Source organism: Giraffa tippelskirchi, chromosome 1 (assembly GCF_054371585.1).
Source record: "Giraffa tippelskirchi isolate mGirTip1 chromosome 1, T2T-mGirTip1v1.2.pri, whole genome shotgun sequence".
NCBI classification, from domain to species: Eukaryota; Metazoa; Chordata; class Mammalia; order Artiodactyla; family Giraffidae; genus Giraffa; species Giraffa tippelskirchi.
Window position 1 is genome coordinate 226,879,844 of NC_137275.1, and position 71,087 is coordinate 226,950,930.

Here is a 71,087-nt window from a genome sequence, read left to right on the forward strand (position 1 = left end):
TCTGAGCACTACTTTGCTAGCATGTGAGATGAGTGCAATTGTGATAGAATTCCAGTTGAGCTATTTCAAGTCCTAAAAGATGATGCTGTGAAAGTGCTGTACTCAATATGTCAGCAAATTTGGAAAACTCAGCAGTGGCCACAGGACTGGAAGAGGTCAGTTTTCATTCCAATCCCAAAGAAAGGCAATGCCAAAGAATGCTCTAACTACTGCAGAGTTGGACACGACAGAGCGACTGAACTGAACTGAACTGAATTTGAACATTCTTTGACATTTCCTAGTCCTGTTGTCACTGCTGACCTGAATGTCTAGTGGTTTTCCCTACTTTCTTAAATTTAAGTCTGAATTTGGCAATAAGGAGTTTATGATCTGAGCCACAGTCTTATGACTCAGTTTATGATCTGAGCTCCCATTCTTGTGTTTCCTGACTGTATAGAGCTTCTCCATCTTTGGCTGCAAAGGATATAATCAATCGGATATTGACCGTAGAGTCTTCTCTTGTGTTGTTGGAAGAGGGTGTTTGCTATGACCAGTGTGTTCTCTTGGCAAAACTCTGTCGGTAGAGCAAAGGATAACAGGAAGAGCATCAGGGACTCAGATTCAGCAACAAGACATTAGTTAGGGCCAGCAACAGGGCCTTAATTAGGGACAGTGTTAGGACCTCAGAGATAACTTCATGGCCTGAGTAAGAGATAGTTCAGGCTGTTAGTTAGCTGCACTTCAGTGACTTTCTTAGGGACATAGTCAGGGCCTTAGTAATAAGATCAGGGTGTTATTTTGTGACAGCTTAGGCTATAAGGGGCAGTATCATGGCCTCAATTAGGGGCAGTGACAGGCTTAGGGCCATCATAAAGTATAGTTCAGGCCTTAGCTAGGGACAGTGTCTGAGACTTAGCTAAAGACAGTTTCAAGGCTTCAGTTAGAGATAACTTGAGGGCCTTAAAGAAGTTCAGGCTGTTACTTAGCAGCATCTCAGGACCTTAATAGGGCTAGCGTCAGGTTCATAGTTGTGACCAGTGTCAGGGTGTTAGTTAGGGACAGCATCAGAGACCTACTTCAGTACATATTCAGGGCCTTAGTTATGGAGAGGATCATGGCAAAAGTAGGCATATTGAGGGCTATTAGGGACACCATCAGGGCATTAGGATGAGTCTCAGGGTGTTATTTAGAGGCAAAATGAGGATGTTAGTTAGGGAAAGAGTCAGAAAATTGGTTACAGACAGTACCAGCCCCTCAGGTAGAGACTTCTTCAAGGCCTTAGTGCCTTGAAGTGAGGGAGAGCATCAGGGGTGCAACTTCAGTGCCTGAGAGAGGGAGTGCATCAGGCCGTCACTTAAGTACAGCATTAAGGGCTTAATGAGGGAGAGCGTCAGGGCCTCAGAGAAAATTTGAAGACCTTAGTAAAAGACACTTTAGACCATTTGTCCCAGGGATATTGTCAGGGTGTTCGTTACAACCAGCATCAGGGCCTTAGTTAGGGAGAGAGTTAAGAGGACAGTTTGGGAAAGCTCAGGCCATCATGGACAGCTGAGGGCCATAGTTAGTGTAGGGTCAGGGCCTGGTAGTGAAATCGAGTGGACCCTGAGGGGCTCCTGGGCCCAGAAGCCTTTCCCATGTTCCCTGTTTCTTTGTCGGGAATAGACTCCCAGCTCCATGACCTACCCTGAGCTCCAAAGGGCAGATTGGAAGAGGTGCTAATCAGGGAAGGGAGGGAATGCAGAGAGAAGGAAAGAGCACTCAAAAAAGAGTATTTTGTCTTGAGTCAGGGTCCTGTTTCTGTCAAAAGTTCAGTTCAGTTCAGTCACGCAGTCTTGTCCAACTCTTTGCAACCCCATGAATCGCAGCACGCCAGGCCTCCCTGTCCATCACCAACTCCCGGAGTTTACCGAAACCCATACCCATTGAGTCGGTGATGCCATCCAACCCTCTCATCCTCTGTCATCCCCTTCTCCTCCTGCCCCCAATCCTTCCCAGCATTAGGGTCTTTTCCAATGAGTCAACTCTTTGCACGAGGTTGCCAAAGTATTGGAGTTTCAGCTTCAACAACAGTCCTTGCAATGAACACCCAGGACTGATCTCCTTGAAGATGGACTGGTTGGATCTCCTTGCAGTCCAAGGGACTCTCAAGAGTCTTCTCCAACACCACAGTTCAAAAGCATCAATTCTTCAGCACTCAGCTTTCTTCACCGTCCAACTCTCACATCCATACACGACCACTGGAAAAACCATAGCCTTGACTAGACGGACCTTTGTTGGCAAAGTAATGTCTCTGCTTTGAAATATGCTATCTAGGTTGGTCATAACCTTCCTTCCAAGGAGTAAGCGTCTTTTAATTTCATGGCTGCAAACACCATCAGCAGTGACTTTGGAGCCCAAAAAAATAAAGTCTGACACTGTTTCCACTGTTTCCCCATCTATTTCCCATGAAATGATGGGACCAGATGTCATGATCTTAGTTTTCTGAACGTTGAGCTTTAAACCAACTTTTTCACTCTCCTTTTTTCACTTTCATCAAGAGGCTCTTTAGTTCTTCTTCACTTTCCGCCATAAGGGTGGTGTCATCTGCATATCTGAGGTTGTTGATATTTCTCCCAGCAATCTTGATTCCAGCTTGTGTTTCTTCCAGCCCAGTGTTTCTCATGATGTACTCTGCATATAAGTTAAATAAGCAGGGTGACAATATACAGCCTTGATGTACTCCTTTTCCTATTTGGAACCAGTCTGTTGTTCCATGTCCAGTTCTAGCTGTTGCTTCCTGGCCTGCATACAGGTTTCTCAAGAGACAGGTCAGATGGTCTGGTATTCCCATCTCTTTCAGAATTTCCCACAGTTTATTGTGATCCACACCGTCAAAGGCTTTGGCATAGTCAATAAAGCAGAAATAGACGTTTTTTCTGGAACTCTCTTGCTTTTTCGATGATCCAGCAGATGTTGGCAATTTGATCTCTGGTTCCTCTGCCTTTTCTAAAACCAGCTTGAACATCTGTCAAAAGGGATACACATAAAAATATCTCTAAACTTTTTACCCAACTAAACATCCTCTCCAGCAAAATGGAAAATTGTAGCATTCTTTATTCCAGAGAAGCTTACTAAGAGACCACCTGAGGTCAGATGAAGGGAGTTCAGGCCCTGTGCACACCCTAATCCTTACAACTCTGCCCTTTAACCATTGCTATAAAGTGAAAGTCACTCAGTCTGACTGTTTGTGATCCCATGGACTATACAGTCCATGGAATTCTCCAGACCAGAATACAGGAGTAGGTAGCCATTCCCTTCTTCAGGGCATCTTCCCAACCCAGAGATCAAACCCAGGTCTCCCGCATTGCAGGTGGATTCTGTAGCAGCCGAGCCATCAGGGAAGCCCAATACTAAAGGGGGTAGCCTATCCCTTTTCCAGGGAGTCTTCCCAACCCAAGAATTGAACCAGGGTCTCCTGCATTACATGCAGATTACTTACCAGCTGAGCTACCAGGGAAGCCCATATCTATAAAACTCCTAATTAAATCCTCCTGCCTTGGAGCAGTTTTTGAGGGCATGAGTTTTCTGTGGCCCTCTTTGCTAGCAAAGCAGTATAGCTTGCTTTTCTACTTCACATGAAACTCTATCTCTGAGATTTGGTTTAGCACTGGTGTACAGAGGTGGCGTTTTGGGATCAGACTTGGTGCTCATTGTTGGGCTGACTTGGGGATGGCCCCTGTGGGTCCTCTGATTTTATCAGATGCTCCAAGATTTTCTCCATGCCAGCCTCTTTCAAGAGAGTGGAAGGTTGGAGAATTCCATTAGAGGGCAGATCACCTGGCATTCTTGCCTGGAAAGGCTGAGACCGAGTCATACCCCAATCTGGCAATTGGAACTCCAGGGCAGGAGCAGAGAAGAGGGACTGCCCTAGCCGCTGCCAAGACCAACTCTGTCTTGAGGACGATCCTCTGTTCATCCTGTCTGGACTGTTCCAAATGTCCTACCCCAAGGAATTAATCTGGGAAACCAGGAAAGTAGCACTTGCGGTGTTTCTAGAACTTAGACTGTGTGATAACTCACTAGCATGCACTCTGTGGTTCTGTAGACTTAGGATAATCTTGGTTCCCATTTTGGTGGTTGTTCATTCCAGGAAATCTCATCTGGAAGGTGCTTCTGAATTCCTTTGCTTTGAAGTGATCTGTGTTTGTGTTTGAAATAACTTCACTCTGTTTATGTAGGTATTGTATGGCATATTTTAACTGTTCTTTTAGAGTCAGACCCAAGTGAGGACCAGAGATAGAGTTGAAAGTGTAGTCAGCTCCATAGTAACAGCATAGCGAGGACCAGAGTCAGGTCGTAGTGAGGTCCAGAGACGTGAAATAGTGAGGACCTATGTCAGGATGTAGTGAGGACCAGCAGTTGGCCAATGAGAGGACCATTGGCAGGCGACGAGAGGGGACCAGCGGCGGGCCGTCGAGAGGATCTGGCGACCCGACTCTGGCCGATGAGAGGACCTGGGGGGGACCCACGGAGAGAACCTGGGCGGCGGGGGGGTGGTCCGCGGAGAGGACCCTGAGGGGAGCAGTCAAGCGGACCTGGGGTGGGGAGTCGTAAGTGGACCAGTGGTGGCGGACAGGGTCTGTGGAGAGGACCTGAAAAGGGCAGTCAAAGGGCATAGAGAAAGGAAAGAAGTCAGGGCCGGTCACAGGCAGCGTCAGGTCCTAGAGAGGAAGGACGTCAGGGATCAGAGAGAGGCGGCGGCCGGTCCTAGAGAGGAAGGACGTCAGGGATCAGTGAGAGGCGGCGTTCAGTCCTAGAGAGGAAAGACGTAAGGGATCAGCGAGAGGCGGCGTCCGGTCCTAGAGAGGAAGGACGTCAGGGATCAGCGAGAGGCGGCGTCCATCCTAGAGAGGAAGGACGTCAGGGATCAGCGAGAGGCGGCGTCCCGTCCTAGAGAGGAAGGACGTCAGGGATCAGCGAGAGGCGGCGTCCGGTCCTAGAGAGGAAGGACGTCAGGGATCAGCGAGAGGTGGTGTCCGTCCTAGAGAGGAAGGACGTCAGGGATCAGCGAGAGGCGGTGTCCGGTCCTAGAGAGAAGGACCGCAGGGATCAGTGAGAGGCAGCGTCAGGTCCTAGAGAGAAAAGACGTCACGGAGCCGGGAGAAGTGGCGTCACGTCCTAGAGAGGAGAGACGTCAGGGATCAGCGAGAGGCGGCGGCCGGTCCTAGAGAAGAAGGACGTCAGGGATCAGCGAGAGGCGGCGGCCGGTCCTAGAGAGGAAGGACGTCAGGGATCAGTGAGAGGCGGCGTTCGGTCCTAGAGAGGAAGGACGTCAGGGATCAGCGAGAAGCGGCGTCCGGTCCTAGAGAGGAAAGACGTCACGGACCCGTGAGAAGTGGCGTCACGTCCTAGAGGGGAGCGACGTCAGGGATCAGCGAGAGGCGGCGTCCGTCCTAGAGAGGAAGGACGTCAGGGATCAGCGAGAGGCGGCGTCCGTCCTAGAGAGGAAGGACGTCAGGGATCAGCGAGAGGCGGCGTCCGTCCTAGAGAGGAAGGACGCCAGGGATCAGCGAGAGGCGGCGTCCCGTCCTAGAGAGGAAGGACGTCAGGGGTCGGTGAGAGGTGGCGTCCGGACCTAGAGAGGAAAGACGTCAGATATCAGTGAGAGGCGGCGTCCGGTCCTAGAGAGGACGACCGCAGGGATCGGTGAGAGGTGGCGTCTGGTCCTAGAGATGAAGGACGTCAGGGATCAGGGAGAGGCGGTGTCCAGTCCTAGAGAGGAAGGACGTCAGGGATCAGTGAGAGGCGGTGTCCGGTCCTAGAGTGGAAAGATATCACGCAGCCGTGAGAGGTGGTGTCAAAGTCCTAGAGAAGATTAGGGTTAGAGGGTTAGGGTTTAGGGTTAGAGGTTGGGTTACGGTTTGGGGTTAGGGTTAGGGTTCAGTACCCACCTTGAGGCCAGGGTGCAGTCTCACGGTGTCGTCTCCCCGCAGCGGGGCAGGAGGCTAGTGTGCCAGTCCCAGCCACCTGCCCTGAAGACCAAGGAGCAGTCCAAGCACGAGCTGATGGACAAGGACAAGGAGGAGCAGCTGTTTTTCTTCGCATAGCGCGCGGGGCTCCTGCTGGCTGAACAGAAGCAGAGACGGAGGCGTGCGGAGCAGAGGCGGAGCCTGCACACCAGCACTGGCCCCCTGCCCTTCGCCCCTCGCCCCTCGCCCCTCGCCCCTCGCCCCTCGCCTTTCGTCCCCCGTGTTTTGCCTTGAGACTCACCTTAAATAAAAGCTGTGTTGCTCAGGTACCTCCAGGCCTGTCTCGGGAGGCAGGCACGGTAACAAAATGTCTGTCTCCCCTCATTTGTCACTTAAACCAGCAAATGATAAGGGATAGAGGAAGAGATGGTTGGGTGGCATCACCGACTGAATGGACATGAGTTTTAGCAAACTCCGAGAGATAGTGAAAGACAGGGAAGCCTGGTGTGCTGCAGTCCATGGGGTCGCAGAGAGTCAGACGTGACTTAGTGACTGAACAATAATGATAAGGGATGATGAGCCCATTTGGATTTCCTGTCAGTCAGCTGCTGAGACAGACGTCCTGCGGTGACTGGGGTAAGATCAATTGCAGTTCTGCACAAGGTGAGATGGGAGATCAACTGCATGTTAACCTGAGGCGACAGGTAAAAACTCCAGTGTAAACCGAGGTGATGTGTGTGATTCAGCCTAGATCCACCCTGGGATCTTCTTCAGCTCCACCCAACACTGATGGGTTGTAGGATGACTCCTAGCTGCCAAGGAACTCAAGTGTGGGAACAAGCACTGTTACACTTGAGGTGAGATGTAGGCTCAGACTCAGGCTCTCTGAGGCTAATGGTGAAGTTCATCCATTTTTTCTACCCAAGGGATGTAGAGGATCATCTCTAGATGGAACTGAGTGGAGGTGTGGGGTCAGCTCAACACACAGGGTGAGGTGTGGGGTCAGCCCAAATCCACCACAGGGTGAGGCGTGGGGTCCACCCAACTCCACTGTGGGCTGAGGTTTGGGGTCAGGCCCAACTAGACAGGGGGGTGAGGTGTGGTGTCAGCCCAAATCCAGCACAGGGTGAGGCGTGGGGTCCACCCAACTCCACTGTGGGCTGAGGTTTGGGGTCAGGCCCAACTAGACAGGGGGGTGAGGTGTGGTGTCCGCCCCAGCTCCACTGTGGGGTTTGAAGTCGGTTCATCCCGAACTCCACTTGGGGTGAGGTGTGGGGTCAGCCCCCAAATCCAGGGAGGTGAGGTGTGGGTCACTGCCAGCTCCACCATGGGTTTAGGTGTGGGGTCAGCCCCCAACTACACATGGGGTGATGTGTTGGGTCAGCCCCAGCTGCACCATGAGGTTTGGAGTGGGTTCACCCCCAACTCCACTTGGGGTGAGAAGTGGGTTCAGCCCCAGTTCCACAGTGGGGTGAAGTGTGGGCCAAGCCTCAGCTCCACAGTGGGGTGAGATGTGGGATCAGCCCCAGGTCCACCTTGAGGTGAGATGTGGGGTCAGATCCAACTTCACCTGGGGTGAGTTGTGGGTCAGCACTAGCTCCATAGTTGGGTGAGGTATGTCGTCAGCCCTAACACATATGGGATGAGGGGTGGGTTCAGGCCCATTTCCACTGTGGTGTGAGCTGTGGGATCAGCCCCAACTCCACTTGGGGTGAAGTGTGAGTCAGCCCCAGCTCGATCGTGGGGTGTGTTGTGGGGTAAGCCCCATCTCCACCGTGAGGTGTGGTGTGAGCCCTAGCTCCAACTTGGGGTGATTGTGTGGTCAGCCCCTGGTCCACCAAGGCATGAGGTGTGTAGTCAGCCTCACTCCACCATAGGGTGTGATGTGCCGTAAACACCATCTCCACCATGTGGTGAGGTGTAGGGTCAGCCCTAGCTCCCCTGCCTGGTGAAGTGTGTGGTCAGCCACAGGTCCACCGTGGGGTGAGGTCTGGGGTCATTCCTCAACTCCGTGGGATGAGGTGTCATCATCCCCAAATCCACTGTGGGGTGAAGTGTCGTGTCACCCCCAAATCAACTGTTGGGTGAGTTGTTGTGTCAGCTCTGAGTTCACCATGGGTGAGCTGTGGGTGCAGCCCGCATTCAGCCGTGGAGTGATGTGATGAGTCAGCCCTGGGTCCACCGTGGGGTGAGATGTGGTGTCCGCTACAACTCCACCATGGGGTGAAGTGTATAGTCAGCCACAACTCTACCTTAGGGTGTTGTTTGGGGCAAGCCCCAGCTCAACCATGGGGTGAGGTGTGTGGTCAGCCCCTGGTCCACCGTGGGGTGAGGTCTGTGGTTTACCCACTACTCCTCTGTGGGGTGAGTTGTAGGGTCAGTCCCCAACTCCTCAGTGGGATGAGGTGTCGTGTCAGTCCCCAATTGACTGTGGGGTGAGTTGTTGGATCAGCTCCGGGTCCACCGTGTGTGAGTTGTGTGTTCATCCCCACCGTGGGATGAGGTGTGGAGTCAGCCCCAGCTCCACTATGGCGTGAGGTGTCGGGTCAGTCCCCTACTCCTCCATGGGGTTAGGTTTCAGGTCAGTCCCAATGCCACTGTGGGGTGAAGTGTGGGGTTGGCCCCCAACTCCTCCATGGGGTGAGGTATGGTGTCACCTCAACTCCACCATGGGATGAGGTATGTGGTCAGCCACAACTCTACTGAAGCATGTGGTGTGGGGCAAGCTCCAGCTCCACCATGGTGTGAGGTCTGTGGTAGGGCCTTGTTCCACTGTGGGGTGAGGTGTGTGGTCAACCCCACTGTGGTGGGTGTTGTGGGCTCAGACCCAACTCCACTGTGGGGTGAGGTATGGGGTCAGCATGAACTCCACCGTGGGGTGAGGTGTGGTGTTGGCCCAAACTCCACCATGGGATGAGTTGCTGGGTCAGATAGAGGTCCTCTGGGGGCTGAGGTGTGGGGTCAGCCCTGGATCCACTGTGGGTGGGGTGTTGGTTCAGCCCCAACTCCACCTTTGAGTGAGTTGTGGGGTCAGCCACAACTAACCATAGTGTGAGATGTGGGGCTAGCCTCAGGTCCTCTGTGGGGTGAGGTATGAGTTTGGACCCAGCTCCGCCATGGGGTGAGGTTTGTGGTCAGCTCCATCTCCACTGTGGGATGAGGTGTCATGTCAGCCCTAGCTCCTCCATGGGTGAAGAGTAGGGTCAGCCCTATCTCCACCATGGGCTGATGTGTAGGGCCATTCCACAACTCCTCCATGGGGTGAGTTTGGGGTCAGTCTTAACTCCACCATGGGGTGAGGTGTGGGATCAGCCCCAACTCAACTGTGGGGTGAGGTTTGCATTTAGGCCTGTCTGAATCGTGGGATGAGGTGTGTGGTCAGCCCCTACTCCACCGTGGGGTGAGGTCTGGGGTCAGCCTCAGGTCCTCTGTGGCATGAGGTGTGTGGTCAGCCTGAACTCCACCATTGGGTGAGGTGTGAGGTCTGCCCCAGCTCCTCTGTGGCGTGAGCTGTGGGGTCAGTCCCCAACTTCACCATGGGGTAAGCTGCGATGTCAGTCCGAATTCCAGCATGGAGTGAGGTGTGGGGTCCACGCCTAACTCCAATGAGGGGTGAGGTGTGTGGCCATCCACTGCTCCACTGTAGGGTGAAGTGTGTGGACACCCCCAGGTCCTCCATGGGTGAGGTTTGAGTTCCATCCCCAACTCCTCCGTTGGGTGATGTGTGTGGTCAGTTGGCAACTCCACCTTGGAGTGAGGTGTGCGGTCAGTTCCCACCTCCTCTGTAGAATGAGTTGTGGGGTCAGTTCCTAACTCCTCGATGGGGTGAAATGTTCTGTCAGCACCAACTCCATCGTGGGGTGTGATGTGTGGTCAATCCCAGTTCCACCTTGAGGTGGGGTATGGAGTCAGCGCCAGCTCCACTGTGGGGTGAGTTGTAAGGTCAAACCACAGGTTCACAGTTTGGTGAGGTGTGGGTTCAGTCCCCATCACCACCATGGGTTGAGGTGTGGATTCAGCACTAACCTCACTGAGGGGTGAGGTGTGGGTTCACCACCAAGTCCACCATGGGGTGAGGTGTGGGGTCAACCCACAAGAGTACAGTGGGATGAGGTGTGGGGTCAGCACCAGGTCCAACGTTGGGTGAGGATGGTGTCTGCCCACAATTCCTCCGTAGGGTGAGTTGTGGTGTCAGCCCCAACTCCACCGTGGGGTGAGGTGTTGGGTCAGCCCCAGCTAAACCGAGGTAATGTGTGTGGTCAGCCCTGGATCCACTGTGGAGAGAGGTGTTGGGTCATCCCCGGCTCCACCGTGGGGTGAGGTGTGTCCACAGCCCCAGCTCCAACATGGGGTGAGTTGTGGAGTCAGCCCCCCAATCCTCCATTGAGTGAGGTGTGGGGCCACTCCCAGCTCCACCGTGGGGTTAGGTGTGTCCTCAGACCCAGCTCCACCGTTGGGTGCAATGTGGGGTCAGCCCAACTCCACCATGGGGTAAGGTGTGTTCTCAGCCCCAGCTCCACTGTGGGATGAGGTGTGGGCTCAGACCTAGCTCCTCCGTGGGTGAAGTGTGGGGTCAGCCTCAACTCCATCATGGAGTGAGGTGTGGGATCAGCCCCAGCACCACTGTGGGATGAGGTGTGGGATCTGCCAAGCTCCACCAAGGTGTGAGTTGTTGGTCAGCCCCAGTTCCACCATGTGGTGTGGTGTGGGGTCTGCCCCCAGCTCCTCTGAGTGGTGAAGTGTGGTGTCAGCCCTAATTCCACCATGGGATGAGGTGTTGGGTCAGCCCCAGGTCCACCATGGGGTGAGGTGTGTGGTCATCCACGACTCCACTGTAGGGTGTGGTGTGGGGTAAGACCCATCTCTGCCGTGGGGTGAGGTGTGGGGTCAGCCCTATCTCCACTGTGGAGTGAGTTGTGTGGTCAGCCCCAGCTCCACCGTGGGCTGAGGTCTGGGGTCTACTCACAAGTCCTCCGTGGGTTGAGGTGTGGGGCCAGTCCCCAACTCTTCCATGGGATGAGGTGTGGTGTCAGCCCCAAATCCACCGTGGGGTGAAGTTTGGGTCAGCCCCACTGGGGGTGAGGTGTGGGGGCAGCTCCCAATGCCACCATGTGGTGAGGTGTGGGGTCAGACCAACTCCTCTCTGGGGTGAGGTGTGTGCTCAGCCCCCAGCTCTACGTGGGGAGAGGAGTGGGATTAGCCAAAACTCCATGTGGGTTGAGCTGTGGGGTCAGCCCCATCTCCACCTGGGTTGAAATGTGGTATCAGACCCAGGTCCACCGTGGGCTGAGATGTGGGCTCAACCCCCAACTCTACGTGGGTTGTTGTGTGGGGTTAGCTGCAGCTCCACGTGGGATGAGGTGTGGGGTCAGATCCAACTCCACTTGGGGTGAGTTGTGGCTTCAGCAAAAGCTCCACAGTTGGTTGAGGTGTGTCGTCAGCCCTAACACATGTGGGATGAGGTGTGGGGTCAGGCCCATTTCCACCGTGGTGTGAGCTGTGGGATCAGCCTCAACTCCACGTGGGGTGAGGTGTAAATCAGGCCGAAATCCACTTGGGGTCAGGTGAGGGGTCCACCGAACTCCACGTGAGGTGAGGTGTAGTGTCAGCTCCAAATCCACCATGGGGTGAAGTGTTGGGTCAGCCCCACTGGGGGTGAGGTGTGGGGTCAGCACCAACTCCACCATGGGGTGAGGTGTGGGATCAGTCCCCAACTCCTCCGTGGGGTGAGGTTTTGGGTTAGTCCCAACTTCATCATGGGGTGAGGTGTGGGGTCAGCCCCCAACTGCTCCATGGAGTGAGATGTGGGGTCATTTCCCAACCCCTCCATTGGTGAGGTGTGTATTCAGCTCCAACTCCACCATTGGGTGAGGTGTGGGTTCCTGCCTCATCTCCATGGGGTGAGGTATGGGGTCAGCCCCAGCTCCACCATGGTGTGAGGTGTGGGGTAAGTCCAACTGTGGGCCGAGGTTGTAGGTAAGCCCACCGTGGGGTTAGGTGTGGTGTCAGCCCCAAATCCCCTGTGGGGTGAGGTGCTGGGTCAGCCCAGCTGCACCATGATATGAGGTGTTGGGTCAGCCCCAGGTGCACTGTGGGGTGGTGTGTTGAATCAGCCCCAGATCCACTTGGCTTGAGGTGTGGGGTTGGGCCCAGCTCCACCGACAGGTGAGGTGTGAAGTGAGCCTCAGCTCATCCGTGGTGAGACGTGTGGTGTCAGCCCCAGCTCCTCCGTGTGGTGAGGCGTGGGGTTAGAACCAGCCACCCCATGGGGTCAGGTGTCGGATCAGTACCAGCTCAACTGTTGGGTGAGGTGTGGTGTCAGCCCCAGCTCCACCGTGGGGTCAGGTGTGGGGTCAGCCCAAGCTCCATTGTGGGGTTAGTAGAGGGGTCAGGCCCAGCTCCGCCATTGGGTGATGTGGGGTCAGCCCCAGCTTCCCCATGGGGTGAGGTGTGGGGTCATCCCCACCGTGGGTTGAGGTGTGGGGTCATCCCCACCGTGGGGTGAGGTATGATGTCAGCCCCAGCTCCACCGTGGGGTGAGGAGTCGTAAAGGGAAGAGAAGGGAGCGACAGAGGACGAGATTGTGTGGATGGCATCACCAACTCAATGGACATGAGTTTGAGCAAACTCTGGGAGATCGTGAGGGACAGGGAGGCCTGGCGTGCTGTGGCCCATGGGGTCACAGAGTGTGGGTCACGACTTGGGGACTGAACAACAAAGAGGTACTCATAAGCAAAACTCTTGAGGTTGCTATTGCAGGGAATGGCCAAAGGCGGCAGGGTTCTTTCATGCCCAGTTGTGATTACCTAGGAAATGAAAGCTTTCGAGTTTTAACTCAGGACTGTAATTTAATATGGAATGTACCTGAAGAAACACCCAACAGCTTGTGTGTTCTTCCTGAACATTTTTATTTATTTATTTTAATAATTTTATTTATTTATTGGCCATGCCCTGCAGCTTGTGGGACCTTTAGTTCCCTGCCCAAGGATCAAACCTTCGCCGTCTGAATTGGAAGCACAGAATCTTAACCACTGAACTGCAGGGAAGTCCCCCTGAGCATTCTTTTTTTAAAATGAACCTTTATTTTATATTGTAGTAACACTGATATACTATGTGTTGTTGGTGGCAGGTGAACTGAATGTATTTTCTATTTTGTTATTGTTGTTCAGTCGCCAGGTCATGTCTGACTCTTTTTGTAGGAGCATTCCCTTTTCGCCAGGCCCTGTTACACTAGTAAAACATCTATTTGTGTATACATAAGCGTACATAATTACAAATGTCTAGGTACATAGATATATAAATGTCCAGATTGATAGTGATATAAATATCTAGGTACATAGATATATAAATGTCTATATGCATAGATGTATAGATATATAAATATCTAGATGCATAGAAACATAAATATCTATATACATAGACATATAAATGTCTATGTACATAAAAACATAAATATCTATGTACATACAGATATAAATATCTATTATAGATACATATAGACATAGATATTTATATACATAGACATATAAATATCTGTATACATGGAAGAGGTTACACAGTGGAAAACGCAGGAGACAACCTTATGGACAAAATAAGAGATACAGATAATGGCATTTATAAGAGCATCCTAGGAGAGAGAAACATAAACAATTTCAAACAAAGAGAACAAAGCTAACCACGATTCATGTAACTAGTTTTAATCAGGTGGCAATAAAACAAGTCCACAGGGGAGTCAGTAGATGATGGCAAAGTCTGGAAAGGGTCAGATAGTGAAAACAAGTTCAATGTTTCATCTTTGTTTACAAAGTATACCTTATCAATTTATGGATTCATAATGTTGATACCTCCTTAAGTATGTATCATCCTATATATATCCTCACATGCCCACATTCAAACTGTTTCAACTCAAATCATTCCAAGCATAACTCCAACTTGTTGCAACTCTGGTTAGTCAGTTGTTGCAATTTCACGAAAAAGGCACATTGTGATTCTTTCGTATAGACCAGTAAAGGCTAGGATTTCTGTCTAATGTTTTTTTAGAGGCCTTAGAAATCATTGAAAATTTCAACTCTTCTCCCTGCTTCACCTTGTTCTGAATCAATTGATATGGGAAAAGCTATGGAAAGAGTGTTTAATATAATCTGAACTCACCAGGTATCTATTATTTGGTATATATGAAGATCTGAGAAGTAGACTTTGATGGATATAAAAAGAAATATTGTGGATGTAGAACATAATTAGAAATTGTGAGAGTCATTTGACCAGAGAACAATCATAATGGATCAACTTTATTTCCCACACCCATGAGGACAAGTTTATCTTGGTAATAAGATCAGCAACTGAGGAGTTAAAGTGTTATCACTGTGAAAAATGATTATGAAAAGAAATCTATGAAATGTTCTCATAGATAGAACACAACTTTCCAAGAGGCTTTACATTTCAGGTAAATGTTTTATTATTTGAAACCTTGAGTGGATTACAGACTTTGTGTAAGTTTTACAGACCGTTCAAAGTAACATTCTATTCCATCCTGGAATGAATACATCACTTTTTGATTCATGCCCTTGTGACACACTTAATCAGACTTGGAGACAATCTATGTTGGAGAGAGCTCTGAACCAATTTGTGCATACCAGCTGCAGATCTGACAAGAAACAGTTACTCTCACGTGGTTGTTGCTGTTCAGTTGCTAAGTTGTGTCTGACTCTTTGTGACCCCATGGACTGCAGCACGCCAGGAATCCCTGTCCTTCACCATCTCCTGGAGATTGCTCAAACTGCTGTCCATTGAATTGGTGATGCCATCCAACCATCTCTTCCTCTGTCGTCCCCTTCCCCGTTTGCCTTCAATCTTTCCCAGCATCATGGTCTTTTCCAGTGGGTTGGCTCTTCACATCAGGTGGCCAAAGGATTGGAGCTTTGGTTTCAGCATCAGTCCTTCCTATGAATATTCAGGACTGATTTCCTTTAGGATGGACTGGTTTGATCTCCTTGCAGTCCAAGGGACTCTCAAGAGTCTTCTCTAGCACCACAGTTTGAAAGCATCAGTTCTTTGGTGCTCTGCCTTCTTTGTGGTCCTACTCTCACATCCATACATGACTACTGCAAAAACCAGTGGCTTTTACTCTCTCATATGGGATATCAAATTTGCTTTTACATATTGCCTACTATATTTAGACTCTTGGTTCATACTTCATGTAACCATGAGGTGTTGTATTTAAATCCAATTTGAAACAAAGCTTTAAGAATGTTTTGCCTACCAGTAGCGTTCTATTTTCACCAGTACCTCTTACCTTGGTGTGACATCTGAAAACTCAGAAATTCTTACATGTTGATATGAATGTCAATTTCATTTTAGCAGAGTTTGAACAGAGAAGTGAAAAAATCAGGATGCCTATTTTATCAGATTTCTCCAGGCAGAAAATTGAAGCTTGTTGCTGTTCAGTCACTCAGTCGTGTCCAACTCTTTGCGACCCCATAGATATCAGCACGCTGGGGTTTCCTGTCCTTCACCATCTCCCAGAGATTGCTCAAACTCATGTCCATTAGGTCGGTGATGCCATCCAACCATCTCATCCTCTGTCATCCCCTCTTCTTCCGCCCTCAGTGTTTGAAATTGAAATTGTCAGAAGGCAGAGTTCATGCAGCTTATGGGCTGCTTGACTCAATCTTTTTGCAGGAATTTTCTTATTTATTTTTTCAAGTGTGACCTTTCCTTCATATAATAGCAAATAACAGAATTAGAAGAAACTAATTTGAAATGATGGATTGTTTCTACCCTGACAATGTGAACACAAAGGAACCAGTGGGAACCGCAAAGATCTGGGGACCAGGCTTTTAAGAATATTTTAGGTTGGCAAATAATAACAATATGCTGTCAACTTCAACAATTTTTATTCTGATAAAGAATATCCTTTTCTAGAAGGCTTCCAGTGTGGCTGCTTCCTGCTGGAAGCCTTGGATGATGGAATCAGGGCACTTTCTGTCTGTCTGTACAGGACCCTGGGCTCAATTCTAAGAAATCCCTGGATCTCCCCTGGATCCTGACCGCCATGTTCTCAAAGATACTGGTAACGGTTTGATTTTGCCTGTTGAAGTGTTTAATGACAAAGATTCTTTCAGTTTCCTGGTGTGGGTGACATGTGGAGCCCAGTGATGATTTTTTCTTTAAGAAACTTACTTGCTAGTTCCCACATGAGGGTGAGGCCCCTGTCCAATGATGAGAGACCCTGCATGTGTGTGACCTGTGCCTCCAGGGAGAGCAACCTTATGCTAGTTTAAACATGACCACATTCTGCCTACATGGTAGATTTAGACCTCCCTAAGTCTTGTCTAGGGGCTTCTCTGGTGGCTGAGATGGTAAAGAATCTGCATGCAGTGCAGGATATCTGGGTTTGATCTCTGGATCAGGAAGATCCCCTGGAGAAGGGAATGGCAACCGACTCCAGTATTCTTGCCTGGAGAATCCCATGGACAGAGGAGGCTGGAGGGCTACAGTCCATGTGGTCACAAACAGTCAGACATGTCTGAATGATGAACACCTTGACTTTTCAAGTCCTGTCTGCACTGATTATGTTTAGACAAGACTGCGTGCTTTCTACAATGATTCCATGTCTTGCCTATTGAAATAGTGTGAGAATATTGACACCGACCATGTTCTGTGTGCACTAGGACGTGGAGACCTGGGTGCAGACTGGGTCTGTCCTCTGTCCTGGAAAGCTCCGTGCCTGTGTCTGAATGTCAGTGCTCAGAGGCCTGGGGTCTGGAGCTGAGGTGGGCTCCTCTGGGTAACGTGCCCTCCTCTGAGTGGGGTTCTGTGGCCCTCCCAGGGATCAGGGCTGCAGTAGGGCTCTTAGTCTTTCCTCCTGCCAGGTTCCCCTGCCCTGGGGCTCACAGAGACACCTCAGGTGGGCTACCTGGTAATTAGTCCCATTTTCCAGCACATTCAGTTTGAGTAGGAAGGCAGGATCACCTGGTAAATTGATTCCAGGGTACTGGGATGAGGCAGAAAGCCAACGGGCAGCAGGTGAGGTTGCTCCTGTGATCACCTTCCGGTCGGCCGTCCCTGCTCAGCAGAGACCAGTCCTGCCCCTCATCTCCTAGCCCCGTGCCTGGTGTGTTTTCTCAACACCTCAGTGGGAAAACGAGGGACCGAGCCTGCTGGAACCAAGGTAGTGTGTTCAACATTATCGTGATAGCTGTAAAAACAGTATCAGACAGAACCCAAGGGCGGGAGAGGAGGACTTCCCTGGGACAAGTGTGGGGAGAGGAGACCCTATGCTTCTTTCTACCATCCTAGGAGGTTCCAGGAACCCACTCATTTCCGCCTTAGGGGCCCAGGCAGCAGAGACCTGGTGTCCTAACCAAGAGTTATGCGACCCCAGATGCAGGGTCCGGGGATTGTGTGAGTCTCACCCCATCCACGTGGGTCCGGATCCCCTACTCGGAGACCCTGTGTCTGCTCTTGCCCCTCGGAGATTCCCAACATCTGAATTGAGGGTGTTGCCCTGATTAACCTGTTGTCCTTTTTCGTCTCTTCATCTTGGGACATTCACATGAGGTCAGGCACCTTTGAATGGGTTGCTGCTCTGTGTTCTGCTGAGTGAAAACCTTTGGTGGTGTCATATTAATGTCATAGCATATCACATATCTAATCTATAGGGTCGCCACTGTCTGGGGTTCCCTAGATGGATTTCAGGTAATTTAATTTTTATTTTCTATTGGAGTCAAGTTGATTTTCATTGTTTTGTTAGTTTTAGCGGTACAGAAACTTAATTTGATTTTACATAGAAGCGTATCTATTGTTTTTCCATTTTTTTCCTCGTATAGTTTATTACAGTCTGTTCAATAGAGTTCCCTGTTCTATTCACTAGGTCCTATTTGATTATTAATTTGTTAGATATTAGTGTGTATAGTTAATCCTAAACTCTTAATTATCCCTTCTTTCTAACTTTCTTTTGATAATCATAGTTTGATTTTCTCAGGCTGTGAAGTCTGTTTTGTACATTAATTCATTGGTATGAATTTATAGATTGCACGTGTAAGTGATATCTCATGATATTTATCTTTCTCTCTGAGTTCCCTCACTTACTGTGATGATTTCTTAGTCCATCCATGCTGCTGACAGCATCCTTATTTCATTCTATTTTATGGTTGAGTAGTATTCCAGTGTATAGATGTACCCTCTAGTCTTCATTATTCTGTCAGTGGACCTTTTGGTGGATTCCATGTCTTGCTTATTGAAATAATGCTGTCCTGAAAATCAAGGGGCATGTGTCATTTTGGAGGGTGATTTTCTGTGGACCTGCGCTTCCCTTGTGGCTCAGCTGGTAAAGAATCCGCCTGCAGTGAGGGAGATTTGGGTTTGATCCCTGGGTTGGGAAGATCCCCTGGAGAAGGGAAAGGCTACTCACTCCAGTGTTCTGGCCTAGCGAATTCCATGGACTGTATAGTCCATGGGGTTGCAAAGGGTCAGACACGACTGAGCTAATTTCCCTTCACTTTCTCTGGACCTAAGCCAATGAGTGGGATTGCAGGGTCATATGATACCTCTATGTCTTGTGTTATGTGGAGGCTCCATGCTGTTTTCCATAGTGGCTTCACCATTTACATACTCAAAAAGATTGTAGGAGGATTTCATTTTCTGTATATTCTTAGCAAATCTTTTATTTTATTTATTTATTTTATCTTTATTCTTTATAGATCATTTTGATGATGGCCATTGTGACCAGCATGAGGTGATACCTTATGGTAGTTTTGATTGGCATTGATTTAATAATTAATTATTGGTGTGGAGTATCTTTCCATGTGCTTTTGTTATTTTGTACTTTGTGAGTACAATTTACCTCTTGAAAATGGCTTCTTGAATCTAGGCGCTGTTTAGAATTCTTTTCTGATGAAATACCCGGGACATTTCTTGAGGGCAGATGTCATTTAAAGCCCTGTCAAACTTGTGACTATTTAGAGCCCTTCAGCACCTGTTTTCTGGCTTCCCTGCTCACTCAGTGGTAAAAGAATCCACCTGCAATGCAGGAGACTTTCAGGAGAACTGGGCTCAATCCCTGGGTTGGGAAGATCCCCTGGAGAAGGAAATGGCAAACCACTCTAGTATCCTTGCCTAGAGACTCCCATGGACAAAGGAGCCTGGCCGGCTACAGTCCGTGGGGTTGCGAAGAGTCAGACACGACTGAGAAACTAGAGAACAACAACTGCACCAGTTTTGACATGTAAATTTTGATCCGTACCAGCTAATTACTCCCCCACCTCCTGCCACCTTTCCATTTGGCCACCTTTCCATAAGTTTCTGAGTCTGTGGATCTGTTTGCCTTTTGTAATGACATTCATTTGTATCCATTTTCAGATTCCACAGAAGTGATACTCTCTATCATCTGTCTTTCCCTTTCTCAGTTATTTCACTTAGTTTGATCTCCTCTAGTTTCTTCCCTGTAACTGGAAATGGCGTTATTTCATTCTTCTTTATGTCTGAGCAATATTGCATTGTGTATATGTGCCTCATATACACATATAAACTTAAGTTGCTCCCCTGTCTTGGCTTTTTCTCTGTGTCCGTCTGTCTGTCCTTGATCACTGAAGTCACTCTCCTGTCTTGACTGTGTATGTACCTCATTTTCTGGATCCGTCTGTCTGTCCTTGTTCACAGAATTTGCTCCCTTGTCTTGGCTGTGTATGTACCTCATTCTCTGTGTCCGTCTGTCTGTCCTTGCTCACTGAATTCGCCCCCCTGTCTTGTCTGTTGTACCCAGTGTATATGTACCTCATTTTCTGTGTCCATCTGTCTGTCCTTGCTCACTTAAGTTGCCCCTGTCTTGGCTGTGGGTGTGCCTCATTCTCTGTGTCCATCTGTCTGTCCTTGCTCACTGAAGTTGCTCCCGTCTTGACTGTGTATGTACCTCATTCTCTGTATCCGTCTGTCTGTCCTTGCTCATTGAAGTTGCTCCCCTGTCTTGTCTGTTGTACCCAGTGTGTATGTACCTCATTGTTTGTGTCCGTCTGTCTGTCCTTGCTCACTGAGGTCGCTCCCCTGTCTTGTCTGTTGTACCCAGTGTATATGTACCTCATATCTGTGTCTGTCTGTCTGTCCTTGCTCACTGAAGTTGGTCCCCTGTCTTGACTGTTGTACCCGGTGTATATGTACCTCATTCTTTGTGTCCATCTGTCTGTCCTTGCTCACTGAAGTCGCTCCCCTGTCTTGACTGTTGTACCCGGTGTGTATGTACCTCATTCTCTGTGTCCGTCTGTCTGTCCTTGCTCACTGAAGTCACTCCCCTGTCTTGACTGTTGTACCTGGTGTATATGTACCTCATCTCTGTGTCCATCTGTCTGTCCTTGCTCACTGAAGTCGCTCCCCTGTCCTGACTGTTGTACCCAGTGTGTATGTACCTTATTCTCTGTCCGTCTGTCTGTCCTTGCTCACTGAAGTCGCTCCCCTGTCTTGACTGTTGACCCAGCACTGGCGTGATCTGTGGAGTGCAGTGTCTTTTAAAATGTTGCTTTTTTCCCTTGATCTCCTTCTAGGTGTTGGATTTCTGGGTCACCAGGTACTTCTATGTTTAGTTTTTAAAAGAACCACCATAATGTTCTCCCTGACTGGTGTACCAATTTACATTCCCACCCACAGTGTTGGAGGGTTTCTTTCTCTCCACACCCTCTACAAAATTTATTGTTGTAGGTTTTTGATGTGGCCATTCTGACCAATGTGAGGTGATGCCTCACTGTACATTTGATTTGCCTTTCTCCAAGACCTAGTGATGCTGAGCATCTTTTCATGTGCTTTATGACCGTCTCTATGACTTCTTTAGAGAAACATGCATTTAGACCTTTGGCTGATATTTTTGTTGAGTTTTTTTTTTTCTTTAGCTGAGGTGTACTAATAATTTGTATGTGTTGGAGAGAAAGTTCTTGTGGAATCAACCCTGAATATTCATTGGAAGTGGAAGGACTGAAGCTGAAGCTCCAAACTTTTGGCCACCGGAGGTGAAGAGTCGACTCATTGGAGAAAGACCCTGATGCTAGAGAAGATTGAGGATGGGAGGAGAAGGGGCAGCAGAGGATGAGGTGGTCGGACGGCCTTACCCACTCGACAGACATGAGTTTGAGCAAACTCCTAGAGACAGTGAGGGACAGGGAAGCCTAGCGTGCTGCAGCCCATGGGGTCACAAAGAGTCAGACGTGACTTAGCAACTGAACAACTACAAAAACCTGGATCTCCCTGAATATTAACTGCCTAGCAATTCAGCTGGCATTTAATATTCAGCAGCACAGTATTAAAAGACAAAAAGATATGACACTGAAAAATGAACTCCCCTAGTTGGTAGGTGCCCAATATGCTACTGGAGAAGAGTGAAGAAATAAATCCAGAAAGAATGAAGAGGCTAAGTCAAAACGGAAACAGTTGTGGGTGTGTCTGGGGGTGGAAGTAAAGTCCGATGCTGTAAAGAGCAATATTGCATAGGAACCTGGTATGTTAGGTCTATGAATCCAGGTAAATTTCATGTGGTCAAGAAGGAGATGGCAAGAGTGAACATTAACATTTGAAGAATAAGTGAACTAAGATGGATGGGAATGAGTGAATTTAATTCAGATGACCATTGTATCCACTACTGTGGGCAAGAATCCCTTAGAAGAAATGGAGTAGCCCTGATAGTCAACAAAAGAATGTGAAATGCAGTACTTGGCTACAGTCTCAAAAACAACAGAATGATCTCTGTTCATTTCCAAGGCAATTCATTCAATATCAAAGTAGTCCAAGTCTATGCCCCAACCTCTAATACTGAAGAAGCTGAAATACTGAGCCTATGAAGACCTACAAGACCTCCCAGAACTAAGGCCAAAAAAAGATGTCCTTTTCATCATAGGGACTGGAATGCAAGTTTTCTATGAAATCTCTACTTTTTCCCCCCAACTTTATGCCTTAGAAGGTAGAGCAGAGTGGTGAGCATCAGGTCCATGTGAGTTATTTATATCAGATACACTTTTCTGTGAATATAAACAGGAAGATAGGGGATAAATTTTATGAATTATCTCTTAGAGACAAAGATTTCTGTGCATATGTTGAAGGAAGGAATGAAGGAAGGCAGGCAGAGGATATTCCTTGTGGATTACTTGTTACATATATTGATTTCTTGTCAATTTAGGTATGGACCTCCTAATGCATCCCATCCCTTCACTTTAATTTTTTTCTGGAACCATTTGTTTAATTTGAATTCTCAGAGTCTCTTTCAGAATTGGAAATTTGTTGACTTGCACATCTATTTTTTAGTTTACCTGGACAATACCTCATACACCATGTTCTACCTCTGCCTTAGTGTATGATCCTTCAAACGCCATCCCTGTGACTACCAGTGTCATAATTCCCTAACTTCAGCAGCAGTTTTATATGAGTGAGAAATAGTCTACCGTATACATGCAGCACATCTTGTTATTCAGTTGCTCAGTCGTGTCCGAATCTTTGTGACTCCATGGACTGCAGCATGCCAGGTTTCCTTGTCCATCACCAATGCCCAGAGCTTGCTCAAACTCATGTCCATTGAGTTGGCAATGCCATCCAACCATCTCACCCTCTGTCGTCCCCTTCTCCTCCTGCCTTCAATCTCTCCCAGCATCAGGGTCTTTCCCAATGAGTCAGTTCTTCGAATCATGTTACCAAAGTATTGGAGTTTCAGCTTCAGTATCAGTCCTTCTAAAGAATATTCAGGACTGATTTCCTTTAGCATTGATTGGTTTGGTCTCCTTGCATTCCAAGGGACTCTCAAGAGTCTTCTCCAACAGCACAGTTCAAAAGCATCAATTCTTTGGCATTCAGCTTTCTTTATGGTCCAACTCTCACATCCATACATGACTACTGGAAAAACTATAGCTTTGACTAGATGGACCTTTGTCGGCAAAATATTGTCTCTGCTTTTTAATATGCTGTCTAGGTTGCTCATAACTTTTCTTTCAAGGATCAAGCATCTTATAATTTCATGGCTGCAGTCACCATCTGCAGTGATTTTTGGAGCCCCCCCAAATAAAGTCTGTTAGTTTTCCATTGTTTGCCCATCTATTTGCCATGAAGTGATGGGACCAGATGCCATGATCTTTGTTTATTGAATGTTGAGTTTTAAGACAGCTTTTTCACTCTCCTCTTTCACTTTCATCAGGAGGCTTTTTAGTTCCTCCTCACTGTCTGCCAAAAGGGTGGTGTCATCTGTGTATCTGAGGTTATTGATATTTCTCCTGACAATCTTGATTCCAGCTTGTGCTTCATCCAGCCCAGCATTTCACACGATGTACTCTGCATATAGTTAAATAAGCAGGTTGATAATGTACAGCCTTGATGTACTCCTTTCCCCATTTGGAGCCAGTCCATTGTTCCATGTCTGGTTCTAACTGTTGCTTCTTGACCTGCATACAGATTTCTCAGGAGACTGTTCAGATGGTCTGGGATTCTCATCTCTTGAAGAATTTTCCACATTTTGGTGTGATCTCTACAGTCAAAGGCTTTGGCGTAATCAATAAAGGAGATGTTTTTCTGAAATTCTCTTGATTTTTCTATGATCCAATGGATATTGGCAATTTCAGCTCTGGTTCCTCTGCCTTTCTAAATCCAGCTTGAACATCTGGAAGTTCATGGTTCATGTAGTGTTGAAGCCTGGCTTGGAGAATTTTGAGCATTACTTTGATAGCATGTGAGATGAGTGCAATTGTACGGTAGTTTGAGCATTCTTTGGCATTGCCCTTATTTGGGATTGGAATGAAAATTGACCTTTTCCAGTCTTGTGGCCACTGCAGAGTTTTCCAAATTTGCTGGCATATAGAGTGCAGCACTTTCAAAGCATCATCTTTTAGGATTTGAAATAGCTCAACTGGAATTCTATCACCTCCACTAGCTTTTTGTAGCAATGCTTCCTAAGGCCCAGTTGATTTCACATTCCAGAATGTCTGGCTCTAGGTGAGTGACCACACCATCGTGGTTATCTGGGTCATGAAGATCTTTTTTGTATAGTTCTTCTGTGTATTCTTGCCACCTCTTCTTAATATCTTCTGCTTCTCTGAGGTCCATACCATTTCTGTCCTTTATTGAGCCCATCTTTGCATGACATATTCCCTTGGTATCTCTAATTTTCTTGAAGAGATCTCTAGTCTTCCCCATTCTATTGTTTTCTTCTATTTCTTTGCATTGATCCCTGAGGAAGGCTTTTTTATCTCTGCTTGCTCTTCTTTGGAACTCTGCATTCAAATGGGTATATCTTTCCTTTTTTCCTTTTCCTTTCACTTTTCTTCTTTTCACAGCTATTTGTAAGGCCTCCTCAGACAACCATTTCGCCTTTTTGCATTTCTTTTCCTTGGGGAAGGTCTTGATCCCTGTCTCCTGTACAATGTCACAAACCTCCATCCATAGTTTTTCAGACACTCTGTCTATCAGATCTAATCCCTTGAATCTATTTCTCACTTCCACTGTGGAATCGTAAGGGATTTGATTTAGGTTATACCTGAATGGTCTAATGGTTTTCCTTACTTTCTTCCATTTAAGTCTGAATTTGGCAATAAGGAGTTCATGATCGGAGCCACAGTCAGCTCCCGGTCTTGTTTTTTGCTGACTGTATAGAGCTTCTCCATCTTTGGCTCAAAGAATATAATCAATCTGATTTCGGTATTGACCATCTGGTGATGTCCGTGTGTAGAGTCTTCTCTTGTGTTGTTGGAAGAGGGTGTTTGCTATGACCAGTGCATTCTCTTGGCAAAACTCTGTTAGCCTTTGCCCTGTTTCATTTTGTACTCCCAGGTCAATTTTGCCTGTTCCTCCGGGTATCTCTTGACTTCCTACTTTTGCATTCCAGTCCCCTATGATGAAAAGGACATCTTTTTTTGGGTGTGAATTCTAGAACATCTTGTAGGTCTTCATAGAATAATTCAATTTCAGCTTCTTCAGCATTACTGGTTGGGGCCTAGACTTGGAACTGTGATATTGAATGGTTTGTCTTGGAAATGAACAGAAATCATTCTGTCATTTTTGAGACTGCACCCAAGTACTGCATTTCCAACTCTTCCGTTGACTATGAGGGCTACTTCATTTCTTCTAAGGGGTTCTTGCCCACAGTAGTAGATATAATGGTCATCTGAGTGAAATTCACCCATTAGAGTCCATTTTAGTTCACTGAATCCTAAAATGTTGATGTTCACTCTTGCTATCCCCTGTTTGACCACTTCTAATTTACCTTGATTCATGGACCTAACATTCCAGGTTCTTATGCAGTATTGCTCTTTATAGCATGGGACTTTACTTCCATCACCAGTCACATTCACAACTGGGCATTGTTTTCACTTTGGCTCCATCTCTTCATTCTTCCTGGAGCTATTTCTCTCCTCTTCTCCAGCATCATGTTGGGCACCTACTGACCTGGGGAGTTTATGTTTCAGTGTCCTATCTTTTTGCCTTTTTGTACCGTTCATGGGATTCTCAAGGCAAGAATACTGAAGTGGTTTACCATTCCGTTCTCCAGTGGACTACATTTTGTCAGAACTCTCCACCATGACCTGTCTGTCTCGGGTGGCCCTACATGGCATGGCTCATAGTTTCTTTGAGTTAGACAAGGCTGTGGTTGTTGTGATCAGTTTAATTAGTTTTCTGTGTTTTGGATTCTACCTGAACTATCTATCTGGATTCTACCTGAACAAACAGAAAAGGCCTTGAGTCTCACTACTATTTCCCCATAGAGCATCACACAAACACCCAATCCAGACTCATCATTTTAGGGTCCACAGTACACTACTGAGGGTGCTTATATGCCAGGAGGCAGCGTTGTCAGGAAGGAGGCTTGAGCTAAGATCCCCAGGACCAGCAGAGGTGAAGACTGGCCAAATTTTGCCTTGAAATTTCTAGCGGCCTCGATCCCACAGTGTAATTTTGTCCCAGCCTGACACAGCACACACTAAACCTTTAAAAATTGTTCACTGCCAGACTGTTTTGACCCCACCCCAGTTTAGCAGTGGGACTCAAGCCTGCTCGGCCTCCAGGGATGCTGTAGCGTCCCAACTTAGGGAGGTCGAACGTCATATAGTAGACACTGCTTTCCTTCCCTTTTCTTTAACATCTTGCCAATACTACCCGCAGCATAGTCCAATTGACTTGCTGTGACGATTGTCACTGCACAGTCGCCTGATTCAGGTATGAAATCATCTATGGGTTTTCTCTATGGTGTTGGGGAGACTATCTGCCTTAGGAGGTCGAGCTTAGTGGTGAGCATCAGGTCTTCATGCCTTTTATACTTCAGGTACCCTTTCTTTTTTTTTTTGCCAATGGAAAGCAGGAAGATAATAGATAACTGGTATGGATCATCTCTTAGCGCTACAGAGTTGTATGTCTGGATGGAAGGGAGGAGGAAACGGTACAGCCCACGTGGGTGATTCATTACAGGCACAGATCTGCTTTAGCTTTGAGTACTTACTTGCTTATTTGTTCCAGGCCGTGCTCTTTCTTTCTTTCCAAAACCCTTTTTTTGACTTCGAATTCTCAGCATCTCTTCCTGGGATGTCAGTTTGTTGCCTTCTCTCTCTGTCCTCACTTGGCCTAGACTAGACTTCATATACCCAGTTCTTCCTCTGACTGACTGACTACTCTTGGCCTCTGATCCTTCATGGGCCATCCATCCATGTCTCTCAGGGTTGGAGTTCCCTACTTTCCATATCTTTTTTTTCTGTGAGTGAGAAACCGTCTACCGGAACTGTGTACAATGTTTTCTTTAAGCTTCAGTCTCTCGTTGGGGATTTTGCAGGTTGCACATCTAGGCTCCTGAAGGAAGCAGTGGTGGCGGTCTGTTGGGGTGCATGTGCCTTTTGATCGATGGAGCTCTCAGGATACGGGCCAAGGTGTGGGAATGACATAAGGCCTGACTTGAGAGTGTTTCTTTCAGGCGTTCAGAGTCTGCTGTCTCCCTTCTAGCGGCTGCTGTCAATGGGTGCTCCCAGCCACAGTCCAGGGTGGTTCTTCTTCCTCCAGACTCTCTGCCACGTTGATTGCCTATAGCCTTGCCATGTTGGCATTTGTGAATGTTGCAATGTGACTTCCCATTGTCCTTTCGATTGGCATTCCTGCGTTAATCAGGGATGCTGAGCGCCTTGTTTGGTGGGGGAGGTTGAGTGCATCTGTGCTTTCTGGTTTTTTCTTTCTTTCTTCTCCTTTAAGGGTGTCAGGGCGATTTTCCTTTGGCAGTTGGCTTCCTGAACATCAGCTGCCATTCCCTGGGGGCAGCTGGCTGGAAGGGAAGCCCAGGCCTTGTGGATTGACCTGAGGTTCCTGTTGTCATGTTGTAGTTACAGGAAATGGCCACAAGGTGGCAGCACTTTCCCATGCCCACCTTTGGATCCTGGGGGCAAGCAGAGCCTTAGGGCCAGCTGGCTTCCTGGCTGTGTAATAAATGAGTGGGATGTGCCTGAGCAAAGAAGATTGGCCTGAGTCTCACCCCTTTCCCCCTACAGCATCTCACAAACAGCCCTTCCAGACGAGTCCCTTCAGGGTCCACAGTGCACTGCTGGGGGTTCTTAGGAGTTAGAAGGCTGCATTCTCAGGCAGGAGGCTGGAACTGGGCTTCCCAGCACCAAGAGAGGGAGAGGCTGCCTGAATAACCCCAGTTACGCAGATGACAGCACCCTTATGGCAGAAAGCGAAGAACTAAATAGCGTCTTGATGAAAATGAAAGGGGAGAGTGAAAAAGCTAGCTTAAAATTCAACATTCAAAAAACGAAGATCTTGGCATTCGGTCCCATCACTTCATGGCAAATAGATGAGGAATCAGTGGAAGCAGTGCGAGTGTTTGTTTTTTTTTTCCCTTGAGCTCCAAAATCACTACAGTTGGTGACTGCAGCCATGAAATTAAAAGACGCTTCCTCCTTGGAAGAAAAGCTATGACCAACCTAGACAGCACATTAAAAAGAAGAGACATACTTTGCTGACAAAGGTCTGTCTAGTCAGAGCTATGGTTTTTCCAGTAGTCATGTAGGGACATGAGAGTTGGACCATAAAAAAACTGAGTGCTGTGGAATTGATGCTTTTGAACTGTGGTGTTGGAGAAGACTCTTCAGAGTCCCTTGGACTGGAAGGAGATCCAACCAGTCCATCCTAAAGGAAATCAGCTCTGAATATTCATTGGAAGGACTGATGCTGAAGTTGAAGCTCCAATACTTTGGCCACTTGATGGGAATACTGACTCACTGAGAAAGACCCTGATGCTGGGAAGGATTGAAGGCAGGAGGAGAAGGGGATGACAGAGGATGAGATGGTTGGATGTCATCACCGACTCAATGGACTTGAGTTTGAGTTAGCTCCAGGTGTTGGTGATGGACAGGGAGGCCTGGTGTGCTGCAGTCCATGGGGTTGCAGAGGCGGACATGACTGAGTGACTGAACTGAACTGAACTGAGGCAAAAAGGGCCTGACTTCCTCAGCTTTACCCTACTCTGGCGATCCCAGAAACTCTTATTTAAAAATAGGAATTTTGCTTTGGCTGGATTTATAAATTGAAAAAGGTCTGTGCTGAATACCTTATACAATCTTTGAAGGCATAAAAATTTAACTCTGAAGTTACAGAACATAGAACTTCCTAAAAGAAATTTCCAGCCAGTGAAGAGGGGAATCCTGTAGGGTCATGCTTTGAGAACTGCACCCCCTCCCATGAGGAGTCCAGGGGCTTATATAAGACGAGGGCTTGCAGTCAGGACTTAGTGATGGGGAACAGAGGTGTTAGGATCTTGTCAAAAACAGTCCTGGGCTGGTGTCAATAGCCCAGTAATTGAGTCTAGCAGTTCAGTGACTCTGTGGCCTTTCTGATATGTAACTACAAGGGAAAGGGAGTGTTGTGAGGATAAGCAAAGGATAAGATGTGCAACACTGTGTCCTTACATGGCAGGGAGAGAGACAGAGAGACACACAGGCAGAGCAGACAGTCTTTTAGAGAGAATTTGCTGAGAACAGAGGACTGAGGTAGGGAGGGCCACTGATGAGAGAGCAGGCAGACTTCCTGACCGACCAGGAAGAGCTGATCTCTTTCATGGGCTTGAGCTAATTGTTATAGTCTCAGGACAAAGAAAGTTCCTATGAAATGGGATGGTGTTCTCATTCGTTGGGGGTCTTTTGATTGTCCACCTTGCCTAATATGGAGGTTGGAACTTGCTATTTAGGGGAAGAATGTGAAGTGAAAAGTGAAGTGAAGTCGCTCAGTCGTGTCCGACTCTTCGCGACCCCGTAGACTGTAGCCTACCAGGCTCCTCTGTCCATGGGATTTTCCAGGTGAGAATACTGGAGTAGGTTGCCATTTCCTTCTCCAGAAAATCTTCCCGACCCAGGGATTGAACCTGGGTCTCCTGCATTGTAAGCAGACAGTTTACCGTCTGAGCCACCAGGGAAGTCCAAGGGACAGAATGACGAATGACAAACAGAATGGCCCATGACAGTGGTTGCCATGGAGCTTTGCTAATTCTGGAAATATTGCCCTATGACCCCAGCATGTGGTTCCATAGTTTATGCTTCAGAAAGACCATGTTGAGATGGGGTGTAAGATTCACCGTGGGGGCAGGGAGCTTTGTTAGGGCCTGACGGAGGGATCAGGCTTGAGCCAAGGTTGTGGCCCTAGAGGGAAATCAGTGTGGGGACTGGCCATAGGCTCTGGAGCGGGAACTGGCAGTCACTGGGGCACAAGGAAGTGGGAGACTGGGAGGCCCTGGGTGTCTGGGCTCAGCAACCAGGGGAGGTCGGGCTGCCTCCTGGGTGTGGGAGCAGCGGGATCACAGTCCTCTGTGAGGCCTCTTGGCCCTCAAGGTGAGACAGGGATGCGGTGGCTGGACATATGCACCTGGTCTGGGAGAGGGTCCAGGCTGGAAATGTCACTGCAATCGTCGCAGGAATAGGAGAGGCCGGGCGGGGGCGTGTTGGTCATAGCCGACTCCACGCGGGTGACTGTGGTGCAGTCCTGGTGGAATCAACTCAGAGCCAGAAAGGGCTGCCTGTCAGGAGCTCAGCTTCTTTCTCTGTTCCCATAAAACCCCCTGTCAGAGTCTGAAACCCTATCAGGAGACTTCTGAGCCCATTGTTGCATGGTTTCATCAAAGGGCGTGTGACCATGCTCGGTCATGTCTGACCCTGGGGACTGTAGCCCGCCAGGCTCCTCTGCCCTTGGAATTTTTCATGCAAGAATACTGGAGCGGGCTGCCATTTCCTCCTCCAGAGAATCTTCCCAACCCAGGGATCAAATCCCCTTCTCCTGTGTCTCCTGCATTGGCAGGTGGGTTCTTTACCACTGAGCCACCCGGGAAGCCTGTTCATCAAAGGGTCCCTGGGAAAACAGAACTACTGCTGGCCCCACCTGTGTCCTCACTGGGAATGAGTCCATCAGGGCCCCGGTGCTCACAGACAACAGGGAGCTCTTGCCCTCAGGACTGGCTCCTCCTTCCAACCAGCTGCTGGTTAGAGGCCCAGGCATCCCCATCCTGGCTCCAGCCTTCAGGGCCTGGCTTCTGGGATAGCTTAAGGGTAAGGAAGACCCTCACACTCCTGTACCTGCCTGGGGTCAAAATGTCTTAAAATCTGCACCTCGCAGATCATGGAGGGCTGAGTGTTTCCAGCGGGTATGGGGGAACCACGGGGCATGAGGTTCCTACGTGTGCAGGGCCTTCCCAGTGCAGAGGTCTGTGCGTTTTCCCAGCCAGTCAGCTCCCCACGTCATCCTCCCAGGAAGCCCAGACCCAGGGTCACCAGGGCAGGGGCCCTCTCTCCCTTTATGTGTAACTGTCAGTCCCACAGTGAGAACCCGGTGCCCACCCTCCCTCGTTTCTCTGTGTGCTGCTCCTTTCCAGAGGACATGTTCAGAGGTTTGAGCATTCTCAGCTGCCACACCCTGGAGAGACCTCTGTAAAATCAAGCCCACTGTTTATGAAAGCTCCATTTTGCCTTTAGTCTACAGATTCTGCTCATTTCCAAAGCTGTCAGCGCCTTTTGCCTCATCCCGCACGGTGAGGTTTTTCTATGTAGTTCTATTACAGTCAGATGCGGTGTCCCATTGTGTGTTCCACTCCTACACCCAAAATAACTAAAATCAAATTGATTATAATCGACCCCTTGGGCTATACACATCTGCAGGCTCAGACAAATGCATAGTGACAGGTATCCATTCTAAAGTATCACATGGAATCCTTTAAACCCCCACCCCATGATCTGCTTACTATCTGTGTAGCTTTGCCTCATCCAGGATGTCATAAATGGGGTCACAGTGATGTAGGAGATATCTGGGCTCCAGGTTAGACGCTAGCAACTGGCCTCCTGTTTGCATTTCACGGGGCATGAAGAAGTGGGCTTCAGCTGGATACTCACAACGGTTAGCATTTTCTGAGACAAGGGACAGCTGGACTTCGGTTATGGCATTTACAGTCAGCCTCCTGTTTGCCCTCTGAAATGGCAGTAGCAACAGCAACAGGGTAAATAGCCAGGGTTTGTCTCTTGGAAACACCATAAAGTAACAGCCATGGCAATAGTCAAGGTAATAGTCAAGGCAAGGACAAAGAGGGGCAAAACCCTGTGTGAGAAGAGGAGTCAGGAATCGCTGCTCCCCCTCTTTTGGGACAAAGGAGGCACTCCACATGCACAGGAAGGCTCTTTGTGGGTTGAAAGTCTGGGGACAGTGCCAGGCCAGAATGAGTCTGGCGCCTCCCTTCACTTTGAGGTCCATCTTGGCTGAGGGGTGTGTGCACACCAAGGGGAGGGTCCCAGCTTAGATCAGGTTGAAAAAGAAACCAGGTAACTGTCTGAAGGAAGACAAAGACCCGGAATATCCGACCTGTGTGAATGACTTAACCGCCTCTTTACTGTGCTCCTCCTCACCAGGGGGGCTGCCCACACACTTTCTCTCCGGATGTGCGTCTGTCTCTGCCTTGCTTCTGTCTCAACTAAACAAATTGTTTCTCTCTGTGCTCTCCCACTTGCTGTTACGCTATGTCTATGATAATGAATTTTATACTTGCATTTACAGTCTCTGCCTCCAGGATAAATGCGTTTTTCCCTGGGACAAAGAGTCAAGGGAAAACATCTTCTAGCCTGTAGCCCTTGCTGCTCTGGTGTCTAGGATTCCTGGTTTTCATCCAGGCTGGCCGGGTTCAGTTCCTGGGCAGGGAATTAAGATCCCGCTTCATGCCCTGCTCACTGTCTTACCAAGTCCAAGCTCACTCTGCTCGTCTCACAACAGGCCAATGAATCCAAAGTGTCGAGGCAAGGAAGAGGCTTTAATTGGGGAACCAGCTGACCGAGAAGATGGCAGGCTAGTGCCTCAAAATATCCATCTTGTCAGGGCCTGGTGGCCACGCTTTTTTATGGGTCAGAAATGGAGGGAGGTGAGGAAACAAAACAAGAAGACTTTTCAATCCTTGCAGATGTCTCCTAGAATGGCAAGCCTCAGGCAGGGGGATGTGTTAGTCTCACTTCCTTACAGTCCTTCATAGGGGGCTCAGATTATCTCCCAGAGGCAGGCCATTATGTATATTTATTATAACAAAAAAGAGTTACAGTCATAGAAGCAGAGCCAGTGTAAATTTAAAATTAACCCTCCCTGGTTACAACTGCTGCCTCGTTGAGTTCAATAGTGTGTGCAGCTTCTTTACACTGAATTCTTTCACTAACAGTGTATGAGCTGATGGTTCATTCCGTTCTATTGCTAAGTGGTGTTCCATTGCTTATGCTTGTAAAGAAAAACAATTTTCCTTTTACCCTTCCAGATTTTTGGTAGAGACTTCCCCTGTAAAAAAGAAAAAACAGATTACCAGGAGAAAAACAGAAGTTTAATAACCTGTATACCTCCTGTATGGGTTTTCCTGGCAGCTCAGATGGTAAAGAATCCACCTGCAATGCGGGAGACCTGGGTTCGATCCCTGGGTTGGGAAGATCCCCTGGAGGAGGGCACAGCAACTCACTTCAGTATTCTTGCCTGGAGAGCCCCCCTGGACAGAGGAGCCTGGCAGGTTACAGTCCATGGGGTCGCAAAGAGTCGGACATGACTGAGCGACTAAGCACCTACCTCCTGTATATACAAGAGCTACCCAGAAAAAGTGAGGTACTCCCTGTAACGTCCAAGGCCATTATTTAAAATACTATCTTCAGATAAAAACAATAGGAGGAAGTCCCTGGGGGACGGGAAGCCAGTTTTGGCAGGTTATCACGCAAAACACCGTAAAGAAGTGTATGATTGTTTGCAGATTTCAGTCAGGGCTCCATGATTGAAAAGAGCTACTGGAGGTTTAATCATCCTTCTATTTCTGGTGCAAAGAGGGACAGCCCTTAAATATGGAAATTTTTCTGTTGTAAATGTCTTTCATAGCCAAGGAATTTTCATACAGTTTTCTGAGATTCCTGTTTGTTTTGTTTTGTTTTTTAATGAGACTGAAATATTCCTTATGCCGGAAAGGCATATTTGGGGGCGGCATATTCTCTTTGCCTTGACATGGATGTATCCCACTTCGCTTGTGCCTTCATCTGTTGAAGGGTATCCTTATTTGTTCAAGTTTTTAGCTATTATGAGTAGTGCTGCTGTGCATAATTTTATCCTTGTTTGAATTTGGAGATAGGTTTTCAAAGCAGTTGACTAAGTACTGAGCATCCCAAGGTGAGACTTGTTTAGCTTTGGAAAAAACTGCCCAGCTGTCTTACAAAGTGGCTGTACAGGCATCCCACGGTTAGGGGAAGCACACTGACTGAAACCGCCCACCCTGCCCAGGCACCATGGTAACCATTTGCATGAGTTGTTTTACGACTGGAGGTCCTGGTAAGGAACAGGGAACTCAGAAGCCACTACCAACCAAAAGAGTTCGGGAAAGGTCAAAAGGAGACACCACATGTCAGACCAGCTCCCAGAATCCTCGCTGGTATCCATCTTGGCTGAACAGGATGTGCACTGTTGTAGCTACGCTCTCCGGAGGCAAACTCACTCAGAAGGACAATGCAAATAGTGGAGAGCAATTTATTACACTGGTGGGTCCAAGGCAGAGTCTCCTCTTAGCCAAGGACCCCGACCAGTTTTTGTGACAACCTTACATACCATAAGAGTACGTGCCCAAACCCACATCCCCAGATTCCTTGAAACTAGTCTGGATAGTGTAAAGGAGAGATACAATCAAGGCTAGCTATGATTTATATGCAGTAAGTCTTAGTTGGATAAACAGGGTAACATATATCAATAGGTATTGTACAGATAATTTGTTTTGCTTTGGGGTAAGTTAGTACACTCCCTTGTTGATGGGATTTCTCGGTAGGAGTCCTGAAGGTCTTTTATCTGGGGGTCGGTTTTCCAATTGTTATCTCGTCTCCATGGATACTGGGCACATAATTTAGTGTCCATCAGGTGAGCACCCAGGCATATAGTCCAAAGTTCACAGTAGTTTCAAGATGGAGACTGATTTTCAAGATGGAGTCTGTTCGGCCTACTTTCCTCCTTCAGCACCACCAGGCAGGGCTCTGAGTCAGAATGATTGGCTAAAGACAACCTGGAAACTAATCCCATCACCATAAAACCTGGGTTCCCTTCCCCTACTGCTCTCCACCCGGGCGCCCTTCCCAATAAAATCTCTTTCTTTGTCAGCACGTGTGTCTCCTTGGACAATTCATTTCCGAGTGTTAGACAAGAGCCCAGTTTCGGGGCCTGGAAGGGGTCCCCCTTCCTGCAACACCACCAGCAATGAAGGAGAGCTTCTGTTGTTCCTCACCCTCCAGCAATTGCTACTGTCATATATTCGGAGCACAGTAGTGCTAATAGGTGCGGTGTGTTATCTCATGATTTTAATTGTTATTCCCTAGTAGTATGATACTTTTGTATAATTTTTGTATGATACTTAGCATCTGCATATCTCCTTTGGCCAGGTGTTTCTGGTTAGATCCTTACCCATTTTTTTTTTTTTAACTGGCGCTATTTTAGAGGTCTTTGTCTATTTTAGGTCCAAATCCTTTATTAGATGTGTGTTTGCAAATATTTTTCTCCCAGTTTGTGGCTTGTCTTTAGACTTTCTGAATAAGGTCTTTCAGGGGAGAAATCTTTAATTTTATAAAGTCTACACTATTTTTATCTTTTGTATATTGGCGTTTTCTGTGTTAAAACTCAAAGCTCATGATCTGCAGACCAAAGCCAAGATCATGTATATTTTCTTATATATGCATGTAATTTTGATTGTTTTGCATTTTAAATGTCTGTTAATGAATCTGAGTGAATTTGGTGTAAGTTTTACAGTTTGTATTTACAGTCATTTCATTGCGTATGGTTTCCACTCGATTGTTCTGTAACTATTTTGGAGAAATCATAAGATATTCATCTCTATTTCAGTTTGAATTGCTTATCTGCAGCAGAACCCCACATATCTGCTCCATGGCCCCCTGGGGCCTGCTCCCTCTGAGATCCAGGAAACAGGAGGACCCACCAAACCGAGCCCATCCCTCATCAATGAGGTCAGGCTGTGCGTTGTCTCTTCAGACTGCGTTCTTTCACAGAGTAATATGCACGTGAGATTTAACCATGCCTTTTGAGGGTTGGTGATTCATTCCTTTCTACTGATGAGTAATACTACTCCATTGCATGTGTATGGGAAGAAAAACAATTTTCATTCTGCCCTTCCATAATAAAAGACAAATCATCAGGAGAAAAAACAGAAGCATACCTCCTCTGTGCTTCCCTGTGGCTTAGTGGTAAAGAATCCGCCTGCAGAACAGGAGAGACGGGTTTGATCCCTGGGTTGTGAAGATCCCCTGGAGAAGGAGTTGGCAACCCATACAGTATTCTTGCCTGGGGAATGCCATAGACAGAGGAGCCTGGGGGGCTACAGTCCATGGGATCCCAGAGTTGAACATGACTTAGTGACTAAAACAACAAATGCCTACTGTATACAGGGGAGCTACCAAAGAAAAGTGAGTCACTCCCTGAAATGTCCTAAGCCATCATCTTAAATACCACCTTCAGCTGAAGACAGAAGATCTTGAGGAATGTGAGAAGCCAGTTATGGAAGGTTATCATGCAAGACACAGTAAAGAAGGATGATTGTTGGTAGATTTAAGGTGGGACCTTTCCATTGATAAGTTACTTGAGTTAATTATCCTTCTATTTCTGGTGCAAACAGGGGCAACCCTTAAATGCAGAGATTTCTCTGTTGTAAATGTCCTTCACAAAAGGCAATTGCTACTTAGTTGACTGAGAGTCCTCTTTTTTTTCCCCTTGAAGCCGACGTAAATAATCCTCACACCAGAGAGGCTTATTTTGGGGTAGTCTGCTCTACTTGCCTTCAAGTTTTTAACTATTATGAATAGCGCTGCTGTGCCTAAGTTCATTTTCGTTTGCACTTGGGCATGGATTTTTCAAAGCGGTTTCTTAAATACTGGAAATAACGATTGTTGGATCCCAAGGCGAGGTTTGTTTAGCTTCAGGGAAAACCGCCCAACTGTGTTACAAAGTGGCTGGGCATGCGTCCCACCAGCAGTGAGGGGGCATTCCTGCTGATCCTCAGCCTCCAGTAATTGATATTGTTATATATTTAGAATTTAACAGTCCTAATAATATGTGTGATGTGATATCTCATGATTTTAATTTGTAATTCCCTAATGGTGTATGATGTTGAGCGTGTTTTTGTTTTTGACTGTCTGTATACCTTTTTTTGGCTGGTTGTCTGTTCAGATCTTTACTTATTTTTTATGGGGTTGTTCAAGAGGTCTTTGTCTATTTTGAGTTCAAATCCTTCATCAGATATGAGTTTTGCAAATACTTCTCTCCCAGATTGCGGCTTGTCTTTTGATTTTCTGAATAAGATCTTTAAGAATCAGTTCAGTTCAGTCACTCAATCGTGTCAGACTCTTTGTGGCCCCATGGACTGCAGCACACCAGGCCTCCCTGCCCATCACCAACTTCCAGAGTTTACCCAAACTCACGTCCATTGAGTCAGTGATGCTATGCAAGCATCTCATCCTCTGTCGTCCCCTTCTTCTCCTGCCTCCAATCTTTCCCAGCATCAGGGTCTTTTCCAATGAGTCAGCTCTTCGCATCAGGTGGCCAAAGGATTGGAGTTTCAGCTTCAGCATCAGTCCTTCCAACAAATATTCAGGACTGATTTCCTTTCGAATGGACTGGTTTGATCTCCTTGAAGACCACAGGACTCTCAGGAGTCTTCTCCAACACCACAGTTCAAAAGCATCAATTCTTCGGCGCTCAGCTTTCCTTATAGTCCAACTCTCACATCCATACATGACTAGTGGAAAAACCATAGCCTTGACTAGATGGACCTTTGTTGGCATAGTAACGTCTCTGCTTTTTTTTTTTTTTTATTTTTTATTTTTTATAATTTATTTATTATTTTTGTCTGTGCCAGGTCTTTAGTTGGGGCATGTGGGGTCTAGTTCCCTGCCCAGGGATTGAACCCAGGCCCCCTGCATTGGGAGCTCGGAGTCTTAGCCACTGAACCACCAGGGAAGTCCCCCGTCTCTGCTTTTTAATATGCTAGGTTGGTCATAACTTTTCTTCTAAGCAGAAAGCGTCTTTTAATTTCATGGCTGCAGTAGTTGTGCATGGGCTTAGTTGCTCCATGGCAGGTGGGGTCTTCCCAGATCAGGGATTGAACCCGTGTCTCCTGCATTGGCAGGTGGATTTTAACCACTGCACCACCAAGGAAGTCATTACGCTCCCCCCTTCCTGCTTTAAAAAAAGACTAAAAGCAACCTGTTTAGTAAGTTTTCAGGAGTCTGAGCTCTGAAGTCAGTATCTGTGGTGTCATTCTCTCAAAGGCTTCAGATCCCGGTTGGGCTCATGAGTCTGGCAACCAGGGTGGGTCTGGTAGCTGAAGACAGGCTTGGCCTCTGGAGCTCTGCCTTCACCGACCCACGCAGGGTCCCTGAGCCCTGGCAGCCAAGCAGAGCGGCGCGCAGGCGGGGCTGGTACAGCCGTGGGACCACTGCAGTCAGAGTGGAGCCTGTTGCGGAGGCAGCTGGCTGTCCTGTCCCCGTGACTGCTGCTGTCCTGTGTGCCCGTGCAGGGCAGTCACGGTGTCAGGTGAGGCCTGGCCGCTGTCGTGGGGACAGGATGGGACCTCAGACAGCTCACATCCCCACCCCACCCCCCACTTAGATCGTGGCTTGTGGCTGCTGTCAGCTCCCTGGGCTGGGAGGCTGGGTAAAGCACCAGTCCCATTGCTCAAGGTCAGCTGAGACCCCAAGCTCTGGGGTCACACACTGTCCCTTCCACCATGCAGGTCGTCCCACTTCTGTGAGGGAGGGCCTGTGTGGGGCTGTGGATAATGGGGGATTTGGGGGTGTTGTGGGCTGGCCTAGGAGCCAGCTTTTTGAGGGGAAGAGAGGGGAGCAGAGGGGAGGGAGAAGCTTTGAATTGCTCAGGCTTCCAGGGGATTCCAGGCCCAGCTCCGGTGGGAGGTACAGGTAAGAAGCCCCTGCAAGTTGCTCGGTCCCCACCGTATTTCAGTTGAAGCCCCTCTGCCTGCACCACCCCTAACTCTCCCTCCCGCAGCCCCTGCCTAAAGCCGCAGAAGATGGGGACTCTATACGGCTTCCCTTCCTGTAGGGAAATCAAGCCACAGAAAAACGTGTTCCTTTAAGAAAGCATGAAAGAAAGGAGAAAATACTAGTGGGTGGTTATTACTGACATGGTTCATGTAGAGATGCTTCAGAAGCCTGGTACAGGAAGGGAACTGAGGGCCATCGCCCCCAGTTCTGGAGTTTGCACCCTCCGCCCCCCGTCCCACGGCCCACTCTCCCCTTAGTGTCTTCTGGTGACCGGGCGAAATTCAGCCTCCTGAACCCATCCTGGAAGGATGAGGCCAGGGCAGAGGTCATTCACAGAGGGGAGGGTGTGGTCGACTCTTTAGAACGCCATTGTCTCTACTCTGTGTCGGAGCTCCGTTCTGGGTCAAAGCAAGCGTGGCTTCCTGATGCGGTCCCCACCTTCACTCACCGCGGGGCCTTTGTGCCCACCTTGTCCCCTCGTGCAGCCTGGTCACCCCTCGGACCCGTGCTGTGCGTATCTGCTCTGCTCACAGTACACCCCGGGGTCCATCAGACTTCACTCATAAAAGGGACGTGTAAGGAAGAACTATTCCATAGTTAAGAATTTCAAGGTCTCTACAGCGTTGACAAGAGCACATGGACACAGGTACGAGGCTCGTGCATAGAGAAGCTGCTGTGTGGGCTTCGAGGACCCTCCGTGTGGGGGTGGGATGGGGGCCGGACAGGGACTTCCTTCACACGCGGCTCCAGGCTCTGCTCATGGCAGGGCGGACGACTGTCGGCACTGCCTGTCCGTGGAGGGGCTCTGAGGCTGCCCAGCTCAGCAGGAACGGCAGTAGTGGGAAGGGAGGTCGCCCTCCCTTAGCACCCCTGACCTCACACCCACTCATCAGGGCAGCCGAGTGCCTAAATGGCCCCTTCCTCGTCTAGCTCTGAAGACCTGGAAGGTGTGGGGGCTGAAGGACATGCAGAAAACAAAATTCTGTAAAGCAATTATCCTTCAATTAAAAAATAAGAAAAGGGTAAAGAAAAAAACACAAAGAACAGCAAAGGTGGGGCTTGCCTTCTCAGCCAGCCTCTGCCAGATTCTCCCTGTGCTCATGCATCAGACCAAAATGCTGCTGCCTCCACCGTGTGTCACAGATTAGAATAGAGACACAGAGAGGCTGAGCATCTTGCCCCAGGTCACAGAGCTGCTGAGGGCAGGGCTGAGAACTGGACCCCTGTGGTCGAATCTGGAGTCCAGATGCTGTGATGACTCTGAGGGAGCGGCAAAGACCAGATGGCCCAGGCTGAGCCAGGTACACACACACGCACACACTCAGGTGCACAAGGCCTTCACTTTGAGACTACAGAAATCAGAGGAAACCTGAGGGCAACCAGGAGAGGCCAAAGGAGAGTCGAGGCCTATAAGGAGGAGAGGCCACACTTCCCAGGAGGCCAGGGAGTTCTCTTCTCTGGTGAGTTTGTCTCAAACCCTAGATTCCTCTCCCTGGACCCAGGAACTGACTGTCCAGTGGCCTAACTGAGTTGGCTCCAGAATTATGCCTTCCCAGGGGTTCAGCTACCACTGGACCCCACTGCTCTCAGTAATATGCGGGGAATAAGTACATAGTCTGGGCTTCAGATTTGTTTGGAGACAAAATTTATTAGAAGAGGAGTACAAAAAACCATGAAGGCAATCGGCATGAACATCTCCAGAACACTTAAGAAACCCTCTGCTGTTTATCTACCTCCTTTCCTGTCATGAAAGTGTCATAAAGTGAAAGTGTCATAAAAGTGCTTATCACACTCTTTCTTTCAAATATTTATTTACATATTTATTTATTCGGCTGTGATGTGTCTTAGTTGCAGCATGTGGGAGCCAGTTCCCCAATCAGGTATTGAACATGGGTCTCTGCATTGGATTCTTGGCCACTGGACCACCTGGGAAGTCTCTCCTCATACTCTTGGGGACAGTAACGGGTCATAGACCTCCTCTGAGGCCCCCTTAGAGCTGCGGCATGGGGTGGCTGCAGTAATCCTCCTGTGGCTAAGATGTGGTTTGTTGGTCATGACTCACTCACACTCCCTGCAAATATAGGGCTTCTCCCCTGTGTGTGTCCTCTGGTGTCTCATGAGGAGGGACTTCCAATGGAAGCTTCACCCACACTCCCCACAAACATAGGGCTTCTCCCCTGTGTGTGTCCTCTCGTGTGTGATGAGACTTGACCTATCCTTGGAGACTTGCCCACACTCTCCTTACTTGACTCTTATAATCCCTGAGACCCCTGCCCCCATGAATAATTTGCCTGTGTCCTCTGGATTCAGTTTCTGGCTTGTGCTGGGCTCTTCTGTCATTCTCTCATGCACCCCAGAACCCCCTACTTGTCCTCTGGGTGAGTAGGAAGAGGCCCTTGAAATCCTCTTCAGCCTTATGCTTTTCAGCAAAGGTTGGGGCCTTTCCTTGGCCTCGCAACCCTCAGGTTTGTCACTCTGGCTATGTGTATCAGAATATCGCTGCTGCTGATTTTGATTGCCTGGGCAGGGATCCTCTGCTTGGAGGTGGTCTCTTGCAGATGGTCTCAGGAGTGTCTGAGAGGAGTGATTGCGTTGGGCGTGTTGGCTGAGGAATTTCTGACTGGAGAAGGCCAGAGAGCAGGAGGCACGTGGGTGGATCTTGGGCTTCGGTTCTCCTGAAAGAGGAAGCTTTTGGTCAGGTAGCTGGCTTGCCATGGTAAGGCCTGCCCACTAATCATCTAAGTGTTGACAGCGCACGATTTGTCTCCCATCAAGTGTGTCTTTACAGTCCACTTTTCCATTCCATTCTTATTCTCTACATCTAGAGAAATCCAGGAAGCTTGTGTCAGGAGCCTTTTCTACATATCACCCAGACTAGGGACCTTCCAGCAGCATCAGAAGCAGCGTCTCTCCTGAGAGAGGTGGATCTGCAGGGACATTTCCCTGCGTGTAAGTATCTGAAAAGTCATGTTACAGTGGCCACAGGTACTTTACCCTATTGAGAGATAAGACTGATGACTTAAGTGGAATCTCCTGAGCAGCTCCCTGTGAGGGGAAAGGGTCTGTTAAGTAAGGGGTGCCTGGCCTGGAGCCCTCTGCATATGGGAGTCAGCACAGGGGGTGGTTAGAGCAGGTGTGAGTAAATCTCCAGTCTCCTTTCTTCTGAGTTCTAAGATGGAGAACAGAAGCTAAGAAAGGCTGGTGGAGTCTGGAGAGTTAGTCCCTGTTTTATCAGAAAGTGTGAGATCTCCTACCTGTCCATCTATATACTTTGTTAAAACTTGTTTACATGTATTTTTCAAACTTTTACTTTTGTAATTTTATGTTTTAAGGTTACATTATGTATTTATTGGCCATGCTGCATGGTTTGTGGGATCTTAGTTCCCCGACCAGGAACGGAACCCCCGCCTCCTGCAGTGTCAGTGTGGAGTCTGAACCCCTTAACCGCCAGGAAGTCTCTTCTCCATACTTTGTTTCTTCTCCCTTTAACTACTGGTTCAGGAGACTGAGGCTCCACACTGACCACAGATGCCCAGTTCACTGTAAGCTTCCTGAACTTCCCGTTAGTAGGTTTAACTTCCCAACCTTCTTACTTAGGAAATAGTTCACTGACACATCTACTCAGAAAATATATGTTACGGCGTTGACATGACACGTAAGGCATTGAGCAGAGGTCTGGGCATAAACACTAACAAAGCATGGTCCCTATCATCACAGCTGGATTTCCTGAACTACTTTTAGTTCAAAAAAATGTCAGCACTTTTGCATTTAATGTAATGCTTTCAAACACTGTATGAGTTATGTATCCTTATCTTCACTTTACAGAGGAGCAATCAGGACCTCAGAAACTGTACAAGATTTTCCCAAGGCCCCATTGCTAACTTCATGTCTCAGATCAGTCCAGCTTAAACCCAAGCCTATCCAAAGTCCACGCCACACACCTAGGCCATACTTATTAGCTTTTCTACAGGGATTAGAGGAATTAATTAGAGAAACTCCCCAAATTTTCTCTTACCGACTTTTTGTCTGGGGTGCTGTCCAGCGGTCCTTGTTTTTCTGGGAGGGGGCACAGGTTTCTGAGCCTGCTTGGAGCCACTTGTCTTCAGCAATTTTGCTGCTCCCAGCAATTCCTTCAAACTAGATTTCTTACTTAATGGTGCCTTGGACATTCCCTTCCACTTGAGTAAAAGATAACATGCATTTCTTTAGTTCTTTAGGACTTTATGAAGTGCTTTCACATGCATGACTTTAGTTAATACTTTGACAATTCTTGGAAATACCTGGTGGAGGGGGGCTTCTGAACACAGGAGTGTAAAATAAGGACCTAAGTGGGTAGTGAAACAAAACTAGAATTCATATCTTAAGGTTCTTTCCCTTCAACTTTCTGCATAAAAGTGAGAGCAAGGCAGGGAGAATAGTTGGAGGTCAGGGAAAGAAGAGGGTAAGTGCTCATAGAGAAATCCGAGGGGTTTTCTATTAATTAGTGGACCTTTGATGGATGAGGAAGTATGGAAAATTACAGAGGGGACAAAACACATCTGGAAAATAAGGTGACAAAGGAGTGAGATTGAGAAGAGAAAAGATGATCGGCAGAAACACATTTAGACAATAAAGAAAATGAGCTGAAAGTTGCAGGTTGCCATGTCCTAGAGACAACGTTTGGAATTAAAGTAGCTGGCCTTATCAATTCTGCTTGAACAAGGCTGTATGACTAGCTGGTTCTCCTCAGTTTCCTGATCCATAAATTGGTATACATGCTAATTCTTAATGTTACAGTGGACATGAAATTTAATAACATTTCAACAAATCGTTGTGTGAGCTATTTAGTACAGTATGAATGTGAGCGTACATCCCTGCCATCAATTTATCCCTTCAACTGCCTCTATATTTGAAGTCTAGCTCACAGATACTATGTTTAGCATTCTTTGACCTTCTCACTGGTAGGTGAATGTTTAAATGTGGAGTCACTCATTCACAAAACATTCAGGGGGCCCTTGGAGGCTTTGAGCTGGGCCTGGTCTTCTGAGAATTAATGGGTATGGGCCAGGCTCTCACAGCTCACAACACTGGGCAGGCTAAACAAATGATCCCAAACAGGAGAGTTGCCTAATCAGAGCTCAGGGGCAGGACTTGTGACTTCCTCCTGCAAGAACGAGCATTTGAAGTGATGCCCAGATGATGAGTTTCTACTCAAAAGTGGGTAACCTATGTGAAAGTCCTTCAGTTATTTTCTTATTTGTTGCTTTTCAGTCATAAACCTGAGGTTTGTCAGGGTTGCGAGTTGCTTCCTCTTATTGGAGTGGGAGGCTCTGAGGTAGGGATCCTGTCGCCTTCATCATCCTGGACTGTCCACTCTACAAGCTGCCCAGCATGTCCTTAAGCTTCCCTTTAGTCAGATGTCTTAGCATATCCCTCCCTAGCACAGCACAAAAGAACTGAGGTTGAAAACATCTCTCAGATGAATGATATAAAGATGTATGAATAAACTTCATAAAACTATGTAAGTTTTAATCATTTTGTAAGGAGTTTAGAAAAAGTGCTTTGGATTAGATTGCACTACCAGTGATACTGTGATCTCAGGCATATAATAAATCATTTTTTTTACCTCAGTTTTGTGATCGATAATGGTGATAGCTATATACCTACTTATAGGTACTGTAGGATTGTTTTAAGGTTTAAGTAAGTTTATTCACATAAAATGCTGAAAGTCTTAAATATTGTGAACATAATGAAACAATAGGACAGCCTACTATTGTTGCTGTTCTTACTAACTGTAAAGATGGTGATGATATCAGACACGGTGCTAAAGACTCAGGACAGAAAGGCAGCAGGCTCCAGGATCTCTGTGTTCTCTCCTGTCCTCACCTGTGACTGGATCCATGAGGAGGATACTTTGGCAACAGGATTTGGGAAATACTCACCTTCTGGAGTTCACTGTGCCCCACTCTGAAGGCCATCCTAGAAGGTTTACCTAAAAAATGATGAGAATCAGTGTTTTGGTTAGTAAATGTTTCCAAACTCTGGGCATTCTAATTGAGGACACATAATTCTGAGCCAGAGAGTGACAAGGACAAGGATTACCAAAGGAGGAATGGAAAATGATTTCTGTATCATCAACTCCTATGCTTCCACTGGGAGCATTACATAATTTTCTTAAAATTAAAAAAATATATGAAACTTCATTGTGCCTCATCTGATGTCCATAAAGTATCTAATAAATTTACTAGCCTTTCATGACAAAAATACTCAACAAAGTAGACATAGAAGGAAGTGACTGGAATATAAAGGTCATATATGAAAAGTCTACCTCTAACATCATAGTCATCAGTGAAAAGCTGAAAACTTCTCTAAGATCCAGAAAAAAAGGCAAGGATGCCCATTTTCAGCATTTCTATTCACCATAATGTTAGAAGTTCTAGCCAGGGCATTAGGTTAGAAAAGGAAACCAAAGGGTTCAATTTGGAAAGAAAGAAGTAAAATTATGTCTGTTCACAGAGGACATGATTTTATGTATAGAAAAGTCTTTAAAATTCCACACACAAAAAAAACCTGCAGAGAAAGTTGCACGGTACAAAATCAACATTCAAATATCTTTCCATGCATGAACAATGACCATTCCAAAAAGGAAAATAAGAAAACAATCCTATTTATTTTTTATTTTTTTAAAACTATATTCAAGATCTAAGTTTAAATTTTTAAAAATATTTATTTTTATTTATTTATTTGTGCCAGGTCTTCGTGCAGCATGTGGGATCTAGTTCCCTGATCAGGGACTGAACCCAAGTTCTCTGCATTGAGAGTGTGGAGTCTTAGCCTCTGGACCACCAGAGAAGTTCCAATAATCTTATTTATAATAGCATCAAAAAGAATGAAATAATTGGGAGTAAACTTAAGGGGATGAGAGACTTATACATTGAAAACTACAAAAGTATTGCTGAAAGGAATCTGACACAAGTAAATAGAAAGGCATCTCATGTTTATGGATTTGGAGACTTAATATTATTAAGCTGTTCATACCACCCAAAGCAATTTAAAGATTCAATGCAATTCCTATTAAAATCCCAATGGAATTTTTTTCTGATACAGAAAATCTATCCTACAGTTAATACCGAATCTCAGAGGACCCCAAATAGGCAAAACAATCTTAGAAAGAACAGCAAAGCTGGAGGCCTCTGATTTCAGAACATATTACAAAAGTACAGGAACCAAAAGAGTGTAGTTTTGGCATAAAGTGTGTGCTTAGTCACTCAGTCATGTTGACTCTTTGTGACCTTTTGGACTGTAGTCCACCAGGCTCCTCTGTCCAGGGGATTTCTCAGGCAAGAATACTGGACGGGGTTGCCATTTCCTTCTCCAGGGGCTCTTCTTAACCCATGGATTGAACCTGTACCTCCTGTGTCTCCTGCATTGAAGGAAGATTCTTCACCTGCTGAGCCACTGAGGAAGCCCGTTGGCATAAAGACAGACATGTCAATCAATGGAACAGAATAGACAGCCAGAAATAAACAGAAATACACTCTTGGATACATGGTCTAATGATCTTCATCAAGGGCGTCAAGACAACAGGGAAAGTTTAATCCCTATAACGAATGGTGCTGGGGAACAAAATATCCATATGCAAAATAACAAACATCTTACATCAGGAAGAAAAATCAACTCAGAATGGATTAAAGACCTAAATGCGAGACTTGATAAGACTCTTAGAGGAAAACAAAGGTGAAGCTTCATGACACTGAATGAGCAATGATTTCTTCGATATGGTACCAAGTGCACAAGTATTAGTAACAAAGTAAAAATAGACAAATGAGATTACAGTAATCTTAAAACCTCTGTGCAGCAAAAGGACACAGTGAACAGAGTGAAAAGGATGGTAGAAAATATTTGTAAAGTATGTATCTGATAAGGGGTTAATAAGCATTCACCAATATGAAGCCTACCTATAAGTCAGGAAGAGAACCTGATTGACCACGATGGCACCCTGATATCAAACTTCCATGCTCCAACATTGTAAGAAAACAAATTTCTGTGATTTAAGGCATGCAGTTTGTTTTGTTATGGCAGTCTGAGCTGACTAATACAGTGGGAGAAGGAATTCAATAGACATTTCTCCAAAGAAGATACACAAATGGCCAACAATCATATGAAAAGATGCTCAATATTACTAATCAATAGGGAAATACAAATTGAAACCTTCTGTGATGGGCAATATGAATAAGAAGACAATAGCAAGTTTGGTAAGGATATGGAGGAATTGGAACCCTTATACACTATTGTTGGAAATGTAAAATGTTGCAGTCTTCATAGAAAACAGTATGGAGTTTCCTCAGAAAATTAGAAATGCTGTATGATCTAGCAATTGCACTCAAGAGTGTATTTCCATAAAAAATTGAAAGCAAGATCTTGAATAAATAGTGTGGACATCTATGCATCATTGCAGCATTATTCCCAGTTGGCAAGATGTGGAAGCAATCTAAATGTTCATTGGTGGATAAACAAAGATTATATGTAAGATATATCTTATATCTGTTATATACACATGGACACAATGGAATGTTTTTAAGCCTTAAAAAAGAATTCTGTCATATGCTACATCAGGGGTGGGCCTTGATGATATGCTAAGTGAAATGAACCAATCCAAAACAGACAAATAGTGCCTAATTCCACTTCTATGAGGTATCTAAATTAATCAAATCCATGGAAACAGAAAATATAATCATGGTTTTCAAGGGCTATGAGGAGGAAGGATTAGAGAATTGTTCCTCAGTGGGTTAGAGCTTCAGTCAAGCAAGATGGAAAAGTTCTACAGATTTGTTGTACAGCAATGTGTATATATATCCCTGGTGGCTCAGAGGTAAAGAATCCGCCTGCAATGCAGAGATGCAACAGACGCAGGTTCGATCCCTGGGTTGGGAAGATCACCTGGAACAGGAAATGGCAACCCATTCCAGTATTCTTGCCTGGAGAATCCCATGGACAGAGGAGCCTGGCAGGCTACAGTCCATGGGTATGCAAAGAGTTGGACACGATGGAGCGATTAACACTATGGCCACTAACACTAATGCGTACATAAATAGCAAGAGCGTACCATACACTCAGAAATTGTTAAGAAGGTAAATAAAGATGTGCAGAGGTATGGTGAACTGTGGCGTATGTATTCCCTATGAAGAATCTCTCATCATGTCAAAACCTTTGCAGACAACCAAATGTTTGGTTTTCATGTCCCTTTTACTACTTTTATTTTTTTTCTAGTTTAAATTTAATGACTTTGGTATTAACGATACACATACTAGTAAGTGCTAAGACTTAAAATCTTCTGGTTCAGTTGTGACTCCAGACAGGATCCAGAGAGGAGTTCTAAAATCTCTTCTCTGGGTTTTATGGAGACTTTCTTTACCCTCCTATGTTAGCCTCTGAAGGCACTGTGTCCACTAGTTTTAATAACCTAAGGGAACAGAAGGACTTCCCTGGTGGCACAGTGAATGAGAATCTGCCTGCTGATGCAGAGGACACAGTGTCACAAACTACTGAGCCTGCATGTGCTCTGCGATGAGAAGCCACTCACTGCAACCAGAGAAAGCCTGTGCACAGCCACGAAGATCCAGTGCAGCCAAAACTAAATAAACAATTTTTAAAAATCTGGGAGAGCAGAAGTTCATAGATGGAGAATTATAGAACTATCTAAATCGTTTTCTCCAGTCTAGCAAGATTAACTCTTCTACACTGTCTGAGCAGCAGAAGAGGAAGTGAGCTGCTCACTTCTATTTTATAATGAGTGCGCTTCATTTTATTTACCTGATGCTGTCTCTGGTCAGTGAAATGTGGGAAAGATCAGGGAGAATAAACAGTTCTCTCAAACCCTTTCCCAGAATTAAAACAAAGAATTAGTTTCACCTTAGGGTAAGAAGATCATGTGTTGTTGTTTTATACACATACATAAATAATGTATCTTGACATAATATGTTAATCATTTCCTCTTCTAAGAGATTTAATCCAATAACCAATTAGGAGATTAGTATTAAATCTCTTTGGTGAATTTATTTCTAAGTTTTCTTTAACTGCCTTTCATTAAGAATGTTTAGCAAAAATAATTCTATTTAAAAAGAATGATAAATTTTAAACATAAAACTTTTGAGACTTACACTGGAAAACCTATACATTCATCTTCACTCAGGCTTATGTCAATTTTCGGCCACAACTACTTTGGAATGCTGAAAATTATGTTTTCTTTGCTAATGGCTGAGATGTAGTTGAGACCTAAGTGCAGGCTGGCTTCAGGAAGACACCTCTAAATCCTCCTGGCCCCTCACCTTGCTTCCTTGGTGTCCATTCTTCATCAGAATCCTCAGTGTCATCTACCTGGGGTTTGATGACCTGCCTGCGGTGATGCATGAAAGCTGGTCGAGTGGCTCTGAAACCTGGAAAGAAGCAAAATATTTGTTATAAGAAGGAGGAACAAAGCACAGAAGCAATGGAAAGTGTCACAAAGTCAGGGAAATCAGTAGGATGAGCTGGGAGAATCTAGAACAAGGCAAGAGGTGAGCTCTGCACTGCAGGGTCAACTTCCCTTTGGTACAAAACAATAAAAATTTCCTCCAGGTTAGTCTCCACACAAAAGGCAACTGTGAGCAAATGAAGCCACCTAAGAGAGGGCCAAGTGAGCACTGAGGGTGAAGACCTGTTTCATGTTTCCCAGGCTTACAGGCACCCAGCACTTCCTGTTACCTATAGCAATCAGCGTTTCGTAGTTCCTTTTCACATTCCTATATCGGATTTTTTCCCATTCTCCCATCTCTTCCCATTCTTCCTTGGAGAAGTATACAGAGATGTCTTTGAAAGCATCTTTGGCCTAAGGAAAATAATAGATTTCATCAGTGATTTACTAATATAAGTCAGACCTTAGAGCTGGGCCTTCTCCTCCACCTTTTATGCAGGGAGTAGCCTGAAGCTACTGGATGGTCTCTGTGAGGCAGGGATGAAGACTTTCCTTCCCGACTGTGTCCTGCTTAACTGAACAAACACTGAACATTTTCCTAACTCTCCCTGGACACAGAGCAGTTGATGATGCTAGTGTCCTGTTTTGTCCCACTGCACCCCACTATCTCAGACAGGACCAGGCATTCCCATCCTGTGTACGGTCATAGAGAATTTCACTCAGCTGCCCAGGCAAGCAGTCTGTGGTCCTTCAGGGACCAGCGCCGTGTCCTTCCTATAGAGCTGGCTTAGAGCCCAGCTTTGCCGCCTCTGCCTCTCACCGTGGGCTTCCACTCTGTTCTCCCGGCATCTCCCTCAGTGCTCTCCTCTGGAGACCTGTTCGGCCTCATGGCCATTGGAGTGCTCAAGGCCAAGGTGCCTGTGGAAGAAGAAGGTGCTGAGATAGCCCAGATCACTGTCCAGAGCCTGGTCTGTCTTCCTTGAGTGGAGTGTCCAGGGCAGGAAGGTGAGGGGAGAGTCGGGGTGAGGGTATTGGTGGGATGGACGGACCCTGACCAGCTATGACAGACCAGCCTGATGTGAACTAGCTTTGGTTTCTTTGGTTCCGCTAAAGTCCAGCCCCTCCGAGGAAAGGCACTGGGAGGGACGTGTCTGTGGGTGACGGAGGGAGTCCTGAGGAGACCTGGAAGCCCCTAACTGCTGGACTGGGTTCAGGCTGAAATCAGGGCTCTGTTCTAGCGCAGGAGAGGGAATATTTCTCCAAGAAGGGTTTTAAGGCTCTCCGCCTGGGGACTCAGAAAAATCTGGGCATAACGTGGGTTCTACGTCTAAGCGACAGGTCACTTGGCCTGAGGAGATCTGGGTCACACGGGCTGAAGGAACTGGGCTCTTCAGAGAGAGGGGACTGGGGATCTTTTGGCTGATGTAGAATGCACAGGGTGAGAGAACTTGGGATCTTTGAGGCTGAGGAAATCGGGTTTTTTTTTTTTATTAAGGCGCTTTAGGTCTCCTACAGGCAGGACAGTTGGGATCTTGAGGACGAAGAGTTTTAAGAGCTCCCAGGCTGAGGTATTCAGGGTCTCCGAGGTTAAGGAAATTTGGTCTCTCTGTGATGCTATTTTTAGGGTGCCTCAGGCTAAGGGGAACTGGGGTTACTCTAGGTATTTGAGGGTCGCAGCACTAGGGGATTCGGTGTTTCTGTGGGTGAAGGGACTTGTAGTCCCTGAAGCTGACAAGAGGCAAGCTTCCTTCAGATTAGGACTCAGATTCCTCAAAGCTGACGGGATTTGGGGCCTCCCACCCTGGAATTTGAAGCCATCAGGCTAAGGGTTTATGAGGTTTGTTCAGGGTGTGTTCCCGACAGTCTCCCCGCTGTCCTGCGGCGCTGCCCAACCCGGCCTGGGGCGCGCTAGTAGCTAGCGAAGTCCACTCCTCCCGCGCTGAGGCGAAGTGAAGGGCGAGCAGCCGGCCTGTACCCTGTCAGGCACGAGCGACCAATCGGCGTTGCGACCGAGGCAGTCTGGCCAATAGGCGCCGGGAGGGTGCGGAGCGCGATGAAGGCCCCGCCCAACAGCTCAGGGATTGACTGCTCTGGGGGCGTGTCTGTCAAGAAGCCTCCAGCGCGCAGGCGCGTCTTGGTCGTTTTCTTTGCTGGTTTTCAGGCAAGGCCTCTTACGCCTGGATCCTCAAGTGGGCGGGTTGTCCTCAGGCTCGATGTTTCCTTCCAGCGCCCTCAACTGGAATCTCGTCTCCCCCAGACTGTAGTCGTGCTCCCGGACTTTCTTCTAGGCCCACCTGTGCCCTACCTTGTCAAATCCAGTTTTGGCAAGAACTCTATGTGATGAGTACTGCATTATTCAGGGCAAAAGGGTGCAATTAACTAAATTCTGTTGAGACACAGGATAAACAACATATGGTCAAAGATTTAAACGCAAGGCATGGAATAAGTATGTTAGAAAAAACTTGGAGGGTTTTAAACCTCAAAGTAGAAGTGGCACTGATGAGTCATCTGTATATTTAATGTAGGTATTAAAAGCCTTCAGAAATGAGGTATAAATAAAACCTCAAAGCCTTGCAAGTGTTTTCTGTAAAACGAAGCATCGGACTGGAGGACAAAGGATACACAGAGCTGAGTTTGCTTGACACCTGCTGGCTTCACAAGATAAAATAGGGACGCTGTTTCTGGCCCTTAACTAGCTTTGCTCACAGAAAAACAACGTGATTTCCATGTATTGGAAGCAAGACAACTGACTGTGGATTTAGTATCAAGTGGTGGTTTGGAGTCTGGACAGAGAAATATTACCAGGAAAGTGAGTTTACCTCTTGGGGGGTGTTGAGTCAGAAGATACAACCCAGCCAAAGCTCATGGGAAGGAAAAGTGTATTACTTGCAGAACTATGGAGAACACCATGGAGCTTTCCAGAGCAGTGTCTCTCTAAACTGCAAACTTGGGGAAGCTTTCATCTATGGGTACAGGCATGTTCAGGCTTTCATGGTGGCTCAGACGGTAAACAATCTGCCCATAGCAGAAGACCCGGGTTCAATCCCTAAGTGGGGAAGATCGCCAGAGGAGGGCGTGGCGGTCCACTCCAGTATTCTTGCCTGGAGAATCCCACGGACAGAGGAGCCTGGTGGTCCATGGGGTTGCAAAGAGTCAGACACGAGTAAGTGACTAACATGTTAAATTTACAGGCATGTTCATTAAGGGTCTTGGGCTGTGGCAGACTCCAAGCTTCAGTTGATTGAAGTCTTGACAGTTAGAACCAGTCACCATAAGCATCCCTTACATTCCAGCTGGTCTGGTATAGATATAGATATCTATTCTTGATATTGATATAGATATCTATTCTTCTTCATATTCTTTCCCCTAATCAGTTCACTTCAGTCGCTCAGTTGTGTCTGACTCTTTGTGATCCCATGGACTGCAATACGCCAGGCTTCCCTGTTCATTACTAACTCCCAGAGCTTACTCATGCCCATTGAATCGGTGATGCCATCCAACCATCTTATCCTCTGTCATCCTCTTCTCCCGCCTTCAATATTTCCCAGCATCAAGGGTCTTTTCAAATGAGTCAGTTCTTCACATCAGGTGGTCAAAGTATTAGAGCTTCAGCTTCAGCATCATTCCTTCCAATGAATATTCAGGACTGATTTCCTCTAGGATTGACTGGTTGGATCTCTTTGCAGTCCAAGGGACTCTCAAGAGTCTTCTCCAACACCACAGTTCAAAAGCATCAGTTCTTTGGCACTCAGCTTTCTTTATGGCCCAACTCTCACACCCATACATGACTACTGAAAAAACCATAGCTTTGACTAGGTGGACCTTCGTTGGCAAAGTAATGTCTCTGCTTTTTAATATGCTGCCTAGGTTGGTCATAGCTTTTCTTTCAAGGAGCAAGAGTCTTTGAATTTCATGGCTTCAGTCACCACGTGCAGTGATTTTGGAGCCCAAGAAAATGAAGTCTGTTACTGTTTCAATTGTTTCCCCATCTATCTGCCATGAAGTGATGGAACTGAATGCCATGACCTTCATTTTCTGAATGTTGAGCTTTAAGTCAGCTTTTTAACTCTCCTCTTTCACTTTCATCAAGAGAGTCTTTAGTTCTGCTTCACTTTCTTCCATAAGGGTGGTGTCATCTGCATATCTGAGGTTATTGATATTTCTCCCGACAATTTTGATTCCAGCTTGTGCTTCATTCAGCCTGGCATTTCACATGATGTACTCTGCACAAAAGTTATGTAAACACGGTGACAATATATAGCCTTGAAGTACTCCTTTCTCAATTTAGAACCAGTCCGTTGTTCCATGTCTGGTTATAACTGTTGCTTCTTGACCTTCATACAGATTTCTCAGGAGGCAGGTAAGGTGGTCTGGTATTTACATCTTTTGGGAATTTTCCAACAGTTTGTTGTGATCCACACAGTCAAAGGCTTTGGCATGGTCAATAAAGCAGAAGTAGATGTTTTTCTGGACTCTGTTACTTTTTCTATGATCTAGTGGATGTTGGCAATTTGACCTCTGGTTCCTCTGCCTTTTCTAAATCCAGCTTGAACATCTGGAAGTTCTTAGTTCACATATGTTGAAACCTCACTTGGAGAATTTTGAGCATTACTTTGCTAGCATGTGAGATGAGCGCAATTGTGCAATAGTTTGAGCATTCTTTGGCAGTGCCTTTCTTTGGGATTGGAATGAAAACTGACCTTTTCCAGTCCTGTGGCCACTGCTGAGTTTTCCAAATTTGCTAGCATATTGAGTGCAGCATTTTAAGAGCATCATCCTTTAGGACTTAAAATAGCTCAGTTGGAATTCCATCACCTCCACTTGCTTTGTTCATAGTGATGCTTCCTAAGGCCCATTTGACATCACATTCCAGGATGTCTGGCTCTAGGTGAGTGATAACACCATCGTGGTTATCTGGGTCATTAAGATCTCTTTCGTATAGTTCTGTGTATTCTTGCCACTTCTTCTTAATATTTATTGCTTCAGAAGTGGTCCATACCTTTTCTGTCCTTTACTGTGCCCATGTTTGCATGAAATGTTCCCTTGGTATCTCTAATTTTCTTAAAGAGATCTCTATTCTTTCCCATTCTATTGTTTCTATTTTTTTTGTTGTTGTTGCATTGTTCACTTAAGAGGTTTTTCTTAATCTCCTTGCTATTCTTTGGAACCTTGCTTTCAGATGGGTATATCTTTTTCCTTTTCTCCTTTGCCTTTAGCTTCCCTTCTTTTCTCAGCTATTTGTAAGGCCTCCTCAGACAACCCTTTTGCCTTTCTGCATTTCATTTTGATGGATGGTTTTGATTATGGCCTCCTGTACAATGTTAGGAACCACCGTTCATAGTTCTTCAGACACTTTGTTTATCAGCTCTAATCCCTTGAATCTATTTGTCACTTCCACTGTATAATCATAAGGGATTTTATTTAAGTCATACCTGAATGGCCTAGGGGGGTTCCCTACTTTCTGCAATTGAAGTCTGAATTTTGCAATAAGGAGGTCATGATATGAGCCACAGTCAGCTCCCAGTCTTGTTTCTGCTGACTGTATAGAGATTCTCCATCTTTGGCTGCAAAGAACATAATCAATCTGATTTTGGTATTGACCATCTTGTGATATCCATGTGTAGAGTCTTCTTTTGGGTTGTTGGAAGATGGTGTTTACTATGACCAATGCATTTTCTTTGCAAAACTCTGTTAACCTTTGCCCTGCTTCATTTTGTACTCCAAGGCCAAACTTGCCTCTTACTCCAGGTATCTCTTGACTTCTTACTTTTTAAAAAAATTATTTATTTATTTTAATTGGAGGCTGATTACTTTACAGTATTGTGGTAGCTTTTGCCATACGTTGACATGAGTCAGCCATGGGTGTACATGTGTCCCCCTGTCCCAAAGCCCCCTCCGGCTTCCCTCCCCATCCCATCCCTCTGGGTTGTCACAGGACACCAGCTTTGAGTGCCCTGTTTCATGCATCGAACTTGTCTAGTCATCTGTTTCACATATGGTAATATACATGTTTCAATGCTATTCTGTCATATCATCCCACCCTCGCCTTCTCCCACAGAATCCAAAAGTCTGTTCTTTACAGCTGTGTCTCATTTGCTCTTGTGTATAGGGTCGTTGTTACCATCTTTCTAAATTCCACATGTATGTGTTAATATACTGTATTGATATACTGTTTTTCTTTCTGACTTACTTCACTCTGAATAACAGGCTCCCATTTCATCCACCTCATTAGAACTGACTCATATGTGTTCTTTTTAATGGCTGAGTAATATTCCCTTGTGTATATGTACTACAACTTTCTTATCCATTCATCTGCTTATGCATATCTAGGTTGCCTCCATGTCCTAGCTATTCTAAACAGTGCTGCAATGAACATTGGGGTATGGGTGTCTCTTTCAGTTCTGGTTTCCTTGGTGTGTATGCTCAGTAGTGGGATTGCTGGGTCATATGGCAGTTCTATTTCCAGTTTTTTAAGGAGCCTCCACAATATTCTCCATAGTGGTTGTACTAATTTGCATTCCCACCAACAGTGTAAGAGGGTACCCTTTTCTCCACACCATCTCCAGCATTTATTGTTTGTAGACTTTTTGATGGCAGCCATTCTGACTGGTGTGAGATGGTACCTCATTGTGGTTTTGATTTGCATTTCTCTGATAATGATTGATATTGAGCATCTTTTCATGTGTTTGTTAGCCATGTATATGTCTTCTTTGGAGAAATGTCTGTTTAGTTCTTTGGCCCATTTTTTGATTGGGTCATTTATTTTTCTGGTATTGTGGTGCATGAGCTGCTTGTGTATTTTTGAGATTAATTTTTTGTCAGTTGTTTCATTTGCTATGATTTTCTCCCATTCTGAAGGCTGTCTTTTCACCTTGCTTATAGTTTCCTTCATTGTGCAAAAGGTTTTAAGTTTAATTAGGTCCCTGACCTGTCTCTTGAGAAACCTGTATGCAGGTCAGAAAGCAACAGTTAGAACTGGACATGGAACAACAGACTGGTTCCAAATAGGAAATGGAGTGTGTCAAGGATATATATTGTCACCCTGCTTGTTTAACTTATATGCAGAGTACATCATGAGAAACGCTGGGCTGGAAGAAACACAAGCTGGAATCAAGATTGCCGGGAGAAATATCAATAACCTCAGATATGCAGATGCCACCATCCTTATGGCAGAAAGTGAAGAAGAACTAAAGAGCCTCTTGATGAGAGTGAAAGAGGAGAGTGAAAAAGTTGGCTTAAAGCTTAACGTTTAGAAAACTAATATCATGGCATCTGGTCCCATCACTTCATGGGAAGTAGATGGGGAAACAATGCAAACAGTGTCAGGCTTTATTTTTTTTGGCTCCAAAATCACTGCAGATTGTGCTTGCAGCCATGAAATTAAAAGACGCTTACTCTTTGGAAGGAAAGTTATGACCAACCTAGATAGCATATTTAAAAGCAGAGACATTACTTTGCCAACAAAGGTCCGTCTAGTCAAGGTTGTGGTTTTTCCAGTGGTCATGTATGGATGTGAGAGTTGGACGGTGAAGAAAGCTGAGCACCGAAGAATTGATGCTTTTAACTGTGGTGTTGGAGAAGACTCTTGAGAGTCCCTTGGACTTCAAGGAGATCCAACCAGTCCATCCTAAAGGAGATCAGTCCTGGGTGTTCATTGGAAGGACTGATGTTGAAGCTGAAACTCCAATACTTTGGCCACCTCATGCGAAGAGCTGACTCATTGGAAAAGACCCTAATGCTAGGAAGGATTGGGGGTAGGAGGAGAAGGGGACGACAGAGGATGAGATGGTTGGATGGCATCACCGACTCGATGGACATGGGTTTGGGTAGACGCTGGGAGTTGGTGATGGACAGAGAGGCCTGGCCTGCTGCGATTCATGGGGTCGCAAAGAGTCAGACATGACTGAGCAACTGAACTGAACTGAATTGAGGTCCTGTTTTTTTGTTTTTGCTTTTATTTCCATTACTCTGGGAGGTGGGTCATAGAGGATCTTGCTCTGATTTATGTCAGAGAGTGTTCTACCTATGTTTTCCTCTAAACGTTTTGTAGTTTCTGGTCTTAAATTTAGATCTTTAATCCATTTTGAGTTTACTTTTGTGTATGGTGTTAGAAAGTGTTCCATTTTCATTCTTTTACAGGTAGTCGACCAGTTTTCCCAGTACCACTTGTTAAAGAGATTGTCTTTTCTCCATTGTATATTTTTGCCTCCTTTGTCAAAGATAAGGTGTCCATGGGTGTGTGGATTCATCTCTGGGCTTTCTGTTTTGTTCCATTGATCTATATTTCTGTCTTTGTGCAAATACCATACTGTCTTGATGACTGTAGCTTTGTAGTATAGTCTGATTGACTTCTTACTTTTGCATTCCAGTCCCCTATGATGAAAAGGACATCTTTTTTTTTGGTATTAGTTCTAGAAGGTCTTGTAGGCCTCATAGAACCATTCAACTTCAGCTACTTTGGAATTAGTAGTTGGGGCATCAGTTCAGTTCAGCCGCTCTGTCGTGTCCGACTCTCTGCGACCCCATGAATTGCAGCACGCCAGGCCTCTCTGTCCATCACCAACTCCCGGAGTCTACCCAAACCCATGTTCATCGAGTCGGTGATGCCATCCAACCATCTCATCCTCTGTCGTCCCCTTCTCCTCCCGCCCCCAATCCTACCCAGCATTAGGGTCTTTTCCAATGAGTCAACCCTTCGCATGAGGTTGCCAAAGTATTGGAGCTTCAGCTTCAACATCAGACCTTCCAATGAACACCCAGGATTGATCTCTTTTAGGATGGATTGATTGGATCTCCTTGCAGTCCAAGAAACTCTCAAGAGTCTTCTCCAACACCACAGTTCAAAAGCATCAATTCTTCGGCGCTCAGCTTTCTTCACCGTCCAACTCTCACATCCATACATGACCACTGGAAAAACCATAGTCTTGACTAGACGGACTTTTGTTGGCAAAGTAATGTCTCTGCTTTTAAACATGCTATCTAGGTTGGCCATAACCTTCCTTCCAAGGAGTAAGCATCTTTTAATTTTCAAGTTGGGGCATAGACTTGGATTATTGTGATATTGAATGGTTTGCCTTGGAGATGAACAGAGATCATTCTGTCATTTTTGAGCTTGCACCCAAGTACTGCATTTTGGACTCTTTTTATGACTATGAGGGCTACTCCATTTCTTCTAAGGGATTCTTGCCCACACTAATAGTTGTAATGATCATCTGAATTAAATTCACCCATTCCAGTCCATTTTAGTTCACTGATTCCTAAAATGTCAGTGTTCACTCTTGCCATCTCCTATTTGACCACATCCAATTTACCGTGATCATGGACCTAATATTCCAGGTTCCTATGTTCTTTATGGCATCGGACTTTACTTCCATCACCAGTCACATTCACAACTGGGCACTGTTTTCACTTTTTCTCCATCTCTTCATTCTTTCTGGACTTATTCCTCCACTCTTCTCCAGTAGCATATCGGGCACCTACCAACTTGGGGAGTTCGTCTCTCAGTGTCATATCTTTTTGCCTTTTCATACTGGTCATGGGGTTCTCAAGACAAGAATACTGAAGTGGTTTTCCATTCCCTTCTCCAGTGGACCATGTTTTGTCAGAACTCTCCACCATGACCTGTTTGCCTTGGGTGGCCCTACACAGCATGGCTCATAGTTTCATTGAGTTAGACAAGGCTGTAGTCCATGTGATCAGTTTGGTTAGTTTTCTGTGATTGTGGTTTTCATTCTGTCTGCCCTCTTATGAATAAGGATAAGAGAGTTATGGAAGCTTCCTGATGGGAGACAATGACTGTGGGGGAAACTGGGTCTTGTTCTGACGGGCGGGGCCATGCTCAGTAATCTTTAATCCAATTTTCTGTTGATGAGTGGGGCTGTGTTCCCTCCCTGTTGTTTTGCCTGAGGCCACAGTGTTGACCCCCGCTTCCACCAGAGACTCCTGGGCTCTCGCAGGGAAGTCTGACTCCGTCACTTGCGGGGAACCTGCTCCTTCCTCCTGGTGCACACAAGGTTTTGTTTGCACCCTCCAAGGGCCCATTTCCCAGTCCTGTGGAAGTTCTGTAATCAAATCCCACTGGCCTCCAATGTCTAATTCCCTGGGGGTTCTCAGTGCCTTTGCCAGATCCCCAGGTTGGGAAATCTGTTGTGGGTCCTAGAACTTTCTTAACAGTGCGAGAATTTCTTCGGTATAAATGTCGTGCAGTTTGTTGGTCATCTTCTCAGTGGCTCTGTGGTGGGGCTAATGGCAACCTCCTCCAAGAGGGCTCATGCCACACGCTGCATGACCCAGGTCTGCTGCAGCCAGAGCCCCTGTCCATGCGTCAGGCCAGTGCTGACCTGTGCCCTCGCAGGAGACACTCAAACACTCAAAGGCAGGTCTGGTCAGTCTCTGTGGGGCCTCTGGGTCCTGGTGCACATAAGGTTTTGTTTGAGCCCTCCGAGTGTCTCTGGTGGGGATGGGGTTTGATTCTAAATGCGATTTTGCCCCTCCTACCATCTTGTTGGAGAAGGCAATGGCAACCCACTCCAGTACTCTTGCCTGGAAAATCCCATGGACAGAAGAGCCTGGTAGGCTACAGTCCATGGGGTCGCAAAGAGTCGGACATAACTGAACGTCTTCATTCCACTCACTTCACTCACTTCATACTTTATCACTGGAGAGGGAACTGGCAACCCACTCCAGTATTCTTGCCTGGAGAATCCCATGGACTGAGGAGCCTGGCAGGCCATGGTCCATGGGGTCGCAGAGAGTTGGACACGACTGAAGTGACTGAGCTACCATCTTGTTTGGCCTTCTCCTTTGCCCTTGGGTGTGGGGTATCTTTTTTTGGTGGGATCCAACATTCTCCTGTCAATTGTTGTTGTTGTTTCGCAGTGAGTTGCAATTTTGGGGTTCTTGCAGGAGAAGATGACCACACGTCCTTCTACTCTGCCATCATTCCCCTTATAAGTTATTACAAAATGTGGCGTGTAGTTACCTGTGCTATACAGTAGGTCCTTGTTGATTATCTATTTTACTTTAATTTTTTAAAATGTTGATTTTACTTGTTTATTTTATTTATCTATTTTTGGCTGCACTGTCTTTGTTGCTGTGCTTGGGTTTTCTCTAGTTTCAGTGAGTGGGGGCTACTCTTCCTTGTGATGTGAGGGCTTCTCACTGCAGTGTCTTCTCTGGTTGTGGAGCACAGGCTCCGGGATGCGCGGGCTTCTGTAGTTGCAGCACATGGGCTCAGCAGTTGTGGCTCCCAAGCTCTCGAGCACAGAATGAGAAGCCCTCACACTGCAACAAGGAGAAGCCCACACTCTCCTCAACTAGAAGAAAGTCCACGCAGCAGCAAAGACCCAGAGCAGCCAAAAATTGACAATCAATCAATAAATAAAATTATAAAATAACAACAGCAATAAACCCCCACAAAAATCAGAGCTGGTATCAGGTAGCCCGGTAATTAGGTCTGTTTGTCTCTGGTTCATTGCACTGCTGCTTTCTTTCTGAAATGCAAAAAGAAGGAAAACTACAAGGGGTGGTCTGTGGTAAAGGCAAGCTCCAGGGAGTAAGTAGCATGGGGTTAGAGGAGAGTAAGTGCAGGGTGCAGCTCAAGCAGAGCAGGGGCAGGAAGGCAGACTCGGTCACAGAGCGCAGAGCAGGGGCAGGAAGGCAGACTCGGTCACAGAGCGCAGAGCAGGGGCAGGAAGGCAGACTCGGTCACAGAGAGCAGAGCAGGGGCAGGAAGGCAGACTCGGTCACGGAGCGCAGAGCAGGGGCAGGAAGGCAGACTCGGTCACGGAGCGCAGAGCAGGGGCAGGAAGGCAGACTCGGTCACGGAGCGCAGAGCAGGGGCAGGAAGGCAGACTCGGTCGCGGAGCGCAGAGCAGGGGCAGGAAGGCAGACTCGGTCGCGGAGCGCAGAGCAGGGGCAGGAAAGCAGACTCGGTCGCGGAGCGCAGAGCAGGGGCAGGAAGGCAGACTCGGTCGCGGAGCGCAGAGCAGGGGCAGGAAGGCAGACTCGGTCGCGGAGCGCAGAGCAGGGGCAGGAAGGCAGACTCGGTCGCGGAGCGCAGAGCAGGGGCAGGAAGGCAGACTCGGTCGCGGAGCGCAGAGCAGGGGCAGGAAGGCAGACTCGGTCGCGGAGCGCAGAGCAGGGGCAGGAAAGGGAAACCTGGGGGACCCGGCCTGCTCACTGTGCTCTTTAACTTCTATGTTCTCAGGAAAAAAAAGAAAATCATGTCTCTCTTTTCCTTTTCACTGCAACACTGATAGAAGCAACTTAATGAGAAGGACTGGCTTTCAGGAGCCTGGCCTCGTTCTCCAGTTCCTGTATAAAAGCAGTGAGTTTGAGACATCACCAGGAGAAAAGCAGGCATTTAATAATTTGTATACCTCCTGTATATAGGGGAACTATCCAGGAAACTTGAGTCACTCCCTGAAATGTCCAAAGCCATCACCTCAAGTACGATCTTTAGAGAAAAATAAAAGAAAGACCTTGGGGAAAGGGGGAAGCCTGTTATGACAGGTTATCATGCAAACATAGTAAAGAAATGTATGATTGCCGCAGAATTAAGTCAGGACCTCTCCACTGATAAGAATTACTTGAGAGTTACTCATCATCTACCTCTGGTGCAAAGAGGGATAGCCCTTAAATATGTAGAGTTCTCTGTTGTAAATGTCCTTCACAAAAGGGCGATTGCTACTTAGTTTTCTGAGATTTCTGTGTTTTCTTTTTTAAAAAAGTTAGACCGAAATAATCCTTATGCCAGAGAGGCATATTTTGGGGTGGCATATTCTACTCATCTTATCATGGATGCACCCCATTTTGCTTATGCTTTCATGTATTGAAGGATATCCTGAATTTTTTTCAATTTTTTAGCTATGATGAATAGTGCTGCTGTGCATAATTGCATCCTTGTTTGAATTTGGGATAAATTTTCAAAGCAGTTGACAACACTGAACACATGATTGTTGGATCCAGTGTTTTGGCTTTGGAAAACACTGCCCAGCTGTGTTATAAAGTGGCCGTACATACATCCCACCAGCACTGAGGGAGACTTCTTGTTCCTCATCCTCCAGCAGTGGATATTGTCACGTATATGGAGTTTAGTAGTCCTAATAAGTGTGGTGTGATACCTCATGAATTTAACTCAATGTTCCCTAGTTCAGTTCAGTTCAGTTCAGTTGCTCAGTCGTGTCCGACTCTCTGCGACCCCATGAATTGCAGCACGCCAGGCTTCCCTGTCCATCACCAACTCCGAGAGCTTGCTCAACTCATGTCCATCGAGGCAGTGATGCCATCCAACCATCTCATCCTCTGTCATCCATTTCTCCTCCCACCTTCAATCTTTCCCAGCATCAGGGTCTTTTCAAATGAGTCAGTTCTTCGCATCAGGAGGCCAAAGATTTGGAGCTTCTGCTTCAGCATCAGTCTTTCCAATGACTATTCAGGACTGATTTCCTTTAGGAATGACTGGTTTGATCTCCTTGCAGTCCAAGGGACTCTCAAGAGTCTTCTCCAACACCACAGTTCAAAAGCATCAATTCTTCGTCACTCAGTTTTCTTTATGGCCCAACTCTCACATCCATACATGACTACTGGAAAAACCATAGTTTTGACTAGATGGACCTTGGTCAGCAAAGTAATGTCTCTGCTTTTTAATACATTGTCTAGGTTGGTCATAGCTTTTCTTCCAAAGAACAAGCGTCTTTTAATTTCATGGCTGCAGTGACCATGTGCAGTGATTTTGGAGCCCAAGAAAATAAAGTCTCTCACTGTTTCCATTGTCTCCCCATCTATTCACCAAGAAGTGATGGGACTGGATGATCTTAGTGTTTTGAATGTTGACTTTTAAGCCAACTTTTTCACTCCACTCTTTCACTTTCATCAAGAGGCTCTTTAGTTCCTCTTCACTTTCTACCATTAGGGTGGAGTCATCTGCATCTCTGAGTTTATTGATATTTCTCCTGGCCATCTTGATTTCAGCTTGTGCTTCATCCAGCCTGGCATTTCTCATGATGTACTCTGCGTGTAAGTTAAATAAGCAGGGTGGCAATATACAGTCTTGACATACTTCTTTCCCAATTGAGAATCAGTCCAGTGATCCATGTGTGGTTCTAACTGTTGCTTCTTGACTGGGATAAAGTTTTGCAGGAGGCAGATAAGGTGGTTTCATATTCCCATCTGCTGAAGAATTTTCCACAGTTTGTTGTGATTCACACAGTCAAAGGCTTTATCATAGTCAATGAAGCAGAAGTAGATTTTTTTTGCTGGAATTCTCTTGCTTTTTTATGATCCAGCAGATGTTGGCAATTTGATCTCTGGTACCTCTGGCTTTTCTAAATCCAGCTTGAACATCTGGGAGTTCTTGGTTCATGGACTGTTGACGCCTCGCTTGGAGAATTTTGAGCATTACTTTGCTAGCATGTGAAATCAGTGCAGCTGTGTGGTAGTTTGAACATTCTTTGGCATTGCCCTTTTTGGGATTGGAATGAAAACTGACCTTTTCCAGTCCTGTGGCCACTGGTGAGTTTTCCAAATTTCCTGGCATATTGAGTGCAGCACTTTAACAGCATCATCTTTCAGGATTTCAAATAGCTCAGCTGGAATTCCATCTCCTTCACTAGCTTTGTTCATAGCGATGCTTCCTAAGGCCCAGTTGTCTTCACACTCTAGGATGTCTGGCTCTAGGTGAGTGATCAAATCATCATGGTTATCTGGGTCGTTAAGATCTTTCTTGTATAGTTCTGTGTATTCTTGCCACCTCTTCTTAATATCTTCTGCTTCCGTTAGGTCCATACCATTTTTGTCCTTTATTGAGCCCATCTTTGCATGAAATGTTCCCTTGGTATCTCTAATTTTCTTTGCACATATTCAAGTATTTTAACTGGGATGGGTGGAGAATGTTCAGGAGCAGCTAGCCTAGGGATCAGGCAGCATTTACTTCAAGATGCCTCTGCGTGGTCCCCCAGCTTCCCACTGAGGACCCTCCTTGTGGGAGTGGGGGTGGGGGGTTGGGAGGGTAGAGGAGGGGGTCGGGAGTGCGGAGGAGGGGTGGGAGAGTGGAAGGGCTGCTGTCTGCACGTAAGTTCCCACCCCCGACCATCTTCAGCATTGCTCATTGGTGTAGCAAGCGTCCTAATTGGGTTTTCACGTGTGTAACTGGTGGGTTCTAAATGAGCAATGTGAACAGTGACACTAAATGTCCTCAGTCAGGACTAGATACTTACTACGCCACATACAGGTGTAAGAACCTGGGGAGGCATGTGCAGCCAGTACCCCTAGGGACAGGGTTCAGACTTGACCCCTCAACATTTTGCGGTCCAGCCACTGCTTTAGCATTTCTGAGGGCCCAGTGCTGACTCTAAGGGTTCTGTAATCCAGCCTCCATCTTCCTTTAGTGAGACCCACACTTCTAGGATCCCACAGAGCAGGGCCTGTGTGAGTTCTCTGTGGCTTCTCTAACAGACAACCACATGTTGGGTGATTTAAAACAGCAGGAGTTCATCCTCCCCCATTCCTGGAGACCAGACACCTGAGATCAAGGTGGCGCAGGGCTGAGGTCCCTCCAGAGGCTCCAGGATAGGGTCCTTCCTGCCTTTTCCAGCTTTGGGGCTCCAGGGGTCCCGGGGCTTGTGGCCCCCTCCCTCTCATCTCTGCCTCAATCTTCACGAGGCTTCTTGTCTGTGTCCTCTTTCATCTCTTATAAGGACTCTGTCAGTTGGATTGAAGGTCACCCTAACCCTAGATGACCTTACCTTGAGATCCTTAACTACATCTACAAAGACCCTTTTCCCAGGTGTGGCCCTGTTCCTGTGTTCTAGGGGGACATCTTTTGGGGCCACCATTCACCCCATTATCTGTATATAAAATAACCCTTATTTTAGGAGATCACACAGGCCCATGTAGACGGGCACAGACAGCGGCCACACAGGTGGAGTCTGGAGAGAATGAGGATCCTGGATCACCTGGAACGGATCAAGGCCTGGCTTCATCAGGTGAGGGGAATCACAGGGAGGAGGGGGCATGGTCTTGTTCAGGCTTCAAAAGACCGTGTTGGGTGGGATGTGAGACGCACCGTGGGGGCAGGGAGCTTTGTCAGGGCCTGATGGAGGGATTAGGCTTGGGCCAAGGCTGAGGGTGCAGAGGGGAATTAGTGTGGGGGTTGGCTGTACGCCCTGGAGAAGGAGCTGACAGTCCCTGGGGCACAAGGAACTGAGAACCTGGGAGGCCTCCATGTTCCTGAACCAAACTTGAGTCCACACACCTGAGTGCAGTAAAGCCAGTTGCCTGACACCAGTTGCCGTAAAGGAAAGTGCAGCATTAATTGTAAAGGCACCAATACGTGGAGACAGGTAACTCGTGCTCTAAACCCTGAAGTCCCTGAGGGTTTCAGGAAAGCAGTTTTACAGGCCACATTGGGGGGGGGGCGGGGGTCACAGACTATGTGATTGGCTGGTGCACGGTTCTCTGGTTGGTGAGGTAACAGGTGGCTAACCTCACAAATCCCCAGGCACTGGACACCCTGGGGGTGACGTGTTCATGCTCATCAAGTAGTTAACTTCTTCCACTCAGTGGGGCTTCTGGCAGCTGTAAAACAACTCCCTGAGTGTGCCTCAGATACTGTTATCTCCATACTTCAGAGAGGAGCTGCAGCAGAGGATACGGGACGGGATCTGTCCTGGGAGGGCCCCATAGGCTCCTGCTTGGTTCCACCAGGTGTCTGGGCTCAGCAGCTGGAGAAGTTGGGGCTGCCTCCTGGCTGTGGGCAGCAGCAGGACCGCAGTCCTCGAGGGGCCTGTTAGCCCCCAGGATGAGATGGGGAGGCCGTGGATGGACAGATGCACCTGGCCTGGGAGAAGGGTGCAGGCTGGAAATGTCGCTGGAATCATCGCAGGGAGGAAGGGGAGAGGCCAGGAGGGGGCAGGTGGGTTACAGCACCTACATGCAGGTGATGGTGGTCCTGTTGGACACAACTTAGAGCCATAAGGAGTGGTGGTCAGGGGCTCAGCTTCATCCTCTTGTTCTTTGCTTATCTGTAACTTCCCACTCCTGCAGCGAGGAGCCTGGGCCCCACCATTTGCATTTGTCAGTTCTTTTCTCCTCTTCAGATTACATGTACAGTGGGCTCAGAATTGCTAGCTACTGCACTCTGGAAAGATCTCTATAAAGTGAAGCCCAGTGTTTATGTGCAGGCCATTTTGCCTTTTGTGTATAGATTTCATTTGCTTCCAAAATCAACACATTTTGCCCCATCTCCTACAGTGAGATATCTTTTTCATGCATTTCTAATGTGCTTAGGTTTTGTTCATTGTGTATTCTGTCCTGCGACTCTCCTACACTCTGAATAACTATACTTGAATAGATTGTTTTATCCCTTGGGCTATACAAATTGATGAGCGTAGACAAATGCATAGTGACAGGTGTCAATCCTAAAGCATCACAGGGAATACTTCAACCCCCTTCAGCAGATGATCTGCTTATCATCTATGTAGCTTTGCTTTTCCTAGAATGTCATAAATGAGGTCATACTGTGTGCTGTCTCTCCAGACTGTATTCTTTCACTGAGTGATATGCACGTGAGATTTAACCATGCTTTTCACGGTTTGGTGGTTCATTCCTTACTACTGATGAGTAATACTCCATTGCATGGGTATGGGAGGAAAAACAATTTTCACTCTGCCCTTCCATAATAAAAGACAAATTACCAGGAGAAAAAATAGAAGCATACCTCCTCTATGCTTCCCTGGTGGCTTTGTGGTAAAGAATCTGCCTGTAATACAGGAGACTTGGGTTTGACCCCTGTGTTGGGAAGATCCCCTGGAGAAGGAAATGGCAACCCATTCCAGTATTCTTGCCTGGAGAATCCCATGGACAGAGGAGCCTGGCGGGCTACAGTCCATGGGGTCGCAAAGAGGCGAACACGACTTAGTGACTAAAACAACAAATAGCTTCTGTATACAGGGGAGCTACCAAAGAAACCAGAATCACTCCCTGAAATGTCCAAAGTCGTCACCTTAAATACCATCTTCAGCTAAAAACAGAAGACCCTGAAGAATGGGAGAAGCCCGTTACGGAAGGTAATTATACAGAACACAGTAAAGAAGGGTATGATTGTTTGTAGATTTAAGTCAGGACCTCTCCATTGATAAGTTACTTGAGTTTTAATTATCCTTTTATTTCTGGTGCAAACAGGGACAACCCTTAAATGCAGAGATTTCTCTGTTGTAAATGTCCATCACAAAACAGCAATTGCTATATATTTTCCGGAGATTCCTCTTTTTTTTTTTTTTTTCATGGAAGTGGACTTAAGCAATCCTCACAGCAGAGAGGCATATTTGGGGGTGGCATGTTCTACTTGCTTGGACATGGATATACCCCAATTTGATTATGCATTCATCTATTGAAGGATACCCTGATTACTTCAACCTTTTAACTATTATGGATAGTGCTGCTGTGCCTAAGTTCATCTTTGTTTGCATTTGGGCATGGATTTTTTCAAAGCAGTTTCCTAAATACTGGAAGTACGCTTGTTGGATCCCAAGGTGAGGTTTGTTTAGCTTTGGAGAAAACTGCCCAACTGTGTTACAAGGTGGCTGTGCGTGCGTCCCACCAGCAGTGAGGGAGCATTCCTGCTAGTCCTCAGCCTCCAGCAGTTGGTATTGTCATATATTTAGAGTTTAGCAGTCCTAATGTGTGTAGTGTGATAGCTCGTGACTTTAATTTGTAATTCCCTAATGGTATATGATGTTGAGCGTGTTTCTGTTTTGTACTATCTGTATAACTTTTTTTGGCTGGGTGTCTGTTCAGATCTTTACTTATTGTTTATAGGGTTGTTCAAGAGGTCTTTTTCTATTTTGTGTCCAAATCCTGTATCAGATATGAATTTTGCAAATGTTTTTCTCCCAGTTTGTGGCTTGTGTTTTGATTTTCTGAATGAGGTCTTTCAGAATAGACATCTTTATTTCTATAAAGTCCACAATATTATTCTTCTGAGGACTGACAGCTTGTGTGTTAAAACTCAAAGCTCATGATATACAGGCCAAACCCAGGGTCATGTAGATTTTCTATGTTTATGTCCACAATTTTGATAGTTTCAAAATTTAAATGTCTGTTAGTAAATTTGAGTGAATTGGGTGACTACATTTCATTCTATACAGTGTCAAGTTAATTATTCCTTAACTATTTGGGAGAAGTTTTGGATATTGGCAATACTTCAGTTTGAATTTCCATAGTTTAATGGACCTGGCAGAACTGCCCAGAGGGGCGGAGTCTCCACTTAGCTGTGCCTGCGCGAGTGAGGGAGGCTTGACCTGCAGTTTTCATTGGCTGGCAGGGAGCGAGGAGCCCGCCTCCCTGACCCACTCCCACCCCAAGCGGAACTCCCGCTCTGACTGAGCACCTGGCTGCGTGTGGCTGCTGACAAGAGTGTGGTCTCCTCAGGACCCATTGGGGCTTCAGCTTTGGGACGTTGTGGGGTTCAGTTCAGGCTGAAGGGAGTCTGGTCTCCTCAGGACCCATTGGGGCTTCAGCTTTGGGACATTGTGGGATTCAGTTCAGGAAGACAGGGAGTCTGGCCTCCTCAGGACCTGCTCGGGTTTTGGCTTTGGGGCATTGTCGGGGTCACTTCAGCCTGACAGGAGGTGGGTCTCCTCAGGACCCATTGGTGTTTCAGCTTTGGGACATTGTGGGGTTATTTCAGGCTGAATGGGTGTCTGGTCTCCTCAGGACCTGCTGGTGCTTCAGCTCTGGGACTTTGTGGGGTTCAGTTCAGGCTGACAGGAGTCTGGTCGTTTCAGGAGCCACTGGGATTTCAGCTTTGGGACATTGTGGGGCTCAGTTCAGGGAGACGGGAGTCTGGCCACTGAGGACCCACTAGGGCTTTGGCTTTGGGACGTTGTGGGGTTCAGCTTAAGCTGACAGGAGTCTGGTCTTCTCTGGACCCATTGAGTTTTGAGCTTTGATACATTTTGGGGTTCAATCCAGGGTGATGGGAATCTGGCTCCTCAGGACCCATTAGGGCTTTGGCTTTGGGACATTGTGGTGTTCAGTTCAGGCTGACAGGAGCCTGGTTTCCTCAGGACCTTCTGGGGCTTCATCTTTGGTACACTGTGGGGTTCAGTCGAGTCTGACAGGAGTCTGGTTTCCTCAGGACCTGCAGGGAGGTGGTGCCGCTGAAGGAAAAGGTGAGGAAAATAGGGAAGAAACTTTCTGTGTGTGGCTGTTGCTGAGTGTCTGTCTTCAGAGGACCCAGGACAGTTAGGGCTTGATGTGGAAAGTTGTGGGGTTTTAGTCAGTTTTTGTCTGTGGTATAGAATGGTGTCCAGTGTTGTTCCTTGGTGTGTGGTGTCCATTTTTCCCAGCATAGTTTATTGAGGGGACTGTCCTTTCCTGGGTGTGTGTTCTTAGCTCCTTCCTTGTAAATTGATTACCATGAACCTGTAGATTTTATTTCTGGGCTCTCTGGTATCTGTGCCTGTTTCTGATACAGTCCCACACGTCTTGTGGTGCCTTTAGGTGCGTAATGTAGATTGAAGTCGGGGATGGAGGTGCTGCCAGCCTGTTCTCCTTTCTCGGGGTCACTTTGGCTCTTCTGGGTCCTTTGTGGTTCCACACAGATGTTAACATTGTTTCTGTTTCTGTGAAAAATGTCAATGAGATGTTGGTAGTGATTGCATGAATGTGTACGTTGCTTTGGTTAGAATGGAGATTTTAACAGTATTGTCACCCATGAGCATGGGATATCTTTTCATATCTGTTCAGTTTAATTGAGCACTGTGTCTTGCAGTTTTTAGCTTGCAGATCTTTCAAGTCCTTGGTTGAATTTCTAGTTTTGGGGGGATGCAATTGTACAGGGGATTATTTTCTTAATTTCTCTTTCTGATAGTTCACTATTAGTGTAGAGAATCACACACGATCTTGCAGTTCTACTGGTTTATTTTTTGGCCATGCAACTCAGTATGTTGGATCTTAGTTCCCTGACAAAGGATCAAACCCGTATCCCCTGCATTGGATGTGCAGAATCTTCACCACTGGACTGCTAGGGAAGTCCCTGAATTCATTTTATAGTTCTGACAGTTGCTTTGGTGTAATGTTACATGGAAAACTAGAATTCAGACATCTCATAGTTTCAGTTCCATCAGGGCCATCCGCAGCACCCAAGGCATGGTGGCTACTCTTCCTACGGTGACCTTTAATACCATGTGGACTACTACAAGGCAGTTAGCATCACTACTTTAGTTGAATTTGGTCTGGTTAAGTCTTGGACTCTATTGCAATGTTTGATGCCATCTCTGATTTTCTGGCATGTGACTTACATGGTTGTACTGAAAAGTAATTTACTTTATAGTAAAATTTCAAAAGTGTCAATTTTAAATAGTGGTACAAAGTTTTCTGTAATCACACCGAAGAATGCAATGTGTTTTACCCCAAACAGGGTCACTTTCCCAGGGAACCAGCCCATAACCCCAAAATGGGGGATAGTTATGGTGTCCACATTACAATCCTATCCATAGGACCACTTCAACTTGCATCAGCTGCCCAAACTTTGTGCAAATGTCTTTCTCCATTCTAAGGCAGTTTTCTTTTTCTGGGACCACCACTGGGGCTTTCCCTCATGTTAAAACTTCCATGGATTTAAAGTGACAAGATGACTATGATCTGCGTGGCTTTTTCTGTGTGGCTTCTTTCACTGAGGATGTTTTCAGTGCTTTTCCATGTTGTAACCTGTATCATTTTTAATTGTGATTACAAACATATAATATTTATCATTTGAGTCATTTTAAGTGTACACTTCTATAGCATTAACTGCACTCACATTGTAAAAATATCCTTACCATTTATCTCCAGAATCTTTTCCTTTTCCCGAAGTGACACTGTAACCATTAAACACTCACCACCCTCAATCCCTGGCTACCTTATTCTACTTGGAATTTGTCTTATATGGATATCTCGTACTGGTGGAATCATAGAACTTTTTTCCTTTTGTGTCGGCCTTGTTTCAACTTCACATAGTGACTTGAAGCTTTATTCACATTAGAGCATGTGTGAGAGTTGTCTTGTTTTTAAAGGTTGAATCATGTTCCATTGTGTATCTACTACACTGTGCTTATCCATTCATCTGTGGAACGCTTGTGTTGCTTCCACATTTTGGCTACTGTGAATAACGCTTCTATGAATATGGGATACGAATATCTGTTCCAGTTCTTGGTTTTAAATATGTTGGTG

General features: G+C 46.6%; 1 protein-coding gene, 1 long non-coding RNA gene and 1 pseudogene across 2 annotated transcripts; 1 reads left to right on the forward strand and 2 right to left on the reverse strand.

The window, feature by feature from the left end:
• The first annotated feature begins 4,681 nt into the window (after window positions 1-4,681).
• On the forward strand, window positions 4,682-6,256 carry LOC145541177 (uncharacterized). The gene is made up of 3 exons (XR_014078843.1): window positions 4,682-4,763; window positions 5,164-5,664; window positions 5,952-6,256. It is a non-coding gene; the product is annotated as an uncharacterized LOC145541177 (long non-coding RNA).
• A 33,812-nt stretch (window positions 6,257-40,068) lies between these two features.
• On the reverse strand, window positions 40,069-50,893 carry LOC145541168 (histone-lysine N-methyltransferase PRDM9-like). The gene is made up of 7 exons (XM_081576868.1): window positions 50,673-50,893; window positions 49,693-49,790; window positions 49,163-49,286; window positions 48,748-48,855; window positions 44,362-44,411; window positions 42,456-42,618; window positions 40,069-41,115 (listed from the first exon to the last, which is right to left on the reverse strand). The coding sequence occupies exons 2-7, from the start codon at window positions 49,765-49,767 to the stop codon at window positions 40,682-40,684; spliced, it is 954 nt and encodes a 317-aa protein (XP_081432994.1). The 5' UTR covers window positions 49,768-49,790; window positions 50,673-50,893; the 3' UTR covers window positions 40,069-40,681.
• LOC145521914 (small nucleolar RNA SNORA26) lies at window positions 47,761-47,892 on the reverse strand (annotated as a pseudogene).
• Window positions 50,894-71,087: the final 20,194 nt, after the last annotated feature.

What these genes read in the sequence shown, in the direction of transcription:
- LOC145541168 (XM_081576868.1), bottom strand. Translation starts at nt 49,767, where the DNA reads ATGGCCATGAGGCCGAACAGGTCTCCAGAGGAGAGCACTGAGGGAGAT. An exon ending in GAACAGAGTGGAAGCCCACG is followed by an intron (nt 49,287 to 49,692) that starts GTGAGAGGCAGA and finishes TATTTTCCTTAG; the next exon opens with GCCAAAGATGCTTTCAAAGA. An exon ending in ATGGACACCAAGGAAGCAAG is followed by an intron (nt 44,412 to 48,747) that starts GTGAGGGGCCAG and finishes ATCATTTTTTAG; the next exon opens with GTAAACCTTCTAGGATGGCC.